Here is a 72,089-nt window from a genome sequence, read left to right as displayed (position 1 = left end):
TCTACAAAGGACAGCACAGTTTGGCGATTTCAGCAAATTAAATTTCTGCTTGTACATAACCACCTATGCCTACAAATAAATGTTGGACCATTTAGTCATAGCCTTTTTTTGAAATATGCCTACTCCAGCATCAGAAGCATGTATTTTAAAAAGAACACAGAGACTTGAAGACCTGTTGACTGAAAAAATTGAAGTCCATGCTAGCAGTAGAGTGACAATGCTAACGGAGGTAACTAACCACAACCTTGTAAACAATGTAAGTACGCGTGAAGGGGCCATACATTTCTCCTGGCCTGGCATAACACCTTTTTCTCCTGTCCTCCATTCTTTCTCACCTCCGGTATTCTACAAAAATGTCTGTTCTTGCTGGATTTATTATGACAACCAAATACTGCACAAGTCATGACTGTGTCTGCAATACAGCTTGCTGAGAGTCAGCCGCATAAATCACAGGTATTCAAATTGTAGTAATGTTAAACTCTTGCAATTTCCCCCAGTGAAGTGGCATTTCCTTTTTAGTATAATTTCAGCAGTGAAGTAAGCTGAACTGAACACATTCAGCTAGATATTATTTCTTTAGTGGCTAGCTTGCTTGCGAGTAACGTCGCCCTCTCCCCAGGCCGAGCAGTAATACCCAGCCCCTCCATTAGCATGCAGTAGGAATGCCAACCTGTGACTGGCATTGTCTGATGCCCCCCAGTGGACTGTAAGTGCCTGCCCATTGCAGTCTTTAAAGCAGGTACCTGGAGCATGCATAGTAGTTTGGGACTATATCTCTGCACTCACTATAGGTAGAGAGCTGGCGGAGAGCTCAATTTAATCAGGAGGACAGGACAGCTACTCTTATACAATTAAAGGCTGTTTTATGGCGGAATTCCCCTTTAATAAAAGACAGAAGAGGACATGACCCTATACAAAAGGAAATATACTGCCTTGACCCATCCAGCCTGACAAGGAAAAGAGATCTTGTGCCGTGAAATAAATATTAAAAACTGTAAAGTTTAACATTGGGAGCAACCCTTTCTGCAATCTAGGCTACAGTTGATCTATCTAGCACTGTTTAAAAAAAAAAAAAAAAAAAAAGGTTTAGGATTGCATTTTTTATTGAAGCTTGTCGTCCATAATGTGAGCAATAAGTTCATGTGCGTTCTGGTGCCCAAATTGTAAACAACACGTTCGTTTATCTACCTAGCACTGTGTCGAGCTCGGCCTTGAACACGCCAAGAGTCTCTGAGCTCCTTAGCTATTCCATGCATTAATAAACAGCATACATCCAGGAACCTTGAACCGGAATAATGAGTACGGATCTTAGCATGTGGTGATATTATAATCTTAGCACGCGATGGAATGAGAATATTATTGCGTGCCAAAGGTCACTAAAGCAAAGCTGCACTAGTTTGTGCCAGAATATTCTAAACCAACATTACTGAAATAGAGGCATAGAACCTCCCGAAAACTGTACTGTACAACATTTCTAACGGGGTATTCAATGCGTCACTGCTCTGTGACCACGAACACTTCAAAATGCAAATATACATGTTTTCTGCTTTCGTACAGTGTAATAGTACTTTATGAAATAATGTGGTTCGGTCAGAAACCACATTATTCCACAGTAGTTTGGTCCAATTATTTAGTACCTTCTACTGAATGCAGGGACACTGACTAAATACAAATGAGTTGATTTAACATAAATCTTAACATAATACATTTATGAAATGGGTTTGTTAAATATGTGATTTTTCTTGATTGAAGGATATCAAAGGGTATAAAATCTTGTCACCTGTATAAAACACTGCTATGAATGGGTTCTGGCAAAATTGGCCCTAACAACCAATACACAAGCCTTTTAGCCTTCCGGTTCAATTGAACGTTCTATTTTTAACAGAAAATAACAGCAAAAATAAACAGGATCACAGCTGAATGGAGAGCCGGGGGACCATATCTCGCCACCCTGTCATGGTTTAATTTCTTACAACTGCACAACATGTTGTGCTTTATTACATGCATAAAACAACAAATTAATTGCCAATTACAGGGCTATCACTTTGCTTTTTATGCATTGTAATATATAGAGAAAGTCACATATTTGCATGCAAATATTATGCAAATATAATACTAGAAGGATGAACCATTATATTGGAGCTGTATCAGTATTGGCCAATAAGATTATGACCAATATGATGAGCTGATATGATACCTGACAAGTAGCAGAAACAATGCATTTTATAAACCATTGATGCTCTAAATTAAGTGCTCAATATGTAGTCTAATCATAGTCATCTGAATCTCTTTTATTTGTTTAATAGCAAAGTAAGCAAGCTGACATATTTTCTTTAAAAATAAAATGCGTTACATTTGTCCATCATAACATGACATCTTTGCTCATCTACTTCTTCCATGAATGTGAAAACTTGGTCGTAGTTTGCACCTGTGCCATTATGTAAAACAAGGAAGTTATTAACCAATTAACCAATATAGCCACATTATCCCAGAATGTATTTCCATAACGTGCATTCTTACATTATACATAATAAACAAATCAGATATGATCTCCATCTTTTGAACTTATGGGCAAGGTCTAATGGCAGTTATAGAATGTATCTTAGTCATCATAAGGCTAAATGATTGATTCCAATAATAGTTGTGGCTACTGACAGATAAAGTTCCCAAGGGCGGTTCAGATAATCACACGTCCCTTCATTGAGCAACACCTCAGCTGCAAAGAAGAACCATTAAAATTAATTTCAAAGTTTTCTCTAATAGGGCACTTTATCCTTAACGCCAAATTAGAGCATCACTCAATCAGTCGGCTAAAAACACTTTGATGCCTAATGGGTTTCCATCTGTATGATTATGTGAAAATTGAAATTGTTAAATATAAATAAATAAATCTCAGATCCAGCCCTCGTCTTATGAACAGTGGGTGAAACTTCAGAGGGATTTCAGAGGGGGAAAAAAGAGAACTCCTCCATGAATGACAGTCCTGTTACTTGAAGGGGAGCATTTCATCATCGGATGTCCACCTCGTTCAAAGACTGAAACGGCTAACAGCATTGAGTTTATCGTCTTATATTACCAGGTGGGACATCTCATTTTAATTTGACATTCCTTCTAGGCTCTGTTTGCAGATTAAATTTGCAGCAAGATATTTTTGAATTAGAAGCTGTCGTTAGGTGAATTCCACCATTCATTAAATACCCTCTACCTGTACATCCTCCGTCCCAAGGACAACACTTCCCATCATGCCTTTCACCAAAGTATTTTGCAGCACCTTGCAATGTCAAAAACAAGTACACAGCCATTTTGAGAGACCTAATTATGTGCTGTGTCAGGGAAGTGAGGATGAACTAAAATATGTTTAACTTCTGAATCCAGCGGTTCTTAGAATCAATGGCCTTGTTAAAATGTTTAGCAATCTGAATACTGAACACAAGTGTAATAAAACCCCTCATTTAATACATTTAATTGAATAATTATTATTGAAATGACCATCATCAATTAAATAACCAATTTTGTTGATAGTTTAGTTGAACAGTAACCTGGTGGAATCAACCGACAAGTCAAAACAAAATATATCAGTTCTTAAGATTAAATAATTTTATTTAATGAAAAACAAACATGCAACCAAGAAACCACTGCAAAAATACATAGTGAAACCATCTTCTCCAAGACACCAAAACCCACTGCAAAAAACAACTAAAAACATTTTAAGACATGGACCAGGCTGTCTTATGTAAAAGCTGAGAATTTAAAGTGACCTTATGTTGTCGAAAGCAGGGCTAAGCACCATGTTATTTCCGTCAAACAATTTATGGTTTTCACCTCCGTCTCACAAGACCAACTGCGAATGTGTTAGAAGGTAATTCACCTCAGCTATTGAATACCTCTACAAGATGGAGATTTACTCCTGCTTTTAACAACAGAGGTGATGGTTGCTGGCAGCAACTGTTAAGTCCAGCCAGTAGTCCAGCCACTAACTCAGGGCAAAGTATTATCCATGTGACAAAAACAGTCGTCCCACACCGCCTCACACCACCCTCTGCTTGAAGCCGCCTCCAACAACGTAAATTCCAAATTGGCAGGCCTGAGCAACCATTTCTACACAGACTTCAATTGATGATTTCAATCAAATGTCACTGATTGGCATTCAGACTTATAATGGAAAAAGGAAACTATGGTCCTAATGTCAATCTGTGGCCACGCTGGGCTCTGGCACTCCATAAATTTGTGCCTTGTGTTCTGGTGTCACTTCAGAGACAATTAACCTCTCTAGGAGAGACACCATAGATTGATTGCATGCATAGATTAGGACCTGACTTTTAATTGCCTGAGGATGATGTTTGTGGAGGGGACAGGGACAGAGAGAACAGGCAGCATTCTTATTTAGTAACAATGCAATGGACAATGAAAGTTTGCCAATCCAATTATATTGCTCTCTCTCTCTCTCTCGATGGCCCTAATCCAAGAACTATACATCAGACAGCTGTATGTCTCAGTGCTATAAATGTGAATTGTGTTTGTCTTATCATGTTCTTTTCACAGTTTCATAACATAAGATAATTATAGTCGAGTCTGGCTTCTGCAGCTGTGGAGAAAGACGAAACTTGTGCATAAGGTTTTTGAAGCCTAGACTGCCTAATGTACAGAGTACAGAGCAATGAAACTGTCGCTCCTGACTTGTGGTTCTCAAAATCCACAAGCCCTTGATTCAATTTCAATTTTCCCAATAAAGGCCAATTACTGGCTGGTGTCCTTTTTTTTTCCTCCTCACAAATTGAGTTTATTGTGATCCCATTTAATCTATGTCAAATTTGTAGAGGCCATTTGCCACTGTAAAGCTGCAATTTTATTTCTCAGTGTTCCTATTGTCCGTATAAACTGGACTGTGAACGTGTGGAAAGTACTCTCGTTTGACCTGTAAACGCAGAGGCTGTGCACAAGCCAAATCTGAATCGATATCACGTTGCACTCAGAAAGTGAAACAAATGCGAAATTGCAGATTTCTTATTTTAAGGAATGGTCTTCATTTGATGCTGCAAATGTCATAATTTCACAAACTATTTTATTTTATTTCTTTTTTGTGTGTGGGTGGGGCGGGCATTATGTCCTTGAAAAGCAGAATCAGCGTATGAACTGAAGAGATGTCCTTGTGTGTATTCCCTTTAGAATAACCCGACAGAGCTCTCAATATAGAAAGCTGAAAGGTGTCCAAGTCCCATGGCACGAGTGTAGGATGAGATATACTCCTTTTCCGATGACCTGATTAGTTTACTAACAAATCTCCGACAGGCACAATCACATAATGTATGGAGTCCTACGGCTTCTGTAGGTGAGAAGGGCCATCCAATCAAAGCACACAGGTTTGGCCTTAATGCAATATTTTTTTTGCACATTTTTTTCCGCAATATTTTTTCCTCATAACTTATTACGACAACAGTGTCCATGCCTTAAAAAAAATGAATTCAAACCACAAAGGTAAAGCTGCAATTCAATTCCACCTAATTGCAGTGAAAGAAAATAAAATAGTAAAAAAAAACTAAATTGCGCTTCAGAATATAATCATATCTGATATAATGAGTATTCATTTTTTTTTATAGTTATAAGCACAGGGAACAGAATTACACTGGCATATCCTCCTGAGACCTTGCAGAAAAAAAGATATTTTCATTTTTTGACATAATACATGCGGCTTGGATGACAATAACACGTCGCGATGAAAATATTTTCCAAAAATCATTTATTTTATTTTTATTGAACGTCCCTTCTAGTGTAGGTTTCAGCCTCGTAGGACATATGGTTCTGAAAATGAAGAACCAACTCATATCCACTATAGGAGACGAAAATGAATTGGCAGGAGGATATAACCTATGATGAATGCGGAGTTTATCATGAGAAACAGCCAGTTAGTTGTACATAAATATGTCATAGCACCCATTAGGATCTGATGGACTGAATGAGAAGAAAAACATTGAGCTTCGCGTGACAGAGGGCATTATTTAACATGATGCATGATCAGCCTTTTTTAAAATATAGAATCTATAGCTTACATGATGATTACACATGGCTCTCAAAAGCCGGTCTGAATTAGGGGAGAAAAGTTTATCTCCCTTTTAGGCATTTATCAGATGTTCTCACCCAGAAAAAAATTCACAGCTTATATCCGTTATATTCATACAGCTGCATATTTACTGTATTTACTTTAAGTAATGCAGGTTAAGCCCCTTGCTTAAAAGTACAGCTGTAGTTACTGACCAGAAAATCAAGTTTGCAACCTTGTTTGCACCCGAATGCCTTATCATTTTGCGACACGGACATGTGTGAAAAGCATACATCCCATACTCACACATTGGGCGCCTTCACTCAACAAACAAATAAATCAACTGAAGTCCTGCACAAATGCTTTGCAAAAGATAGTGAGTGACTGCAGACACGGTGCTATCAGGATGACTTAAAAGGCGTGATTGGCCATTATAGACCACTGATTCTCCCTCTCCACCTTAGCTAATGTGTGGTGAGCGTTCTGGCGCAAAATGGCTGCCGTGCATCACCCAGGGGAGTGCTACACATTGGTGGTGGGTGAGGTGAGTTCCCACTCATCGCTGTAAAGCACTTTGAGTGTTCGGAAAAGTGCTATATAAATGCATTCATTCATTCATTCATTCGTTCGTTTAGCAGCACTCACAAAGGTTTGATCACATGGTTGGTTTTTTTTCTTATTTTTTTGAGAGCTTCAGTCAGGTTGCTCCCCATCAGCTAATGCACAAACGTGCTGAAAGAGAGCGGATGGATTTGCTGTGTTTTTCACAGGTGTAAATACAGCACAGCAGGCTCCACAGCACCTCTGAAGTTAATTTGGGTGAGTGGGCAGAGAAGTGAGGGTCGTGTTGAAATATTGTCTGTTTCAAAACAGACAGTAGGCTTATTTGTGAATGAAAATCGATAAGACCTGGGCCTTTCTGTGTGGAGTTTGCATGTTCTCTCCGTGTCTACATGGGTTTCCTCCAGTCCAAAGACATGCAGCTAGGTTAATTGGAGACTCTAAATTGCCCATAGGTATGAGTGTGTGAGTGAATGGTGTGTGTGCCCTGCGATAGATTGGCAGCATGTCCAGGGTGTATTCCTGCCTCTTGCCCAATGCATGGATGGATGGATAATAATATTCATAGCCTGTCCTTCCAGCTTGCTGTGTGATCACCTTTTATTTTGGGATCTGGTTCATTGATCACCCTAGTCATTACCAAAAGCCTGCAGTTTCTAAGTCTACAAATATGGTTGCTTCTGAACCCAGCCAGGCTGAGGCACATCTGGCAACCCCGCTGGATAGAGCTGAACTGATCGGAGCACCACTCAGGGGGTGAAGGTGTGAGAGCTTCGGGTCGATCGAGTACCTGCAGTTAGCCGCAGAAGCAGTGTGTTCCTCCAACACAAGGTCTGGTGACCCGCGCAGTGAAGAGAGACTAACTGACAGAGACAGGCCAACCGGAACAATTAGGAAAACAGAGAAATGGGAAAAAGAGGCTTCCAAAAAAAAAAAGCACATTTCTTGGTTTCAACTCTATGGTAAAATTCCTATAATGAATGTAACTGCAATCACAGTTGTATTATTATTATTATTATTATTATTATTATTATTCATGATAATTGAGTCTGCGGTGGTGCAAGGACCAAATCTAGACCATGCAAATGCCGACTGCGGCCAGTAACTTCATGGGGCGATGAGCAATTGGTGATTGCATCACCCAGAGTAGTTGTTTACTTGTTTTTCAGTTAGCCTACCTGCTTAAATAAAGGATGAATGAATACGCTAGCACAGCTGGTCGGTAATGATATGATATGAGGTCCATCTCGCTCGCTCGCACACACATGCATACACACACACACACAGACACACACACACTCCACTGCACTGCAGGCATGGCCTGGGGGGAGGCTAGATTTGAGCCCCCAGCGGTCCAGGGTCCACTTGGCCCCCTGTGGCCCCAGGAGGAACTCTGCCACATGCACTCTTTTCATTTATAATTGGAGGAGCACAGCTGCTGTTGCCGAGGGCAACGCGGGAGCTGATGGAGCAGGCGGGGTTGCCTAGCTGGGAGCAGCAGCAAGGCAGAGATGCACGTCTGTCACAGAGGAAGAGCCGGGGGGAGGGGGGGGGGGGGTGGGGGCAGGCAGAGACACAAAGAGGACGTGAGAGAAAGTCAGAAACAGAGAGAAAGTAAGAGAAGAGAGGAAAAAGACTGAGAAAGCTAGGGTGAGAGAAAAAAGACACAAGAGAGATGGCCAGGTCCAGCACTCTTTCCACTGCTTTGGGCTCCCATAACAAAGATAGCAAAGATCTCTTTTCCCTCAAACTGTTCTTACCCCCATCCAAAATATTTCCACATGAACTCTACCTATCAATTATTCATTCCGCTCGGCTTTTTATTTTTCTATTATTATAACTAATAATATTATATACATTTTTTTATTTACCAAGCAACTGACCATGATTTCCATGCGAGAGTAGCTAAAGCAGGGTTTGTGGGAGCCTCTTTCAAGTCAGTGCTGCGCAAGGCTTTGTCTTCAAAGGGCCGTGTGCAACCCGAAGGAAAACGCGGCGCATTTTACGCCTGAGTGGACTTGAAACCGACTCTCGTTAAATCCGCCCCGTTCTTTAATAACCGTAAATAAATTCCACGCGGCCCACTCCTTCCCTCTTCCCTCGCAGTCGCACCCGGTGAAAAAGAACTCCGTTTCCGAGATATCCGTTTTCCTCGTCACGTGACTCGAACAAAGCAAACCCCCCTCTCTCTCCCAAGGGTCCGGCGGTTATGCTAACGCGGCGGAATCGAGTTTCTAAATCAGGCGAGCGGAGTAATGTTTAACGGCACGGGAACGACCCGCGTGGAGGAGGCTCCGGCGAGCGCGCACGGGCCCGGCTTAGCCTCGGCAGCCCCTCCCCCTCTCTTTCTCCAAGTCCATCTCTGGTGACAAGCCAGTTCTCCGAAAAAGAAAAAAAAAAAAAAAAAAAAAAAAAACCCGGAGGGGGAGAGGAGGCAAGCCCCTGACACAGCCCCGGGGTGCTGGGGGGGTAATCGCTGATCCCAGGCTTTTCGGGATGACTGCAGACCCCGCAGATCAAATGGGAAGAACCAAGGGATGAATAAATCCCCACACCTCATGCTTGCTTCATTAACGGTTAGTGATCTCTGTCTCTCTGTCTCTCTGTCTCTCTGTCTCTCTCTCTCTCTCTGTCTCTCTCTCTCTCTCTCTCTCTCTCTCTCTCTCTCTCTCCCTCTCTCTCTCTCTCTCTCTCTCTCTCTCTCTCTCCGCGTTTTCCGAAAATAAAAGGCGCCGATCCCACGTAGAACCCGCAGACAAAGCGATCAAAACGGCAGGCTAAGCCGGTCGGGCGACAACTTCGCGATGGCAACAACGGCCGCCCTCTCTCTGCGGGCCGAGGGCTCGCCGCTCTCGCCGCTCTCGCTCTGAGCCCGTCTTTGATGGTCGTAACGAGCGTCTCAGTCACTCCGCCGCTGACAGAACCCCCGTTTCTTCTCTCGCCGGCTTTCGGCTCGATCCCGTCCCCTCCTGTGTCGCGGCTCTGCGGCTGACGCCTCTCCGCTTGCCAGAACGATTTCATACTTTAATAATAATATTTTTAAATCTGTTTGTGAAGCTGCGGAGATGCGTCCTAGTCCTCATCCTGTACTCCACTGGGACTCCACTGACCTGAAAACACAAGGACGGGCAACAAGGCCAACCGACACCGTATTTATGACCTTGGGTGAGAAATGGCTTGTTTGACTTTGACATTCCCCCCCCCCCCCCACCCCGTTTTTTCCCCAGTATAAGCTGTGAAATGCTAATCAGGCCGTCGGCTGGCAGCCGTACCCCCCCAGGAGTTCCTCCGTCTCAATGGCTGATGCGGGGTAGGGCTGAGCTGGGCTCGTATTCACAGGGAAGGCCTCTCCAGAAACAGAGCATGTTCTCGGCGAGCCAGCGTCCTTCCCTCCAGAACAAACGTTAAAAACGAATTCCTCCAGCGCAGCAGTGGGGGACACCGTACCACCACCGGCAGAAGTATGCTGGTGGTGTGGGGTTATGTCACAAAATGGCTGCAATGTATTACTCGAACTGGTGCGACACAGCAGTGGTGGCTGAGGGGTTTCAACCTGAAGTGGTTAATTCCCCACTCAAAAAAGTTAATTGTGACTAACTGTATATTATGATGGTGACAGTGATGATGAAGATGATGATGACATCTTGATAAAAGGGCATCAGCATATAGCTGCATAAGGAAACTAGCTAATTATTTCTCTATAGTGAAACCAAAATGTATTAAAATACTCTAATAAAAGCTGAGAATCTGCTCTTTAACCAATATATTCTGTCATTCTAAAGTTGCTTGATTACAAATCTATAATTATGCAGTACAAAGCCCAATTTAAAAAATATGGCTTTGTCCCACACATTATGGGGCTGATAGTAGTTACCATAGTACAACCCTATAAACATCAGAAACACAGTATTGGCTCAGTGAGTAGCACAGTAATAAACCAGTGAGCACAACAGCATTGCTTTTGATTTTTCAGTGAGGTAATTTTATTATTCCTTACAGATTCCCTAATTCAGCAGAAGTCCACAGTGGAATTATACATAATGTATGGGTTGCCACTTCATACTTGATAATTTACAGTCGCAGAGAAATTGACCAATCAATCAACTCATTCAGCAGCAAATATTCTACTGCTTATAGTTTAGCACTTTAACTTGTTTTGGGTCAATATCATTTTCACCCATAAGCAGAAATTCACTTGTAAAAATAAATTATTAGCTGTAATGTCCGATTTATTATGCGTAAACTCATTTTGGGAGCATTAAAGCAAACCACGGCTTAAGGCATCTGGAATGGGTTTACCGTCCTCTTCATATTGCCCCTGTTCATATGAGCTGGTATAACGGAACATAATCAGCCTACCCATAATCCTTATATGACTACGGCTTGACTAAATGTATGTACTGGATTGCGTTGCTGCCATTTCATTTGCCAGACTCCCAGAATGCCACTGAAAACAACATGCAGGTTCTCACTTCATGCTTTCTCCCCCCAAAAAAAAAAAAAACTAAAAAGAAACTAAAAAACAACAACTAGTCGTGTTTGTTATCAAGGCAACCCATTGTGGATTCAGGAACTCTGATCTTACAGCTCTGAAGTTTCCTCAGGCATTTTATTGCAGCCATATTTTCACATTATTGCTACACAGTTCCTGCACTGTAATCTTTATAACAACATAGTTTCCATATTTGCCACCCGAGCAACAGCAGCATATTACCCATAGAGCATTCTGAATAAACACAGAAAACAGCCTACAGAGGACCACATACCTACCATTGTACCACTTGGTCTTAGTGCAGGGATGTGTTCAGTGATCCATATCAAATACCCCTGCTGACATGTGACCAGGTGTCACGGAAACCAGTAATGGAGGGATTCAGAGAGCAGGATGCTCCATACCACATAGCTGTACAAAGTCTGCTCTGATTGGCTGGGCCGCTGTGACCTGCCAGGACTAACTGCATCAGCTCAGCTGGGAGACTGCTGTATGAAAAGCATTTCTGGGGAATTTGCCTGCTCGCATGTCACCCTCTCAAATTAGCAGTGTTGCAGCAATGCGCCTGTGCTGTAGCCATGGTAACCGTGCTGTAGCCATGGCTGAAAATCAGCTATGCGACTGTGCTGTAGCCATGGCGATCATGCTGTACCTATGGCTGAAAATCAGCAATGCGACCATGCTGTAGCCATGGCGACCGTGCTGCAGCCATGGCGACTGCGATGTACCCATGGCGGAAAATCAGCAATGTGACCATGCTGTAGCCATGGCGACCTTGCTGTACCCATGGCGGAAAATCAACAATGTGACCGTGCTGTAGCCATGGCGACCTTGCTGTACCCATGGCGGAAAATCAACAATGTGACCGTGCTGTAGCCATGGCGACCTTGCTGTACCCATGGTGGAAAATCATATCATATTTGAACCCCTCCAGTGCTTTTGTTAAGAAATTGATGAAAATGTCAAGTGACTTTCTCTCCATGCTACAGAATCACAATTCTTATCTGAAGAAGTAACTAAAGTCAAGAGACTTTCTTGGTGGTTCTTACAAGCATGTCATTATGGTCATTTGAATTGTTAATGTACAACATCCTAAGAAACACAAAATCATCTAGAGTGCTTTTTGCTGGAAGGAAAGCCAACATGCAGTTTCAAACATGACATATTCTTCTGAATGTTCTGCATACACATACACTTTCTGAGAAACCATTCATTCTTTTTCTTTTTTTTCATTATTTTTTGGGGATTTGCAAAAACATTTCGGAAATGATTATGTTATATTACAGCAGGGTACCTTGCCTGAGCATATATTTCTTAGGACAATTATATGAAATGGGAAGAGATCAGAGATAAGCTAAAACTTGAAGCACACATATAATGTCAGCTAACTGCACTAGTTCTATTTGATCTATATATACATTATTTAAAAACTACTACTAAGATTTTCTTTCTACTCAACAGACTCCAGCATTCCACTCTCAGGATCTTTCCTTCATGTAAAATTTAATTTAAAAAATCCAACTGTAGGCAATGAATGTGAAATATTTTGCAGTCAAATCAACTCACGAACAGTGCAAGGCATCTTATTGAGCATTAAAAATACATTCTAGATCATTATAATGGAGCAGCGAAAATACTTTACATATTTTAACATTATGCAAAGACACGCTATACCAGTTGAGACGTCACACCAACTACACTTAAGTGGCTAAAATAGTAACCGATAACTGAGCCACTATGAATATTTCAACAGGCAGAAATAAAATCTAATTATTGTACAAATGGAATATTGTTTACTACAGACCGCGGTTAACGTCCACGCACGGGGAACACAGCTTATCTAAGAGACCACAGAACGCAATCTGAGTGCCTGCTCAGCGAAACGAGAGAAACGAGAGCAAGATGTGGAGGAAGAGAAAAAAACGATAGAAAATAGAGTGAGAAAAGGAGGGATGGGAGCTGATCAAGAGACGCTGTTCCCGATGAGCCTAACTTGTGAGGAACGGAAAATGTTTCAAATTTCACATCGCAAAAAAAGAGTTAACTTTAGCCTTCAGCAGGCACTCTTAAAGAGTAAAGAGTACCACACAGAGATGGAAATTTTATGTAATATTCTGTATATATTACAGAAAATTCATTTAAAGAGCGGGATATTTTACTGAGGCAATTCAGGTTAAGCATCGTGCTCAAGGGTACAATGGCAGCAACCAGGGGGGGAGTCAAACCCGCAGCCTTTGATTCAGACACCCAGCTCCCTCACAATTACACTGAAGTGCAGGAATACTAATGTAATACCAGCAGCACAGCCATTCAGATTACAGCACATTACTGAAAGCCAAATGTTTGTTCAAAAAGGGATATCAAATTTCTCATGCATTTAGCAAGAGAACTGGGGTAAAGCAAATTCAACCATATTCAACCATGCGGAAATTCAGACCATGTGTAAAACATTCTCAATCATGATGGTACCTAGAATAATTGTCATCACGCCCACACTGAAAATGATTAAATTGGTGATGAGCTATGTTCCAAAACATCTGAATAAAGATACTGAGTGGGTCTCCATGTATCCATCCTAAAGAACGTCATGCTAGCATAGAATAGAATAGAATAGAATATAATAGAATAGAATATAATAGTGGTATCAGTGTCTTTCGGGTTGTTTTGATCCTGAGCCTGCTGTTCTTTGCATTTGTTTATAATGTCGCCCGGCAACCGTGACAGTTGTAGGAACTATATTTATTTACCAAATTCTTTTCAAATAAATGCTTTGGTATTTTTTATTGTTTTTAATATGTCGTGCCTAGAACCACAACGCACTGTGCGGATACACACCATAACAGACTCCCTGTCATGTGATATAGCTTTAATAAACAATGTAAACTAAAACATTAAAAATTAAAACGCCTGGTTCATCACACAGACACACGCACGGCACAATTTATAAGAACAGCAGACAGTAGAGTAAAGAACTGTGAAATGCACCCCAGCCTACCCTCTAAAATAAATGAACTAAGGAATGAATGAATGAATGAATGAATAAATAGAATTTGCCTAATTCTATGCCCTGATGGAAGCTGATAATTGGTGCCACCAGTTTGTCTACGCCATGTGACCTGCAGGGATTTAAACTTGTGTTTTAATGGTTATCCTCCAGGGGTCCCCACAGGCACTCCAACAGCAGTCAAGTGATTCTAATCTGAGAATTCAGTTTCTAATTGAGACATTTATACAAACAATTAGCTGATCTAATATGGGGAGAGTCAGGAAGGCAAGAAGGTTTCCTTATAAAGCAGGGGTGCCCAATCTTATCTGAAAATGGTTGGTGTTAATGCTGCTGTTTCATTTTAGCCCAGCACTGAGACACCTGACTCTATTTAAAGTCTTGATTGAAGACCACGATTAGTTAAGTAGCTGAATCATGAATTTATGTTTTTAAAAAATATATATATAACTCATTTTTAATGTGGGCATTTCCCACAGCTTCTAAGAAAACCCATCATGGTCCTGTACAACATTTAAAAATACTGCAGTATGTCCACGGAAGTAAGTAATCGATCTGAATTCAACACGTGAGTGTCGCTTGTTAACATCGCTGTCAATCATCATCTGTGCTCAATTAGTGGCAATTACTTTATGAACTTAGATGGCTTAAGTGGTGCATAATGGGATAATTGTTTGAGAAGGGACTTGGCTAAGAGGCTATCGTGGCCTCTAGCCGGCGTAGGACTGAAGCACCATGTGAGAAAACGAGGGTAGACAAAATGGAGGCCTTACCCATAATGGCAGTCGAGACAGCGAGAGCATCGGGCACCAGCGTCATTGGGCACGTTTTCTTTACTCGTATCCCTCATGGTCCGTTTACCGTTCTTTATTCTGCCGCTCGGCAGAATCACTCTGTCCCTAACAGGAGACGAGGGACAGAGTCTCCGTGAGAGACAGAGATACAGTGACCACCCGTCTCCATCGCGGTGCCATCTTTGCTAGTGAGGCTGACCGAAGAAGCCCCTTGTACCGCAGTGTGACTCCACTGCATACGAGTAATCCACAGGTCTGTAAACGTGACCGCTCCATTCCACTGGGAGAAAAGACGTTATACCGAAAAGGACGTCGCATTCCACGTTAAATAGCGGTGCGTAAAGCGCGTCATGTGGGGAACGGTTCCGTCAGCGGCCTGTACCGAAGCCGTGCGGATGCCTCTCAAACGCGCCGCGGCGGCTCTGTTCGCGCTTCCTCCCGCTGCAGCCGCTTTAGCCTTTACTGCTCTGACACGCGCGGCTCGGCCGAAGAGACGCGCCAGCGGGCGAGCCGCCAAGCGCGCCGTGGATCAAGGACTCCGCCCCGGCACCCGAGTTTGCATTAATGCAAATGCTCGACGGCCAATGTCAAAACCATCAGAGAGCGCCGAGAAGATCACAGCGCGGAATGAGCTCCACCTCGGGGAGGAGAGGGAACAGCTTACACTTTCGTTTGCCGAACACATTTGCGGAGGACAAAAAAATCCATCATAAGTTTCCTGGAACACAAAGATTCTCTGCTTTGTGCTGCTGATGCAGTTTAAATAATTTCATTTTCACCTGAAGTGGCAAGGGATATCTGTCTCTCTCTCTCTCTCTCTCCCTCCCTCCATCTCTTTCTCTCTCCCTCCTTCCCTCTATCTCTCTCTCCCCCTCCCACCTCTATGTGTGTGTGCGCGTGTGTTCTTGTGGGTCCGTGTCTCGAGAAACTAATAAAGATAAACTAATAAAGATTTACAACAGCTCAGATTTAGAGGACTTCAAGTTTAATAATTTATGCTCAAACTTCACATGTCATTTGGTTCCCCGATGGCAAACGTTGACAGGTGAGCTGGCTGTCTGATAAAAAATGACAACAAAATCATCAAAATGAACGAGGGGCACAGCAGTCATACAGTAAATTAAACCGAGTCAATTAATTAAAGGATGGTGTCTCACCAGCCAGCATGTTCAAAAGCTGAAACAATTCAAAGTCATTTTCTCATTTTATTGCAGGTTGAAAGATGCGCTACTTAAAATGGAACTGTCAGCGGAGCTTGAAATTCTTGGCCATTCCTGCACTTTTAGGAATAATTTGCTGCCAATGACCAAAATCCCAGAAGAAATGCGATTCTTAATAGGCCGCACATTTCTATCGACCACTTATTTATCACTGCTTTTCTCTCACTCCCTCCCTCTTTCGCGAAACAATTAAGTCCTTCTCATTGTTCGGGAAAGACGACACACGCTATTTAAATGACATGCATGTCAATCGTGCTATGCGATGCTTTATTATGCAGTCAATTAGCGGCAGGATGTTTGCAGGGAATAGAGCTCTTCTCTTACAGCAGAGGTTCCATAGCTTTCATGATATTAAAGTAAGCTCATTGAAATTCCCACAATGATATCATTGGACATTGACACAGGGCATTTGACTTCTACCTCCACATAAACCTCTCTGTGGAATCCATGGATATGCATTCTCTTTAAAAATATGAAATGTGAAGCATATTGTGGTGCTTTGATTGGCTTAGTTTTTGTTGGAAATAACTGACGTGTCTCACTGTGGTAATATGAATGTGCATGCACTAATTTCCAGTCTTCGTTAAAAAATTTTAATTATTTTTTTTGGATGACTTGACTGATTTCTGACCTTTAACTATAATATGATCATTTTAACTAACATACGTCAGCATTCATGGGATCATGCCATAAATAAATATCATTATGAAAAGATTTAATTAAAAACATTTTTCATGGGAGAGAGTGGCTGCATGGTTTTCTTTATAATATATTTTGAATGCATTATATTTTTCATTATTTATATTCATTATTTTCAAGTGTGCTTGCTTTTAGCTGAGTAATCCAAATGTTCCACTGCTGACAGCATGCGTTCTTGTTTGCACATTTGGACAGAATGTTACATAATCTGACACAAAGACTGACGTGAACCACACTAATTAATAATAATTATATTTGCAATTACTGTGAAAATGAGGGACCCATTCCTGTCGCAACCATCAGCAGAAACTTTTTAAAACAGCAACAAGGATGGAAATAGCAACCTTGGTGCAAAATCCTTGTGAAGCTCTACACTGCTACAAAACATCAGTCTACCCTTGACATCAGTGCATTTGCGGGGCAAAGACAGGCTTTTTACCTCCCTGAAAACAGAGCAGCGAGAGTTGGACATAACCTTGGGTGTGATTTTGATAAATTTGTCCCACCACTGCAAAGTCTTGATTGGCCTGTGCTGTGCTGTAGTGCTCAAACTACCTGCCTGGATGTGGCAAGCTTTTCACAGCACCTTACAACATTGTGTCCACTGATTGGGCCTCATTCACAAAACCTTTCTTAAATTATTCTTACTTTTGTTCTTAAAAATGTTCTGACAAAAAACCAATATGGGATTCATGACACATGAAAACCTTTGTGCATATCCCAGGTGTATGAGATGATGAGTGCTAACTTTTTGTAGATTTTATACACAATCCTGTTAATGTAATTAGCTTAAGGAAATAACCAGGAACAAGTACAGATAAGAGAAAAATGATGAATGCCGAAATGTTTGTGGAAACGTTTGTACGCATGTTTTGTGAATGAGGCCCATTGTAATAACCAAATTGATATTAGAAATTAATTATATTAGAATTAACCTTATTTGCACTGATGGCAGAAATACACACTCCAACTTGAGCTATCTTGAAAATTGTTGCGACCTTCAAGTTGAAAAACACTAAAACTGAATTGGAAATGATTAACAATTAGAACAGTGATTAGGAAATTTGTCTGTATTCTTCACTGCTTGCGGATTTGTGACAATGGCCTTAATATTTGATGGATTATGCATTCTGGATTGGTACGATTTTGAATAATTATTTGAATAATTCAGCCATTACATACAAGATTAAATGAAATAGAACAATTAACCCAATTAACTATTTTTGTGTTGCTAGACTAAACAGTCCTGACAGGACTGCTGGTGTAAGGTTCTAGAAATTCACAGAACTACAGAAACTGAAAAACGGACTTAATTCAGGAATGCGTAAAGCAGCAATGTTCGCCAAGTGACGCTGTCAGACTGTAAAACCTCACAGCCCCTCCCCCTGTTCTCTCCCACGGCGAACGCTGCTGCAGCGCTGAGAGAACCAGCTCCGGTACCGCAGAGGCGCTACAGCGGAAGTCTCTCCCGAATCACTTCTTCCGGGTCGAGGCCGTACGACAGGACGTCCCCCTCCGCCGCCGCCCAGGCCATGCGCTCGGTGGTGAACCGGGCGACCCAATCCCCCGATCGGGTCACTGCGATGACCCCGCCCCCGCCCTTCACTCGTTCGGCCATGTACTGCAGGCACGACTCCACCGCCTCAGAGGGACCCCGGCCTGTTTAAAACACACAGGGAAGAGGAGCAGCTTTAGTCTGAAAGAGAGCCCCTAAACCAGTGGTCTCCAACCCTGGTCCCGGAGAGCTACAGGGTCTGCTGGTTTTTGTTTTCACCTTAAAATCAGCACCCAATTGAGACCCAAGACACCCAGGTGAGTTGAGTTAACTGTGTAATCAACTGCTCTAATTGATTCATGAAGTGCAGAGACACTATGAAAACCAGCAGACCCTGTAGCTCTCCAGGACCAGGGTTGAAGACCACTGCCCTAAACTGTACTGATATATTTACATTACAGGTATTTAGCAGACACTCCAGAGCGACTTACACATTTTTTATTTAAGGGATGTCCTCACATAAAAACAACCGACTTATTCACTAGTGCCACAGTTGCTCGCACCCTCATTCATGAATATAACTGAAATATCTGAGGAACAATAATGCTCCAAAAATAAATCCCACAAAGTCTCTGTCAAATATGATACAACTTTTCCACCGGTTATTAATTTACAGTCACGCTGGTCTGTGGAAAGCAAAACGCTGCCGTTACTATTGCAGTGAGAAATAATGCAACTGCCTGCTCATTAAAGATCGACATGGAACCCCGCGTCGAAACGGCCGACTGGACCGACAGCCGCTCGGTTTTTATCGAGGACTTAGCGAGCGATGACAAGCAGCGGCGAACAACTTTTAGACAAAACAGAAGAAGTGGAACAGTGTTCCGGGTCCCGGGGAGCAAAGAAACATCTTCTAATTCAAAGCGGGAAGGAAGTCAGCATTGCGCTTGAAAGCGAGGCATACGAGGGAGGGAGGAAAAAAAAAAAAAAAGAAGGAAAACAGAAACCTGCTCGCGCCCGTTTCCCTGATCCTCGCCGGGAGGCGGGCTGACGAACATCAGCCGCGGCTCGCTCTGACGCCGGCGCCGCCTCATTATCTACCGACCGCGGCAGACTTCAGCGCCGAATTCTCCTCCTCTCCAAAAGCCAATTAAGATGACTGGCAAGCCCGGCCACGAGCTGCCGAAACAGAGGCGTTCGTTCACCGCGGCTGCACGGGGAAGCCTGCCGCCTCTGCCAACAACACGCAGCTGGGCGGTCGAAGCCCCCGTTCTGTCCTGTGCAGATGTCATTGCATCATCAGTCGGGAGGGCGGGTTAACGGTACGAACCGAAAGTGTCACTGAGCGAGGACATGGCTCGGACAGGGGCGGTGCGAATTCCCTGTCTGGGCGTCAGATAGTTTTTACAGTTCCCTTGAAAATCTCAGAGGCTTTGATGCCCAGACTGTTTTTGTGTATGATTATAATGAGGATTGTGTACAATTGCACGGTTCATAATGAATTAGCTTCAAAGCACGAGGGTCAATAACCACAAACTAGCACCTGCAGCTTACAGTACTAACAATTCTTCAAAGATTCAGAACAACCAACTGAAGCAACATTCTGAATAGCATATGCAGCCTTTCAGAATATCTCCATTTTATTCCCAGTGTCTGAATATTTACAGTTGACACTTTTTGTACACGCAGGAAAATGAAGTTAGTCAAACTTTCTGAAAACTCCAGGGGGACCTGGAAATAGTTTTGCTAATTGGAGGTAGAACTTCTCGTATGATCTCCTGTAATTACCCTTGAGCGAACCAGGGAAGAAGAAAGAAAAAATCATCACAACAAGATGAGCAATTGACAGTGAAATGAGGCCCCGTGTCCATTACATTAGTCAGGCAACAGCGCCGTTTCAATGCAATTATTCCCCGCTGTGAGCAACGGCTCTCTTAAAATTCAGCCCTGACTGACTGGCTCGACGGAGATTGGGCCGAGGCTCAGGCTGCTGAGGAGAGCAGCACAGGACGCCTTTACCTCTGTGAGGAAAGGCCCACAGACCCACGGAACAGCTGCACTGCGCTAACATACATTGCATTACAGGCATTTAGCAGACACTCTTATCCAGAGCGATTTACGCTACATTTTCACATTGCATTTGCACTGAAACCATTTATACAGCAGGATATATACTGAAGCAGTGCAGGTTAACTACCTTGCTCAAGGGTACAACGGCAGTGTCCTAACCGGGAATCGAACCTATGACCTTTAGGTAGGTTACAAGACCAGTTCCTTACCCATTATACTACACTGCCCCCCAACAGGTAAGGAAGAAAGGTTTTGTGTCAGTGGACAACAGAGAGGGGAACAGGCCATTATCGTTGCAGTGCGTAACTCAGACGGAAACAAAGGATGGTTTGAAACTTGAAGTACTGCAATGATGAGCGAAAACAATGACCTGACTTAATGCACATTGGTATATATTGCACTGTAGACCTGGATATGAATTCATATTACTCATATCAACCTATGAACTATGCGATCATGGGTTGGGAGCATGTTGATGACATTACTGATAATTACTGATGGAACTAAGAGTTATACAGAGGTATACAGTACACATGCTACTAAAAAAAGAACAGTTTCATTAAACACAATGCACTGCCACATTTTGCACGTTGCACACTTTATCTAACCTTCATAATAAATACATAAATAAAAGTCTAAAGTGAAGACCTTTCAGGGCTGCAGTTGCTATAAAATGTTTCCTCAAAATGTTCCCTCATCTGTTTTTAACCTTATAGTCTGGTATCCTCTGGCATCGTTAAATGCATTCTCCTCTATTGCTGAAGTGCTTGTTACTCAAGATTGCCTGGATTAAAAATAGAAGCCCTATTTCACAGTCAGCGCGCCCCTGTCAAACTGTGGCAGGAAAGCAAGATGCTGGCTAATTAAGGCGTGTCCAAGTCTGGTGCACGCGTTTGACCGTGACATGTTCCAAAGTCAGCAACATTAACACAAGCAAATAATACCCAGATGCATACAAACACATAAAGCAGAGCAGAGGAAACACGCTTTCTTCCGCAACTGGAGTTTTTGGCCAGGTTTGGATGGGTTTGTGTGAGAAAAACCTGCAGCGGTCACAACACATTGCTAATGCTCCGTTTCATGAGCTTATGTGAATCTTGTTATTGTTTAGTTATTTATATGTTTTTATGTTGTGCATATTTGAGTGGAATCCTGTTACTGTAGGTACTCAGTAAATCTGGGCGCTAGGGTTGCCAGATTTTGAAATCGTCAAAACCGCACAACATACACAGCTGTAATTGTGAATGAGGTCGGAAGCTGTCGAGCCATTTGGGGTGGGGGGGTGGGGAGCACTGTTTGGGAAGTCACTGACATGCAAATTCATTACCTATATGAATTACAAATTCATATTGAATAAGTACGACTGCACTTTGTACAAATAATTTGAAATATGGACATTCCTGTTGAAATCTGGACGTCTGGCAACCCTACTGGGCACTACAAAAAACTGCACTGCTTTTTGATGTAAAGAGACCAGAACAGTTTGCAAAGGAAACCAAAAGTCGTTAGTTATAGAAAAGGAACACCACCACTCCGAATTTCACAGCGATGTTCTTCTGTATATAAAAATATTTATACAACAAATGCATATCTTGTGTAGATATAGTCCCTCTCTCTATATCTACACAAGATATCAGGATGGCATTAGCAATTTTACTACGACGCCTTTGGGCTAACGCTGGCACCAAAACACGACCACATGTCTCTAAATATTCCTCTCGAGTGGTTGGATAAACAGGGTAAACTCGATTGGTCGGATCAAGCGTGTTGCTCTCTCCGTAAGCAGCCGGCTCACATCTGAGGGTGCAGTCACGCGTCCAAAGGCTTCTCCCGTTTGACTGACAGGGCAGTGAGAGGCGAGGGACTCACGCGGAGGCCGCGAATCAGGGCTTAATAGCGGGCAGACCCCGCGAGCCAAGCCGCGCGAGGAGTTTCCCATCGACCCGCCCCTCCGTCCTCGGCCCGGCACGTCCTCAGAAGAGCCACCTGTCACCATCGCGGCTCCTCACAGCGGCGATAAAAGCGCTCGTCTCCCCCCCGTGACCCCCCCCCCGGCCCCCTTCTCCGCCACCGCACGGTCCGAGCCCGGGGACCCGCTTAGCCAATCACCCCGCATCGCTCGCTTCGTTGCCGGAGCGATTCCGAACTGGAGCCGCCTTTAACGGAAAACATCAAACGCACAAAGCGCGGACGCACTAAGGAAATTCCTCTCGGGGGGAAAAAAGATAAATTGAGGTCAAGTTAAGGCACCCAGCTGCGGAAAGCACAAACGGAGGTAAAATCACCTGTTTCTGCGCAAAAATGAAAAAGCGACCAGCAACAAAAAAAAAAAAAAAATCTTCCATCAGTCGCTGTGGATCGCGGTCATAGAATACTGAGCCTTGGATCAGCGCTGTTTGATCGCCGCGCTTCTCCCCGGCGGTTTCGAAACAGGCGGTAAGTCTAACAATTATTTTTACACGCGCTGAGGGCAGATTCTGCCCTCCTCTCCCCCTCAGGGAGCCGAACCAGAGAGCAGCCATACAGGGACACAGGCCTACGACAGCCACACTGTGCTTCCCTGGGTCTCTAGGGCCGAAGAAGTCCTGAGGTGCTGTGAACCACCAGATGCAGTCATCTTCTACCTCTCCTCCATCATGTGTTCCTATGACCCCGTCCAATGTGAAGAGAGTATTAAGGAAAAAGAACATTAATATTAATGCCACCCCATTTCCCAGTTTGAGGTGAAGATGCTGCATGAACCCCCCAGTTCAGCAGTGCATGCTGGGATATTGGGACAATTTTAGGCCAAAAGCCTCAGCAACCACAGGTTCTCACACTCAACCAATCACATACACATCACTACGTGTACTCGTAGTCAGCCTATCATGTGTGCACATCGCGAATGGAGCATCTTTTTAAACCAACAGCCTGACCTCTCCAGAGCTTCTCATTGCCGGTGCAGCTCTTTGCTCTTTGCTAGCTAATGTGTTAATGTTAATGTGAATCTAGCTGGCTGTGTACCCAGCACCACACAAACAATAAATAACTATTTGCAGAACAGATGGCAATACCTACACCACTGCAACATTTAATAAAACATCATTAACAGGACAATGTTCATTAATCAGCATTTCAGTTTTCACATGCCTTCCCCTGAATCTACTGCACGTGACCTTTTCTGTGGGCAGCAGTGTGAAAAGAAGCAGGGTGGAGACACTCCGTGCTTCGCAGGAGAACCGCGGATAACTTCTGTCTCCCGATCCAGCAGAGGAGATCACGCATGAACACCGCTACAAGTCATTAATAGGATGTTCAAAATTAAGGTGGGAATTGTTCAGCTCCACATTGGGCACAAAACTTATGAAAAAAAAAATACACAAGAAACATTTTGGAAGATTGATTAGAACTGGGTGTTATGGTCGAATAAGACAGACATTTAGCATTTTGGCTGTGCTCTCCAGCAGTGAGTTTGACATTGGATGGAATATGATATGTTGAAAAGGACATCATGCCCACTGTGAAATATGGCAGCAGATATTTTATGCCACAGAGCTGTTATGTATCTATGGCTTCTGGGAATCTTGTTAAGATCAAGAGAATCAAGCACTCCAGCAAGGAACAAGATACTCTGTCCAAAAACAGTGTCTGTGTTGCTTATGTTATACAGCCTTTCCCCCTTTTATCGAGAAGGCAGTATTTTGACAGGGCTCTGTGTAGTGAACTCCCTCATAACTGCCTTCCCCGTGAGTGACCTATCGGATGATATGACTCCCTCATTGCAATGCCACTTCATAATCGAGTCTCACAAAGTGCCAACTTTTCCTTGAGTGCAGTGCATTATGGGTACATTCATATTTGCATTATTAGTGCAAGCTTGGATGACTGGATCGCCCATGACTGCACGTGTACCGAGGTTAATGACCAAAATGTACTGCTTCAATGGTTAACCAATAAGATGACCATTTTATGGTTTAGCTAATGAGTTTATGTAAAAATAACACTGTAAAGAAATGAGCATACTCTATAAGTTACACATTATAAACCTCAAATTGGTGAAAGAAGACTAAATAGGGAAAACCCATGTCAGTGCTGCTACTCTTTGCAAATGTGTACAAAATGACATGGGTGGGATAACTTTCCATGTCAGTAAATTATTGATATATATGTATATTATTGAATGAGCTCCAAAATGTTTGGGACAAAGACATTCTCCGGTCAGGACAGGATTCTCTGGTCACTGAAACTCACAATCATTTGATAAGCTTCGACACCCTTTTCAAGGCATGTGCTGTCTACGTCCTTCTCCTCCAACAAATTTATTTGCTATCCCTGAGAGAACATACAGATTTTCTTTTTTGTCTTTTATTTTTCTCTGCAGCGACGAAGAGTTCTGGATTCACGACACGGACATTTTACGTTCAACACTTTCCAGAGAGAGCCCTTCGATCTCCTCCAAATCTCCTTTGCATTTTGAAAGCGGGGCTAGCCGTGAAAAGATGCAGTAAATCCGAGTCACCGCTCTCTGTGTTTGTGTTTTATTTTATTCTTCACTACGCGAGCAACGGCTGTGCTCGCACCAGTCGCACAATCAATAAATGCAATTCAGGGCGGCACCTGCCATTTTTTCATTTTTTACTTTATCGGCAGAGAATATTTCAGCTTTACCCACTGTAGCACGGGAACAGAACCAATTCAGAAAAACATAAACGTATTAGGTGGTCTAGATGGCGGTAAATTTTAATGCACCAGAGTGGTTAACACTGCCTCATAAATAACAGAGGAAACTTGTCATTAGTTTTTGTTTTATATATCCGTCCATCTTAAAAACAAGCAAAAAAAAACACTTTGTGCTGAAATGTGCAACTGTGAAACTTGTTGCATAGGAAACCAAGAGCGCATTTTTTATTAAATAAGAACGGAGAGGTTTCAAACGGTCCTTTTGCAATAGGCCTACTTTGGAAGTCGGTGCTTAAGCATATATGTGCTTTCGGGTTTCGTAAGCGCAAAATTGATTCTCATTTGTGGGACGAACGGCGGTGCTTTGAGAGCGGGTCACGACTTCGCGCTTACGCCGGATTAGCCGGCCGTCGGCGGCGACGGAGCGGGGGAGGGGCGCGACCTGGCGACGGAGCGGGGGAAGGGCGCGACCTGGCGACGGAGCGGGGGCCCGTACCTCCGCACCGGCTGATTGGCTCACTCATCCACAGCCTTCTTCCCGGGCCTCCGGAAAACAGGAGCCGGTGATTAAGAATTCAAATTATAAAATGCCTTTAATTAACGGGGGCCATTAAGAAGAAGAAGAAGAAGAAGAAGTGAAAATGGCCTCATTAACTGCTCGTTTCGCCGATCCTGCGGAGGGGTGGAGATGACTGTAATTGATGGCGCGTTTGTTCCGGACGCCCCCCCACCCCCCCGATATCAAATCTCGAAAACGTAAAAACAGCCCAGGCGTCTGGTTTTCAGCCAGGGGAAGATGTAATTAAATTTCAGAACAATGAGGCGGGGGGGGGGGGGAGAAAAGAAGCTAAAGACGAAAAATCGCAACGATCCGTCACGTCGTGGTCGGGGGGAGAACCGGGGGGCTGACGGGACGGTATCGGTGATGCCTCCGACTCCGGCGGCTCGGTGCGTTTTCAGCCTGAACACGGGCGCAGAGCAGGCCCCAGTGATCAGTCAGCGTCTCATAAATCGTTAATAAGACCGCGAAAACGCGGCCTCCTCTCCCCCGCGCTCGGGCCGTGGGGCGACCTGCGCTCCTGTTGGGGTTCGGGATGCCGCTGGGGGGAACGCCGGAGCCGTCGCCCGGGGGACCGCGTAAACTTGTTACCCGTGTGACCGGCATGCCGGATCAAGATCAAACCTTCCCGTGTACCCCGCTAATCTGCCTTGGGCGGGGGGGGGGGGGGCACTGCCTCCAGGTGTTTCTGATCTCCACTAGAACACAGAGCGCTTCCTGCTTCCTGTCTGTCGCCACAGTACCTGCCGTTCCTCGCGCTCGGAGTGCGACTCGTGAAAAAGCGACGAAGATGGCGGAGAGTACTCGCTCGGTAATGCCGCCGTGGCGTGCGGTTCCTCAACGAAGATGACTCAGTGAAAACCGAACCACTTACGCAGAAGAGGAGAGATTATGTTGATCCTCAGATTTTCTACACCTTTCAAAATGCCGTGATTATCTTAAGCACCAGCAGGTCGCTGAGGTTAAAAGCAGTTATACTCAAAGATAAAGGCTTGGATTTTAAAGCAGCTACGCTTGGTGTTAAAGACAGAGGAGTTTAAAAGAATTTCAGTCATAAATTGTAAGTTCTTCCCTAGCCTACCAGGCCCTTTGTGATTACTGAGCTCAACAGGGCTCTTTTTCTTATTTGTGATGTTCCAAACAGTTGATTTAGGTAAGCCTAAGATTTGGTCTATGTCTCTGACTGTTTTTTTCATATTGCGCATCATAATGGCTTTCATGACTTTCATTGGCCCAACTTGTTCTTATGCTGACAAACACCAATGAAAGACTCCAAAGGCAATCAAAAGCATAGAATCAAGACTAGACACTGAAAGCTCTCTTGTACTTGCACTAAAGAAGGAATTGGAACACTCCTGACTAATCAGAAACACCCATGAAGCCATTTGTCCCAAACATTATGGCACCCTGAAATGGGTTAATGTATAAATACCCTTTAATAAAAGATGAGAATCTGCACTTTAACCACATGTGCATTGTTTAATTGCAAATCTAATATTGTCAAGTACAGAGCCAGATCAAGAAAATAAATATGTCTTCATCCAAAACATTATGGAGCTCACTGTATAACGCACATACACACAGACACAAACACACATGTGCATGCGTACACAGACACGCACACACTCACACGCACCCTCACACACACACACACACACAAAGACATAGACACACACATGTGCACACCCTACACACACACACACACACAGACACACGCAGACACACACACACACAAACACACAAACACACACGTGCATGCATACACAGACACACGCACACACTCACATGTGCACACACACACACACACGCACGCGCATGCGCGCACACCCCCCCTCCCCCACACACACAGAGAATACAGCAGAGATTCAGACAGTGCAAGAGCCTTTATTGTCATAAGGAGATCAGCCTTCTCTGACATGTCCGACTCAGATCACTCTTTCACAACACCGATGACTGATTGATTCGCCACACTAGCCCTGGGAGGCGGGGTATCGCTCTGTTCTGAAGGTCACTCCCCGTGCCTGTCCCAGAGAAACAGGCAGAGCAAGCTCTCAGGAATAAGATATGCTAATGCTCACTCTAGGGACTGCCCGGCTTCATGTGGAAACAGACACCAGCCTGTAACAGGAAGGACACCTGTGACCTCTCACTTCCACATCCACTCTCCCAACCCACCACGCTATTCAATGAGTCGTATTCTCCACCCAATGAAAGGCTGGGGAAGGGCCGGTCATTTCTCAACGGCCATTTTTAAAATTTCTAAATTATGTTACATTTATTTATTTCTGTCTCTTAGTCAAACGAAGCCCATATGAGCTTAAGACAAAACATTTAAAAGTCAATGTAAGACATAATATTCTCTTGCTTGTGTTTAGAGCTTTTAAATTACAATGCACCATTTCAAATTTCCAGTCTCTGACCATCCATTTTGTTTTGAAAATAGGGCAAGTACACCACCTTACTGTACTTCACACCACAATGTGCCCCGTTTACAGTATTAAGACCATAAATTGAACAGAAGCCACTGGGATGTCGCTAAATGCGCTAACGGTTTATTAAACTGCCCATCAATTCCCGCCTGTTTATCCAGTTTAAGCCTTTTGACGATCCGTGATGCGTGTCATAAGTACACGTCCCCACTTTAACTCTGGATCTAACTACCATGGAAACTGAATAGACAATCAAGGCAATTAGATCTGAGGACACCGTTCCATTCATTCTGCTCAAAAAGCCTGACGTTCACAATATTTTGGGCTATAATTTGCATACACGCTAGGGGTGTATCCGAACTGAAGAACCCTATTTGTTATTTCACAGGTATTGCACCCCTAATAGGCAGTAAAATGTGCAGTGCTCATTTAAAAAAATGGATGAAATGTGCTATGTCTGAGTAAAATGGATTCTATCAGGCCTGATTTACCACAGTGTCTGTACTGCACTTTTAAGTCTAATTCCACTGAAGTACACTGGCAATCTATGAGCTCTCGTTTGGGCGACCCAGGGGTTGTTTCAAAGATTTAAACCGTGTAGAGGGGATTACGGAGTTTTGAAAGCAAGCGCCAGAAAGACAAAATGGAATGTACGGCAATTTGCGAGACTCGAGAATTTCATTTGGTCAGGCCTCTATTCATGATGGCTTCTTTGCTTTTATGGCTCGAACAGATGCCTGGCGTTCTTCGGGGGGTGACTAGGATGCAGTAACTCGTTTGGAAAGTACGAGGTTTCGCACGTACCCCCTTTCGTTCCTTTCGTCGAGAGCCGAAATTTAATTTAGCAGATCATCCCCGAACACATCAGAGGTGCTATTTCCCGTAAATAAACCCGTGAAATCGGTTTCCTGCTTCTGCAGAATATGTCCTCCATCCCAATTTAGTAACCCCTTCGCTGACGATATTTCCATGGGAATGTTTTAACCCAACCGATTTATTTAATCAGACAAAACTCCTGGGTATTAGGATTCCTGTGGTAACCTCTAGAAGCAATACTTGCGCTCAGCTGAACATATGTTTATGGGATCTTTTAATCAAATGCGCTCTTATGAAATATGAGCAGACTTATAGCTCCACCACAGGTGTTACCCCACACTGGAATGTATAAATCACATGCCCGCACTAAACGATACTTTAATGCAGTGACTTACACGCTGTGGATAAGCACTGTGTAGCAGGGTGGTGGTGAGGGGGGGGGGGGTGAGATAAGATACAAATGACAAAAAATGACATGCACAGTTGTCCATTGGCATTCACAGAAATCTGCTTAGCGCCGTACCTGTTGCATTACTGCAACATAACTTAACATCACAGATAGTACACACTGCCCTCCAAAATGACTCACACACCCTTGACACAGATGGACAAAGAAGGCCACATAAAATAAATACAGGTAATAAGTTGTGCTCTATACTCAAAAATGTCAAATTAATATTCTTTAAAGGTCCAGGAAACTGAAATCTGTTAATTATTTTGTGTTGTTTTAATACTTTTTTTTACATTCACAAATAGCCATTCACGGTAATATTTTTAAATGATTCTTGTAAAAAATTCTTGTAAAAAAATTTTCTCCCATGGCTGAACGGCAGGTCTACTGCGGGCGGAGTTCGCTGGGTTCAATGTACATCATCAAACGCTGTGAAATCCTTTCTACTAATATGTAAATTATGCTCTTGCCACTTTTCGTGCAGGCAAGCTACGTTGGAAAAGCCTGGGCATTGCACCTTGGCTGGATGCAAAACCAGCAATGTGCTTTTTTTCCTTTAAAAAAAATATGAGGAGATTCAAAAGAAATGGGTTTCATTTCTGTTGGGCACTGCAGTACTGCAATAACCTCTACAGTTAATATTTGTAGTGCCCATTTTCCCCAGGAGGATTTCCCCAGCTACCTACAAAAGCAATGTGGCTTTGCTAAGAAGCTAGCGCTAGCGCTGGTGCACTGGCGCAGTGCTGTCCCTCCTTCACCTCCCTCCCAGCTGTTGCTGCTAGCGACACTCTCAGTTGTCACAGAACAGTCACGTGATGGATCGGTAAGTAGGCCTACCATCAGCTAGTGATAATTAAATAGCTTTCAAGCTTAGATAGTGTATGTGGAATCGAAGGCCTTCTTTATTCGGGTGTAATGTCCAGAGTTTGGTGAGCATATTGGGGGGAATCTTTGACGATTCCTCCTTACAGAATCTTTCAAGATCCTCAAGCCTGCGTTTCTGCAGACTGTAAATCACATCACTGATTTCCGATTGAGTTCAAATATGGAGACTTAGTTAGCAATTGCCAAACAATAGTTTTGCGGTCAGTCAATAATTTATTGGTGGATATGAGGTATGCTTGGTATCACTGTCTTGCTGAACGATCCACTGCTGCCAAGCTTTGAGGAGAAAATGGAGGACACTCTGTTTGCTGGTTAAGTGAGCTGTGGTCTCATTTAGTTTGGGCTCTCGTTCAGTAATAAATAAGCGGTAGGAACCGTTACCTTGCTCTATGTGGAAGAGGATCCGGCTGGCGAGGGTGACCTTCATGATGGACTCTCCATGTCCCGTGCAGGACACCGCGCCGACGCGGTTATCCGCGTAGCCGCCACAGCCTGGTTCACCAGACACAGCCCACAGAATACAAACACGTGAATTTAACTGTGAAGTAATTCTGAGTTCAGGAAAAATGTAAAAACACCCCCTCCCATCCTTCCCCCACCCTCCTGCCAAATTCTTTCCACTGTAGAGCTGGAACCAGGTCCCCCTGGCCCCTTCTACACTCCAGGTTTTGATGGGAGAACAGAAATACATGATCAAGGAACCACAAAAAAAAGAGCAAAAGCTGTAATAACCAAAGTTTGTGAATCATAAAGCCCACTAACAGTCGATCACCATGGAAACACTGATGGCGATATTAATGCGCGAGACCTCTGGCCTTTGAAATATGAGGCGTAAGTTTTCTCTTTGATTAATCGCCCCTATGTGTCTGAAGGCTCGGCGGGATTAATCATTTAATGTGGGAAAATGAAAGCCGGGCTCGCCGTGGGAACAGCAGCGCGCGTTCTCGCGCTCGCTGGTCAGCTCTAGCCTTCTCCCGAAGATCTCCCCTGGCAGGGCGCTAGGCTCCGTTTCATTCTGCAGGGCCAGCAGTCCAACAGAAACACGCACGTTCCACCGGCTCTTTTCTCCAGCTTTAATTACCCCCGGAAACTGCTACAAAGGATTCCAGCGGTACGGCTGTCAAAAGATGTGGTTGGTGCCTTGGGTTTTTGGCTTTAAAAACTTACCCCTCTCCCTAGTCAAACTGAAGAGCAGACTTTGGGATGGAGGTTCACAGGCACACATGTGATGCAAAGATCCACAAATCTTTAGAGTTTTATGGATGTATCATTATGACCCTAACATACACCTTAACTATAACCTTACCATTGGTGACACCCTCAGAACCCAAAGATGATCACTGGCTTGACAAGGCATGTGGATCTGTTTAAAGTTTTCATATCCTCTTTCACAAAAAAATAAATAAATAAAAGGAACAAACAGACAAGGAACCATCAACTGAACTCAGGTTTCTCTGGGGCTATGTAGTGCAGTGACACACCCCATGCATGGAACCAGTTGGCTGAGTCCACCCAGTTTTATCATGCAAGAGCGAATTCTTTTGCCAATCAGAGGCCAGCACTGTACTTCAGAGGATGGCCATTGCGTGTCTGCGCTATCCCAAACTGAATGAAGATTTTTCACTAAGGACATGCACTTCACAAATACAACTAAGCGTCGCAAACTGGAAGAAAAAACTGATTAAAGACAGATTCCCTTATACCCACCTATTATGGGCGAGTCCCCAACTCGTCCCACCATTTTGTTTCTAATTCCTCCAGTGGAAGTGGCACAGGCTACGTCGCCATGGCAATCCAGAGCAACCGCCCCAACCGTGTCATGGTCCCTTAAAAAAAATAATAATAATAATTCAGAAAAATAATTTTCTTTACCAAAGCAATTCTTGCATTAGAGATTCTGTTCAGAATACTAAAATTCAGTGTTGTGGATTTGAGTCACATGACTTCTACTCAAGTGTGACTCGAGGCACTAATTTAAACAAAATGGCAGAGTGAAATTATAGTTCATGTTCCTGAATCCTGTTCCCAGCCTGTGAACTGTGTGCTGCCAGTCTGTGGAATGAACACAGAAAAAATTAATTAATCAATTCTCTAGCCGTGTTTGCTGCTAAGAAAATGCTATTTTTAAAATCGTTGTTAACAGTGTTGTTTACAGTGACAGCTGGGTTAATAGCCTACCCATAGGTTTTATTATTGGGTACAGTCACAAAGCTCCAAACGTAGACATAGATTTATATCATAAATGAATAAATGTCTATGGTGTCCTGGTCATCATAACACAGAGCCTCAGAGTGAGATTCAAAAGTGTCTTTTGATTAATTTTGCTTTTAAACAAGATATTAAAATGAGGTGTAGAGCAGGGATACTAAAAATCTGGCTTTGAAGGTCAGGAGCACTGCAGGTTTTCTCTACTGTCTGATAATACATAATCCAATAATGTCAGAGCACCACAGTGTCTGCAGGTATCTGGCCTGACCATGCACTACATAACCTGATTTCACACAAATTATTTCACCTCCTTGGTTCAGGAAGTGAGCTCATTAGTGAAATCAGGTGGTGTGGCGCACGGCTGGAACAAATGCCTGTGGTGGCAGTGTAGTATAATGGCTAAGGAGTTGGTCTCGTAACCTAAAGGTCGCAGGTTCGATTCCCCGGTAGGACACTGCCGCTGTACCCTTGAGCAAAGTACTTAACTTACTCCAGTATATATCCAGCTGTATAACTGGATACAATGTAAGTCGCTCTGGATAAGAGGGTCTGCTAAATTTCTGTAAAACTAAACTAAGCCTGTGGCCCTCAGGACTTGCAGGTCTGCAGCCCTGGTGTAGATTAGGTGAACTACATGAAAACATACCACACAATACATTCAATCAAGAGCTCCACACACAACTCTAAAGCAAATATGAAGTAGTTTTGGAAAGAAAATGAACTTATTGAGACTTGATGACTTTCAAATTATGAACTTGGGATTTTGGGATTGTTTACTTGGGACTTGACGTGAGATTTGAGAATAGCTCATGACTTTCAAAATTATGACTCGGTCCCACCTCTTGCTAAAATTGACGCACAAGGAGAAGGTGAGGAAAGTTTCCGAGTGTTGACTCCGAGAAAACCGAAGAGGTGACGATCTCACCTAGTGCCTACCCCTGCCAGCCTCGCACACATTCCAGCTAATGTGCTCCAACATTTCCCTGAGCCACAGAAAGAGGAAACACACCGATTGCTCATTTGAATTACCTTGTGTCCACGTAGGATAATATAATATTTCAAACACAGGCCCTGCAAACTGTACATCATATTAAAATAGAACATCCACTAAATAAATAAATTTTTAAAAACATCTCAAACTGTAGATATAACGACACTAATGATATAACATACCTCATTTATTCCCCCTTCAAAAGTGCTTACATTTTTTGTAAAGTCATTTTTTAAATAGCTAGACTAAAGTTACGAGGAAGGCTGTGTTGTTCCAGACATAGAGATCAAGGTAAGATAAGTGCACCTCATAGATTGTATATATATAGCATTCAGCTCTCAAAATTATTGCTTACGTGTAATTCAGCGAATTATCATTCATCTAATGTTAAAATAGGACGTACAGTGTAATTCGTAAAGGTGGATACTCTTCAATGCAGTAACATGCATACTACCTGATATTCCCCATGGATCGGTCTCTCCCTGCACTTGGAACTGTACTTCCCTCTAGGGTTTTCAACACGCTTGTTCCTGGTTATGGTTATACACTTTGTTGTATGTCGCTCTGGATAAGAGCGTCTGCCAAATGCCTGTAATGTAATGTAATGTAATTTACAGGTATAACTGTTATACATGGATTCCTGAGGCAATCATATACATGTGACTAGCACGTGCTTGTGTCATGTTTGTGCATCGTTTTCTGCTGACGCGTTGCATTCGATAGTGTTTAAGAACTGAAAGGCGAGCGTAATCTCCCTTTACCGCAGATGCTCCTATACAGGCCGCACGCTACAGACTCCTGGTGAGTTCGGAAGCGATGACAGCTTTGTTCAAAATAAAAGCTGCTTGCCCCTTCAACAGAAGCTCTAAATTACCACAGCGCGCCAGGGGTCAGAAATCCTCAGCTCCCGCTGCTGCCGTCTATTCTCAGTTTTCTTGATACGCTTCCCCGGCCTCTCTCTCAGTTTTTCATACAAATGGGCGCAAGCAATTTGGGCGCTGACAAGAAAACTGGGAGCGGTGTCAGGGAGGGCATTGGCTAATGGGGACACTTCCTGAAAAAGCCCTACCCTGAAACTGTTCCGCAAATGCCCAATCATCATCTGTGTGTAGAAAAATGGAGAGGTGTGTGTTTGTGTGTGTGCGTGTGTGTGTGAGTGAGTGTGTTAGTGAGTGTGTTAGTGAGTGAGCGTTTGTGTATGTGTGTGTGTGTTTGCGTGCGTGTGAGCATGTGTGTGTGTGTGTGTGTGTACGTGTGTGCGTGTGTCTGTGTGTGTGTATATGTTTGTCCACCCATGTATATCCAGAGCTGTCTCTGAAAGGTCAGCAGCCAGACCAGGCTGTGTGGAAACTGTTAGCGCTAAAAGCTAGCGCCATCCCTCAGGATCAGTGACATGCTTCAGCCTCGACTGAGTCGTAAGGGAGAAGATACACATTACAGCACAAATTTCAGGGTGCACACTCAAACACATTTTCCTTCAGCATCCAAACACTCAGCTAACCAGCAAACAAGCAACCTTTTCCCCATTCCAGCCAAACTACACTTTCACTAACAATAAAAAACAAGTTCACTTTCAAAAAACTATACTCCTAGCCCTGCCAAAAAAACTGAAATAATTATAGTTCACTTCCAAATGTCTCAGGGTTACAGGTCTCTTGTATGAGTGCAGACAATTAAAACTCACAATTTATTTGTTCGGGAATGAACAAATTGACAGCCAAGACAGTTTCACTGCGCTAGAAATGGAAGATCAATTGTTCAGAGTTCTGACGGGTGCACAGTGCACATCGATAGCAAGAATGACAGAATGCTCTATTAAAAAAAACAAAAAACATTTGGTGCCCAACAGGGGCCCGAGCTTGTCCGATTCCCACCCCAATTTGGCACAGACAATGATCTGTGACCACAGCCTCATTGGTGTGCAAGGCTCCCTGCAGATTTGGGGGTGTGTACACATCTGTAGTTTTGCTCTGAAACTCTGTTGCCAGCTGCACGGCACAGACTGCAGCTGAGCTTGCACAGAGTGGAGTCGGAGGAAGACCTTTCACATGCGGCTTTCACATGCCGAGCAGCAGGGGTCGCTGGAGAGCGGGGCCCGTCCACGCACCTCAGCGTGATGCCTTACCCGAATAGTTTCTGTCTCTTCTTACCTTTGGCTTCTAATTCATCTTTTTTTGTCTCTTTGAATAAATAAATAACTCAATTAATAAATAATATACAAGAGAAAAAAACAAGAACAAAAGAACATGACAGTGCTCCAGTGAAGAATCAAATTATAGGTTTGGTGCCTCCGTTAAAGCAAATGCAGCCTGTGATGAGCATACCTTAATTAAAACCCACAATATCTCTCCTTTTCTGTTTCAGAATTTTGTCTGAACACGACTGTCTTCACCAACAGGCTTGTTTTGTTACAGATGGTCTTGGAAACACGCATACCTGTGCATCTACTAATAGAAATATCAATATCTCAAAATGTAAAAAAATAAATAAATAATAAATCACATCTGTTTACTTTTTATTTACCCTCTTTTCTGTTCAATCGGCTGAATAACAGATCTGAAGCAAATGCTTTGAAAGTTGCTTCACGTCATGTGAATTCTATAAACTTCAGGTTGGCACAGCTGGGGAGTTTGGTCTTGAGCTGCAGCAGACTTATAAAAGCTACATATGGCATTGCTGTTAAATCCCATTCTCCTCCCAATGGATCTCACTATCTCAGGCATTCAGTTTGATGTTTCACTGTATAAACAGAATTCTTTCCTGCAGTTTTATTGTCACGAGTCTTTCTTCAGTCATATTGTAATACATACACTGGTAGCATGAGTGACTTACAGTAGCATAACATACACTTTCATCGAGACACAGAGAACATGGGTACTATCAATCCCTACATGCACCTGGAATTTCTGGCAAAATCGCTCAATCACAGAGCAACAGATCTTAACAGACATTCACAATGAACGCCTATGATTGCATTTTTATTCTCCCCCCGGTATCTCTTACAGCATGTTCAACCGTATACCTCCACACTTTAGACACTGCGGCCAGCCATTCCGTGTGCCAAAGAAGGGCAGTATTGTGGCTCCCCTTTATGTGAATGCTGTGACCTGTTGCTACTTCTAAGACATACTCCAGAAAGATAAGCCGGAACTCCAGCCCCTGAGGTATGCATACGGGGTCAACGGTGCCAAACCTTTTTTTAGTTCATTCTGGTCAGTGCACAGATTCTCAAAGCGTACAGTATGTGTTGGTGCTGTTAAAGGTGAGGTCGAGCGTGTTTATAATCATTAAGGTGAATAAAGAAAAACCACTGCATGATGCAGGGATGAGTGTCTTGACTGGTCCTCACAATGACCTTACTAGCACATCCAATCTTTCAAACCTGTTTGAGAATGTCAGGCAGACACAGTTACAGAAACAAACACACACACACACACACACACACACACACACACAAAATCAGGTTTAAGTCTGTGTTTGACACTTTTGAGACCAAAGTATAGCATCAAACAAAATAACCTGAAATCTTTGGAAGCTCAGATCTATAGGACTGTATTATATTTAGCCATGTTGGCAATATAAATATTTTCACATATTATTTAGCCATTATGCCTCAGAATCAAACCGATTAGCTTGAATTACACTTTGTCCATATGAGCTAATTTTACCTCTGCACTGTAGAATGTTACTACGGTTACACTCCCGGGCAGGCTAAATTATTAGACATCAACAAATATGCTCCGCGATTTAAAAAAAAGTAATTTAAACTGCGGCGCAATAAAACAAAACCGTGAGCAATGCATTTACAGTGCCACAGGAAAAGGCCACAGTTCAAGGGCACAGAAAAAATAAAAATAACGTGCAAATTAATCTTTCGGTGAACCAGGCTGGTGACGAACCCCTCAACGGGAATGCTAGTCTGCACCAGTTGGGGTACAATCTCCTGTCAGGTTTTCAAGGGGATACATCAATCACGTTTGACAGGCAGTTGATTGCTCTATTAAATCACTACAGAGGGGTTTGATTTGGCTCATCAACTCGGGTGAAAACAAAATTCAAAAAGGTGTTCGACGATGAGCTGTATTTCAGAAACTTTTATTTTTTTAATTGACGTCTTCGGCGGTAAATCCTTAAATATTTCTAAAATGATCTAACGGAGCGCGTGGCCTTTAGGATTTCCAAGAAATGTGATTTATTGCTCCCTCGCAAACTTTTTCAGTCTGTCATGGAAGTTTGAGATGAAGAAAGTATGGAAATTCTCCTCTTATTGTGAACTGTAAGACATTTTGAAAGTGAGTGACTATGTCTACCTTTGGTGATTGATTAAATAAAATGGCCACTGCTGCCATAACACATTTTATATACATTTATTTTACATAGCTGATTCCAAACAGGTTTCATTGTATGTATGTATGTATGTATGTATGTACCACTTATTGTAAAGCGTCTTTGAGTTCATGAAAAGCGCTATATAAAATAAATGTATTATTATTATTATTATTCAAATGAAACCAATGAAAAAATGCATCCTTGTAGTTTGTCAGTAAAGCTTAGATGCGCTCACAATGTAAACAGTGCAGTCTCTGAGGACAACAGCAATTAACAAGCAGCCGTGATAAGATGTATGTACAACGTCGCAGGTGCCGGGAGTCGCCAGGGAGAGCCAATCAAAAGCAATAGCGAGCTTTTAGCGTGCAGGTGAGGAGGCGCAATGCAAACACATCTTTGACAGCGTTCGACTAATGGGGTATGGTGACACCGCTAATTATGGCTAGCGTTACGGTCAGTAACAGCTGCAGCCGCAGAAAACCCGACAAACGCCAGGGTATCACGACAGCACAGCGGACCCTGGGGAGGGAAGCCTTGGTTTGACCAGGTTTACTCTGACCTGCACAGGCTAAACCCCCCCAACCCCTCCACACAGACACACATGCACTCACACGCACATGCACATACACATAAGTACACACACACATACACACATATGGAGGCATACACATTAACGCACGCACACACACAAGCACACACACACACACGCGCACGCGCGCACACACACACATAAGCGCACACATACACACACACACGTATGGATGCATACACATTAATGCACACACACACACACTGACACACACTGACACACACACCCACACACACACACACGCGCGCACGCACACACACACAAATGTCAATAAATATAATCATGTTACATGCAGCTTGGTGTAATGATGATACCAGTACATTCTGTTCAGTTGGAGCATACTGACAATAGATGTAATAGCTACATGGTAATTTTAATAGAATTCTCCACAGTCCTTGGTAAAATAAAAGGCTTATTTTTATATGAAAACACCAGAACATCATCTGTTCAGATAGCTGCTGTACATAAACAGAATTGTAAAGAAATAATAGTGTGATATGGCTCTAAAGGTTTGTGTTAGCAAAATGACTGACATTTAGTGTACCACAGTTTCTTGCAAACTTTAAGAAGGTACACAGAGGCAGTATGAATTATTTCCATGTATCTGAGATATATGCACTGAACAAGCAATCTATTCTTTTCCGTTCTAGGTTCTAGGTTTCATAACTTGAAGCTCAACAACCATGACAAGTAGCCATTATTTTTACAACATTTACTAAAGCTTCAAACTTTTCTGAGACTTTCAATAAGACATTTTTCAAAAAATGTAATCCATTATTTTAATCCAAAAATAAAAAACAGTTTGAGGAGGGAGGGGTAATAAATGCACATTGATCCACAGTCAGGACAGGCAGAACTGTGAAGCTGCACAAGGGGCACACACATCATTGCATTTTTATTGCAGCTGATTTCCACAGACATAAAAACAACGCAGAGCCTGAAACCCTCAGATGGACAATTCCTTTAAATTTCTTTTGGAAATCAAAACTTTCTTGTCTGAACTGGTTTAAATTCAAAAGAAGGAGAGAACAAAGGGAGGACTGGGGCCCCAGACAGGGGGCCCCAGAGGGGACCCTGGCTCCACGTTCCACGGCTGACTCTGCGGGTGACGGGGCTGGGGGGGAGGAGCCAGCTGGGCAGGAGCGACGGCCTATCGTAAGCGTGAATGTGTGAATGAACGCGGACCCCGCCATGCGAGCTTGCGCCTGTACTCTCCTGGGCAGCTCTGCGAAAATGAATTGCCCCCGAAAGCGTCTCTCACCCATTCTCCCTCTCTCAGCAAGAAAGATACAGCAGCAGGAAAACAATGCAGTGACATCCTGCTCTGGGCACAATAGCAGCAGATTAGCTCATTATGCTGCATAGCAAAAAAATAATAATAATTTTTGAGCCAGCATATCTTTTTATTTTTAATTTTTGATTTTTTCCCCGTTTTTTCTATTGTGTTGGTTTACTTTCCATCTTTGATTATTGTGTATGACTAGATTTGTATGTCTCCTTTTTTACTGTTAAATAAAGGATAACCAAAGGTCTCTCTCTCTCTCTCTCTCTCTCTCTCTCTCTCTCTCTGGTGGGAATGCAACAAGCATCCAATTATAAAACATTATTCTGTTCAGAGGTTCCTAATAACAAAGGGTCAGAGACTGAGAGAGATAATGTGTTTGAGATAATGTGTCTCTGCCATGAGTCACTTACACACAGCACATTTATATTAAATGTATATTATATTAAATCAATCAAGCACAGAAAGCCGCGCATTTCCTAAGTTTCAGTACAAAGCCAAAACCCAGTCCTTTGTGCATCACACAGCTGGGATTAGGACTGGGATCCTGTTAAAATTAAAACTATGGGGAGACTGGTTTGTTCTAACACACACTGCAGGATTGAGCAACTCAAGCGTAGTCATTGCTGTCCATGAAGAACTGCAGGGAGTAGGTAGGCCAGTTATAGCTTGACGATGTTTATCGCTCAGCCTCTGTTTCGAAAACAACTGAATAACTGGCAGGCTAGCTATCCTCCCCCCCCCAAAAAAATAAAAAAATAAAAAAATAAAATAAAAAAATAAATAAATAAAGATTCCATACTTTATCATGGTTCAGTTAACGCAGGAGGAGATGAAAGAGAGAGAAGTCTGTTGGGCGCAGGGCCACGGCTAAGTGAAGCGCACCATCACTCTTTTATCTTTTTTAGCAGAAGCGAGGCGACTCTGCTCTTCTTGCAGTTTCCCCGCTCTCCCCTCCCCCTCCCTCCCGCTGACTCTGAGGGCACGAGCTGCTTCATGTTCCTGCGCATCATTTCAGTTTGGAAACGAGACGCAGCGCTTTTCTCTCCGTCGTCTCCCCGCTCCCCGCTCCCCGCTCCCCGCTCCTCGGCTCTTGTTTACGCTGAGAGCTTAGCGCCTCCCGAAGCTGACGGAGCGCTTTCTCGCCGCGATCCCGGCGTTCCTGGCGTTCCCGGCGTTCCACGGACGCCCTCGGCGGGGGATCCGGCGGCGCAGCGGGACTGCCGCGAAACGGGGGGGGGGTGGGGGGTGGGGGGCGGGGGCTCACAGAAACGCGGCGCCGCGTCTGTCAGATCGTTCATCAAAAGGGCCGACGCCACGGTCTCGCTACGCTAGCACGGACCGCTTCCCCTCGCACCCCGCCGGGGCGTCATGTCCGCCCTCCCCGCGATGCGCCCCCCCGCCCGCCCCCCCGCCGCGGCCGTCTCTGGCAGAGTTCCTTAGACGCAATTTGGGGCGGGCTGTTGCTCCGTTTGGTGCCGTGGTGAGAGTGAAATAAATGGAATCCAGTTTCTTAGTTGGACCTAATTCAAGCAGACATGTTTGAAGGTTAACTCTCGTTAGGACGGACAGCAGTGAATTGCAGTTAAGTTTGATGGACGCACTGGGAAAAATAAAACGAGTCTAAGAAGCCTTAAAAAAAGAAGCTTTCGTACCACTATAAGAACACTCACACAAACGCTTTTAATCACTCCTTCACTGAGTGCACACAGAAAAAAACAAACTGAAAAAAGGAAATCTTTTTTTTAAATGATTAAAATTTTGTTAACAAATATGGTGTGTCACAAAAATGACACAGTTCAGCCACTACATTTTAAAATTCAGCAGACTTCCTACTTCCTGAGCCATGAAAAAGAACAAGGGAACATCTCTATTCCCAACCTGGTCCCAGTCCCAGCTGAGAAGCCCTCGGCATCCCTATACCGACGCAGAGGGAGTCCTTCAGCATCAATCCTGGACACTCCAGGTGTCCCCAGAGACTATCCCCAACAGAAGCCCACAGCGTCTTTATGCCGAAGGGAGACATGTTATATCGACAACAAGGGTAAAAGGGAATAGTGCATCTTGACAGACAATAACATACCCCCTCCCTCGAAATCAGACCAGGGGGGTTAACCAGAACCAAAGTTGGACCGGTGAGCATTCAAAACTATAACTAAATTTCTAAAAATTTCTACCGTCTATTACTCTATGTGGACATTAAATTGTCCGGCTGGGACCACAGACCGGACATGCACAAATATTTTGAAAATGGGACATTGTGGTCGAAAACCAGACATCTGGCAACCCTTAATTATTATATACAGTAGTATAGCCCGTTATTGAGACTACTGCCAGAAAGGATTTATACGGGCAGATGCTGAACCGTTTTATAAATAGTTTCCATTGTTAGCACCTTGAAACTCCCAACCGTGTTTGAATACCGCGTCCTCATTGTGTTTACCCGTGCAGAATGCCCATTGGAAACTGTAAGCTCGCTCCCTTTTTAGCTCCTACCAGCCGAGCCGCAGTAGCTACCGAACCGGAGGCTCGTACACACAACACAGCTGCTGCAGGCACAGAGGGGGTGACGCTGATGTCGCGGCAGCCTGAGTCACACTCTACCATCGGCTGCGCCTTTCACCGACACGGTGCGACAGTTTGGGAATGGCTCCTGTGATGGCCTTCCCACGGCTACGTCTGCAGATTATTCCCTGCCTAAGAAAATGCTGAAAAAGCTTAACGTGCTAGTTATTTAAAAAGGACACTTCGGTGGGCTAATTCTAATTCTCAATGTTCTGTGAAGGAACGGATTTTTCCAGTTGCAGGTGTGAAATTATCCAGCCACAGTGCTATATTCATGGCGCTAAGGAATAATGGGCCTGCTGGAGCTGTATATCTCCTGGCTGTTACCGTTAACCTCTGTTCCTAATGTGCTGTCAGATCAGCGTTTACTTCTAATTTAGCGACCAGGAACCCTCGACACCTTTTTTTCCCCCGGCTTAAAGCAGCTCTTCCCTGCCGTGCGAGGGATGCCCTTTTCCGGAGAGCTGTCTGTTCTGATCTAAACAGTTTTACAGTACCCCGTGCAGCCAAAGTGAAGATCGACGAGGAGAATCAACCCGATAGAATCAATCACCCTACGCCCTACGCCCTACGCCCTACACCCTACACCCTATGCCCTACACCCTACGCCCTACACTGAGGCAAAATCAATTAAAATGAACTGGAAAAAAGTCTGAAGTCTGAATAAAAGAGAAAAACCCAGAGAGAGAAAGTGGCCATGTGGCCAATTGAAATGCATTGTTACCCTGATGACAGTAATGAATAAAGGACAACAGGACTGCTAAGCTAACAAATCAAATGTCATTATGCTGAGCTGGGCCAGCATGCCACAGGAAGAGGGTTATTTGTACAGTAAAATACAGTAAAATACAGTAAAATACCGTAAAATGCAGTAAAATACAATAAGGGCAACACAACGCTGCGGTTCATTGCAACTGCAGGCCTGACAAGGCAAGCCAAGCTAATTCAGCTCTGCCCAGGGCTTTCAGTACACAGTGAAAAGCACAGCGATCACATTCCTATCACTGGCATCCCCAGAGAGCCTGTTAATTACTGCATGATTAATGAACCAGCTAGACCCTTTCAGAGACAATCCAGCTATCAAATTAATCCCATAAGCATTCTGAACCCAATATCTCACACGCAAGAGATTTTTAGACAAAAGAAATATACAGTTCTGTACCGCCAATATTTTTTTTTTACCTTACTGAAACATGTCATGCATATTTGCACAAGGACAAAAGCATAAATATGGGAAATAATTCCAACCGGGGAAATGACATTCTATATTTCAGAAAAAGGATTTATAAATATACTGTTCAGCTGAGGCAAATTCCAAAAATGTATGAAAAGTTATGTTTAAAACCCACACACACACACACACATATATATACATTTTTTTTAACCTGCTGTTGAGTTACTATATGAATGCTATCATGAGAAGTAAGCGAGAACTGCAGCAGTTTGCTAGATGATACACTATGACACGTTTTCTCATTTCAAAATCCTTCAGATTAAGCAGTCTTCACAGCAAGGATTTCCAGTCAGTAGTATTAGTAGTAGTCACATCAGCACCGTCTTTATAAGATGTTAGTAACAGTGTTATAAACAGTGTAATAAAGGCTTTGCTATCAATACAGTAATACTTTCTGTTCATTTTTACCTCCCAATATCCCCCCCTGTGTGGAATGCAAAACTGCAATCGCAGGCATGTACGCAGTAAAATACCCAGCTTCAATTTAACTTTAACAGTGTTAATTCAACACTTAACAGCTAACATTTGGTCCCAATGGGGACCGAAGAGTTGAATTAGCCCTGTTAGAGTTGAGTTACCACTGGACATTTTACTGTGTACCATTATTGCAGTGTGTTCTGCAGTTTCATAAGGGGGGGTGCTGTGACAGACCCCTAAAGCTGCCTGTCTCCCCCACGGAGGACCGCGCAGCCAAGTAGCACGTAGCGGTGTGGGGCGTAGCGGGACGGCGGCCGAATTGGACGACGGCGATCTTACCAGCGCGAGTTGAAGAGGCTCTTCACCCCGAGGGAGTACTGCTGGTGCCGCTCCCACTCCTCCCTCTCGTGCTCCGTCACCAGGGCGTCGCTGGGCACGGTGGCCACGCCCACGCTGTCGGCGAACAGGTTGGCGCCTCTGTCCGTCAGCATGACGTGGTCCGTCTGACTCCGCCCCGTTTCAGACGGAGGCGGGAAAAAGGCACGGAAACAGAGGAGCTCAGTTACTCCACCACAGACAGCCAAACGATTCTTCTTCTTTTCTTTAAAAGGGTAGAGGGACAATCCACCTTCCTTTCGCACAAAACAGGTTGTGTTTTTTTTTTTATAATGAAAAGTAAAAATCTCACCAACTTATTTCACCTTCTGTCTACTTGCCCCCCTCACCAGTATCGGCAAGGCATCTGCAGTCAATTCTCTTAACAAATTCACTGTTTTCAGCCATGAATACCTGCTCATTACTCTTTCAGCAGATAAAGGGGATGAATAGCGATCAGGCCGTCTGTTGTACACTATGCAAATTGCACTGCACCCAAGTGGCATAAAACAGCCAGCCTTCCCACCTGCAGTGTTTAAGATACGGGCAGTGGTTTCTGAATAGCGGGGGGAAAACGGACAGAGCGCAACTTATCGAGCTTTCGGTTACATGCTGAAGCACCATCGATCGCATGATCAATCGGACGGCCCAGATAAGCCCGTACACGTCAGAGCAACAATGAGAGAGGAGCCGGCTGAAGGTGAAACAGAGTTCACATTGACCTGGAGGAGAGTGTGCGCGTGTGTGTGGGTGTGTGTCCGTGCGTGCGTGTGTGTATGTGCATGTGTGTGCGTGTGTGCGCGTGTTTGTGTGTGTGTGTGTGGGTGTGGGTGTGTGTGTGTACGTGTGCGTGCATGTATGTGTGTGTGCGTGTTTGCGTGTGTGTGTGTGTGTGTTTGCGTGTAGGTCTGTGTGTGTGTGCGTGTACGCGCATGTGTGTGCGTGCACGTGTGTGTATGTGTGTGTGTGGGTGGGCATGCGTGCATGTGTGTGTGCGTGTGCGTGTGTGTGCATGTGTGTGTGTGTGTGTGCGTGTGTATGTGGGTACGCGCATGTGTGTGCGTGCACGTGTGTGTATGTGTGTGTGTGGGTGGGCATGAGTGCATGTGTGTGTGTGCGTGTGTGTGTGCATGTGTGTGTGCGTGTGTGTGTACGCGCATGTGTGTGCGTGCACGTGTGTGTGTGTGTGTGTGTGTTCTCCTGGTCTCCTGAGAGAGAGAGATTACACAAAAGGCCGACGCTAGACAAGGCCGGTGAAGCCCCAGGGCCATCCATTATGTAGGGAGCCCCAGACGTCACCCCCGAGGCGGAGGGATTAGGGCTTTGTTATGTAGCATCACGGCCCCTTTCAGCGCAGCGACGAGCGCGCCGCGAGACCCTGACACGCCGCCGCGACCCGCCCGTTATGAATGGAAGCTCGATCCACACCGCCTCGGTCACACCTGCAGTTAAATCCATATCTGCGGCGCAAATTCCCTCATTCACACACGGTTCAGACCTTCCCCCGACACTAAACAAGGGAAGCGGTCGGTCTTCAACTCGCCCGAGTGCAGTTCTGCCCCTTTCCATCCAATATTTATCAGCCCTCCTTTCGGCTGGTCGCCAGCTCTCCTCCTCTCATAGTAATGCTGGGCCATGTGAATTTTCCTTAGAGAGAGAATGCACTTAGGATGGCACAAAGACACACACACACACACACACACATACACACACACACACACACAGCGAGTATTTGAAAAGAGATTATCCTTGTCTTCCGTAACAACAGTGAATGTGACAGGGGTGGCACAGGATGTAGGGTTGAATTTATAAAAGAACATCTGCATAACACAGCAAGGTAATCTGCACGGTTTCTCAAAGTCAGTTTGATTTCGTGCCTCTTAGACCTATGCCTATATTCTATCTAAACCTGAAAAACAGGACAGGACACTGGACTGACTACACAGACTGCACTCCATTCATTCTTTAAAAGTAGATTTAGCCAGCATTTATTTACAATGGAGGTGATGCCAGCGACTACAGAGTGGATTTAGTTTCTTCCTTCGCAGTCTATTTTCTCAATCGTATTGCACTCCATCTCGATCCCCCGCAGTGTTATCAATTAAGACTGGCGAGACATCATTACCAAAGAACAGGAAGCACCTTTATAAAATGGATGACATCCACAGGGCTGGGGAATGGTATTCCTGCATTAAAAATTCACGCCTGGGCCCCAGTAATGTGTGCCTGGTTCGAGTGCTTGAGTGCAGAGCAGCACTGTCATACCTGGGTTGATTTTCACATCACTCAATAGTGCCTCCTAGTGGTTAAAACAGGGGTCAGTTCTGGGGGTACTCTGTGCATGCTGGTTTTTGTTCCAACCACAGTTGCAACCCCTGATTTGTTCTTAATAAGACAATTTTAATGTCTTCTAATATCGATTGAAAGATTTACTCTTTTATGTCACATTATGTTTGAAATAGCTTTGTACGCCATGAAGAACATGGTCAAATGTTCACGCCCCAGGAGTCTTCTTCTGTCAGATTAAGCAATACTAATATTCAATGGCATGTGTTTCAAATGATTCCTTCAGAAAGAGGTTATATTTTTGAATAGTTTAAATGACAGACCGACAGTTAAGATAAGCGGGATATCAAACTGATGAAAGTCTTGACACCTGGTCACTGAAATAAAATCAACAAACCGAGCATGCGTGTGTTCAAAATAATTGCAAAGTATAAATATTGGATATCTGAAAGAAATGTTTCATTTTCAATTCTACCAATTGGTCAAGAATTTGGCAGTGACAATAAAGAACATACACAGATGTCCCTGAATACGGGGACCCCTGAATCAGGTAAATGGGCTGGTTATGCAGAGCTTGTAGCTTCTGGTCCCAGCTAAACTTGTTCGCCGAGCTTTTCTGTTTGAGGATAAGCCCGTCAAAACTGCTGGGAGGAGCTCAGTCGATCCCCCAATCAAAGCTTCAATGTGATGAATCACAACTGGGGCCCAGCATATTTAGAACTAGTACAACGGTAGTCAGCGTTCAACTGCAGTGACAACATGAATCAGGGTGTTTACTGACACTAATGCGGCTCCATAATTGCCCCTTGTAAGATTGTTGAACTGAAATATTGTGTCCATTAGAGACACAAAGACTGAATTATCACTCAACGCCATTTTATGCACGGGAAACTAACCTCACTGTGTGCAGAGTAGCCTGCGGGCACAATTCTGTGTGAGGAAACATCTGGATTATTGGATTTGGGCTTGGATTATATCAGCGAGCGGGATAACTACTTAACTGATGTAGTTATTATACATTTCTGAGCGAATTTGAGCCAAGGGGTGGGCTTGCCTTCTGAGAATGATTCTAATGTCCAGGAATGGCATTGCTGTTGAAGGACACATTTAAAAAAAAAATTTCAATTATTTTGTTTCTCTCCAGGGCCAGTAGGTCATTGAATGGTGTGGTTCAGATCGAATTCTTTCTGGAAAAATAACAATAATAATAATAATAATAATAATAATAAATGCCAATGCAATGTTTTATTTTAATATTAATTTGTTTATTATTGCCACTTTCAGATAGAAACAGAGTGACACTATCACACAACTAAGCTAACAAAAATGCATGTTCTTAACAGGCTTGCCAGTGTCATGTCTGTGATGATAGTGTCTGCTCTATACATAGTCATGGTTATATATGAAAATCAATTCTGGGTTTCCAACTATGAGAAGATAACACCTGTCTGAAAAAATGTAAGGGATGCAGATTACGAGAAGCTTATCGTGAAGCTTTGCTATGATGTTTTGTCATTCAGCTACAGTACTGTATTTCCAACATACCATTGTACACAACATTCTTTCTTTATTAGACAACATGAGCTATTAAGTGAAAAAAATGAAGATTTCCTGGGTGTCCACAAATGCTCTGGACACAATATCTTGGAAGGAGAGGCTAAAGATTTGTCCAGTAGGTGAACATCTCTGTACATCCTTGATTATATTGGACGCGTGCGATATATTCATGAATAATTATTATGCAATTAGCATAATGTCACACACAAATGTTCTAGTACACATTGCCCTTCATCTGGCTGAATGAGGCCTCTAGAGCTACATTTCTGGTGGCCATATCAGCATATTCGTTGGTCCCAGGATCACCAAACCATGTTTATTGTCTAGCCTAGTAATCTTACCCTTGATCAAGGTATTCAGTTCGAATTGCTTAAGTATAATATCCGTCTGCACAAACAGACTGTATGTAAAGGATGTAGGCTGTGTACACCACTGTGGATGAGACCATGTTGTATGTGTCAGTGTAAATGTACATATAAAATATTTAGACCTGACATGATGGTAACTCGTCATACGCATGCATAATGTAAATAAACCTCAGAACAGGTGGTTAAGGGTGAGAGATGCAAAGTCCTGCACAGAAATGTGGTCTCAGTAGAGCATGCGGTTAGGGACCGTAAATATAAAGTCCTGCACATAAATGTGGTCTCAGTACAGCATGCGGTTAGGGACCGTAAATGTAAAGTCTACACAGAAATGAGTTCTAAGTAGGGCTTGCGTTTAGAGACTGTAAATGCATCATGGGCCAGCTTGTGTGTGACTAAAAGCCAGACAATTCATTTCCATAAGCAGCCATGGTGTCTTTAACTTCACATTTTACAGAAATGCATACTGATGCAGTCTTGGGCAGTGCAATAAATTATGAAGATTTTTATCAAGTATTTTTCTGAGCCTAATAACAATAATTACCAGTATTTGATATTTATTTGTTATTTATTTATTTGTAATCTGATGCAGTAGAGAACCTCCATGAGGACTGCTTCCAAGTGGAAACAATAAAAAAAAAGAAACTCCCGTTGATTGAGTGTTCTTGTGGCAGCCAATCAGCAGCGAGGCCATGCCGCTTCCATGTGATCATTTGATGTGTTTTTTTGTTTTGTTTTTTTTTGATGCCGCTGTGGCTGTGCTTCTCTGTGCTTCTCACGCCCCCCCCGCGCCCCCCCCCCCCCCCCACACACAAAGCGCAGTTACAGACCCCTATAGATCAGGCTTGGCCAGCTCCCCGCTCTGCTGAGCCAGCTGAAGCTGAACGGAGAGCTAACGAGCCTTGCTGCAACACAAAAAAACCCATCCACAATCAAAGCCCGGCGCAGACAGCAGGAGAAAACACGCGCAGCTAAACTGCGCTTCCTGGCGAGGGCGGGGAGACGCTGCGAGCGAATGGCAAAGCGACGTGCCTCCTCAGCCGAACGCGCGCCTCTCAGCAAAAAAAAATCCCTTTAATGTACGGCGACGTTTCGCAACGCAGCATTCCCCGCGACGGCGAAGAATTCCCTCCGCGCTCGACGCTCAGCCGAAGAACACGACTGCAGCTCTCTGAAAAGACGCGCCGCAAAACGTCCCGGTTACTCCCCCGGATTTTCGAGACCCTTTGAAGTCGTGACTTCGGCCCCCATGACAAGAGACGCTAAGCACTGCCCGTGCGGGATAAAAAAAAAATAAAAATAAAAAAAAGCCCTACTGCGAAGGGGGAATTCATCTAAAACCAGCTTCATATCAATCCCGTCCCCGGAAAATTCCGACCCTGCAGCTCCGCCCGTCACACAATCGAACGCGGAGTATCGGATCTGAACAGCCGCGCACAGCTCGAGCAGCTCGAATTTCAAAAAACGTAGCTCTTGGACGAGTCCTGCGACACACAGGCCAAGCCACAATTAGCCGCCTTTGTCCGATCTGTGTCAGATGATTGCTCCATTGAAGAGGGGCTCCTTGATATCGGGGCCCGGGAAGAACAGAGCTCGCGGACGCGGCTAAAAGGAGGCGGCCGTTTCTGTGATCAAAAGAGACGCGCCTTTAGAGAAGCCGACCGCCACTTCAGTCCACGCGGCCCCCGCCAATGACAGGGTCAAAAAAAACGCGCTTTGGGGCTTTTCGCGAGGCTAGGCTGTCGCCTGAGCTTTTCATTGCATTATCCATGACAAGCAGTTCGGCTCAAAAGAGCTCAAATTTGAAAATGTCACGAAGACCGCGTTGGAGATTGTAGTTTATTCACTCAAACGCTCTTCACCGCTGAAGAGCTGAATTAGAACGTCCCCAGTGAAGTGACATTTCCCTGCGCCGTCCAACTTTCATGTTTTCTGGATCTGCTGAGCCTAATCAGGTCATTCGTGGACCAACAAGGGAAGGGGTACACCGAACTGCCTGAATAGGTGCTTGGTTTAGCATTCCTATAAGGAAAATCGAGGAAATCAAAGATGCTGACAGATCTTAAGCAGTCAGCATCAGAATTCAAAAGGAAACTGCAGCAGCTCTAAAGGGAGATTCAACAGGAAGTGACAAACGTTCTGTCCATTGCGCTATATCAGTGAGGGTTAGAAGAAGCAGAGGTCGGTGAGCTAGACCACAGAGAAGACAGGAACACAGCGATGCTGACGGAACTGGTTTCACCACAAAATTCTACGGCCGTCAGACAGCTACACATCTCATTTCTGGGTGACGTACATAGCTCCCAAAATCAACCGGTTCCTCTCCTGACCACTGATGAAGCTGCACCTGAGATGGAAATGATTGAATTGCGAGCGGATGAACAGCTCAAATGTACAATGAGAGAGAAAAATGTGTCCCAAAAGAGACGTAATGCTACATATGACATGCATTATTGTTGAATAATGGGTGGCAGGGTAACAGAAATAGCTAGGGGTTTGGGCTTTGTAACATGAAGGTTTGCAGGTTTGATTCCCAGGTAGGGCACTGCCGTTGCACCTTGAATGGGGTTCTTCTGGACCCCTGACACCAGCTGTTGGCCACCCTGCTTCAGAAGTATCTCACTTGTCCTCTATTGCTCACTTTTCCTGACTGGCTTTATATGTGGTTAAATTTTGAATTGGGGATATGTGTGGGACACTTGGAATATGGCTCCTGCTGAAGATGGACTCAATATCTATGTTGTCATGCCCTTTCCTGTTTGTAAACCTTCATCCTGCTCATCTGCAGCTACTGAGAGGTGTATTCTGGGAAATGACCAACCTTAGGAACACACAGAGCATTGCTATCACCAAATTTCCCCACGGTAACTCTTTAAAATAGTGCTTACGCATTTTGGAAACTCTCTACAGTATATTTGCCTGTCAAAATACAAAAACTGAAATGGAGTTTCTGTGAAAAACAAAATCGGTGACTCATCTGGTTAAGGCACCTGCAGGGTTACAGGCAGTGTTGCCAGATTGGGCGTATTTCCAGGATGCTTTTTTATGTAATTGTGCGGGGAAAAAATGGCTTTCAGCGGGTTCACCATTGGCAGGCTGAGGCAGAGTTCAGACAGCAGGAACCCGCATCTCATCGCTCTCTAGCGACCCCTGCTGGGCGACCGGGCACCTGCCTGTCTGTCCGCTAAGTGCCTTCCTCCCACTCACCTCTGAACAAGCCCCACTCATGATAAACGGTAGCGCTTGGCATCGCGTGTTTCGGAGGAGAAAACACATTTCTCTGCTCTCTCCCAAAACCGTTAACGGAAGTGTCAGCAGTGGACTGATTTTTATGGACTCAGAGAGCGCGGCTATCGCTAAATAGCCGAGTTGAAACCAAGGAGAAGCAGGTAAATCAAAATCCCTGGATGGGCCAGAGACACCCATTCCAGAAAATAAACCCCAGATAACGCCAGACTGGATGCACTGAGCATGTGCAAGGCTCAATCAGTCACTCATGCACTCCAAGGCAACCAGTTTAATTACTTCTAGTCATTTAAATAACAAATTGGCATTCATTTTCAAATTGCAGTTGCCTTTTTTTATGTACTTACTCTTGACTCAGGGAATCCCAACAGTCCCTGCCTTCAAGTCAGTCAAAGTGGCAGAATGAGCAGTCTCAACATTACACTGAAAAGTGTACATTTACCAGTGTCACAATGGCGAACATCCATCTTTCATCTTTCCCTGGATTACCGATGGGGCTGCTCATAAAACCAGACGCACATGCATCGCAGAAATATAGGAAATATAGGGTCCCCAGGCTAATGGCCGGGCCCACAGAGCTTGGGGGGGGAGGAGGGGGGGGGGGGAGAAGCACTCTACCCTCCTCCATATTTGTTCACTGAGTAATAACCGGCCGAGATTCCGCCATTTCGTCCGCTTAGAAAATTGTAAAATATTAACGCGGTTATTAATGCCGTTTTTTCTCCACCGGTTGAAGCGCGTTTTAGATCACGGGAAAGGAGCGAGGGGGTCAGTGAAGCTTGATCGCGCCATTGATCAAGGGCTGATGAATTTTTAATACCGCGCCGTTAAGGAGATCCGCGAGCCCGAAGACCAAGGTCTTTCAGGGCGGGTTTGGCGGGAGTACGGAACCATCCGTATTTCAGCCAGCCCGGGCCACGGAGGCCTTCTGTTCTCTCCGGGCGACGAAACGTGAAACACGAAGAGTTTCGGTGAGTTTGCGACACGCGCCTTCCCTCTTACCCCTGTTCGAATCGCTGGGACCCTGTTCGGTGACAGCCCCGCTGTCAAAAACAGCGTACGAGCAGGTTCGCAGACGCCAGGAGGGGACTTTTTAAACAAATCCGGGGGACGAAATGAAGGCCGTTAGCCCTAACAATCCAAAACGGAGGGCTCGGAGGGCTCTGGCCATCTGTTTGTCCACAGATCCTATTTTCACAATGCAAATATTGCGAATTAAAAGCGCTCAGCTTGTCCCGAGTCAACCTTCAACTAACTCTCATCGGGAAGTTTAGAGACCGGAGCCAACCCCGGCTACAGCGGACCGATCAGGCAATTAGGAACAATCGCAAAAAAAGAACAAATAAGTAAATAAGTAAGTAAATAAATAAACAAACAAACAAATTAGCCGTCCGCGCGCTAACCCGAATGACTGGGGAACCGAATCCTTTTCCGTGGCAGGTCAGAGAATTAGTTCTGTCGATGGAAATATAAATCAGCACCTGACGGTGATTATAGCCCTGTTTCCCCAGCGGGGAGGATAATGAGCTCGCATTCTTCGCGTGTAAATGCCGCCCCGCTTCAGCCAGCGAAAGAGAGACAGAGAGAGAAAAAAAAAACAGGGCCACGCCGAGCGGTTAAAAAAGTAAAAAGCCCGTAATTATATCGCCTGTCGGTCGCTTTCATTGAAAGTGTCGGGAGAATGAATAAATCATGCGCCGCGCTATTTCAGGCTAAACGCGGCGTCCCGTCGGGGCTTTGTGACGGGGCCCCGTCCTCAGCCTGTTCCCCCGTCCACCCGCGGATAACACCTCCAGCACAGCCGACACGGGCCGCGCCACTATAGCGGTCTCCAGGCAGCCCGGAGGACTAGCATGCCCCCGCTAGAGAATTTAACTTCTCGGGTGCGTGCGTGTGAGTGTGTGACTGTGTGTATGTGTGTGTGTGTATCTGTGTGTATGTGTGTATGTGTGAGTGTGTGTATGTGTGTGTCTGTGTGTATGTGTGTGTGTGTGTGTGTATGGGTGTGTGTGTGTATGTGTGTATGTGTGAGTGTGTGTATGTGTGTGTCTGTGTGTATGTGTGTGTGTGTGTGTGTGTATGTGTGTGTGTGTATGGGTGTGTGTCTGCGTGTATGTGTGTGTGTGTGTGTGTGTGTGTGTGTGTGTGTGTCTGTGTGTCTGTATGTGAGTGTGTGTATGTGTGTGTGTGTGTCCATGCGTGTGTGTTGGAGGGAGGGAGGCTCTGCCTAGCTTTTGTCACACACATTCAATATCCTGTATTCAGTCCTCTGTCCTCAGGCTAATACGGTGTTATTTTATTGCTAAGCTCACACACTCCTCTTTCACTGGCAGAGAAGGGAGGGAGTTCGCATTTCTACAGCATTGATTTTTAGCCTTGACAAAAGGGCACTGATTGAAATCATATTAAAATCAGTCTCCATTGATTCCCCTTGATTTCCTCTTGATAGTCCTTCTTTACACCACAGTCAAAAGGACCCCTTCAAGCACTTTTTTCCTCAGCCGGTGCAGTTCAAGAACAGTCAATTTCTGCTCTTTATTTCACATAAAATCCATCTCAAATATGCAATAAAGATGAGCTATAGAATTACTATCTATGCTGCACCCATACAGTCACATATGCTGCTTTTTATTTTAATTATTATGGAGTGGGGGGAGTGGCTTCACTCTGATTGTCCCAACCTCCCCCTCCGATTATGATTATGATTATGGTTATGATTACGCCTCCGAGTTTGACTTGTCTAAACTTTCTAACCGGCCAATGCTTACTGTGTGAACTGGCCTTAATGTGTTCATGAATATGTATAACTGTAATGAGTATTGTACCTTATCAGAGCTGTGTTTTGCAGTTGTTCCAATGACCTATGGTATGCACTTACTGCACGTCGCTTTGGATAAATGCGTCTGCCAGATAAATGTAATGATTACTTAGGCAAGCAAATTTTTGTTTTTTGTAACGAGAGAGAGAGGGAGAGAGAGAGAGAGAGATTCTAATCTCTGTCCCAATTCCATAATGGATGAGTAACAAAAAAAGGTCAGTTCTGGGTTGGGAGCCCAGCATGTTCCAGCTGAACAAATTGTATTGACAACGAGGCACCATTCTAAAACAATATTACAAAGCATGAATCTGTTCACTGTAAAATATCATTTGCAAAAAGAAATTCAGTAAGATTGTTATTGCTGTTGCTGCTGCCATTGTTGTAATGATTCATTCATTGCTCTTGTTTTTTTTTATTGTTTTCTTGTGAGCGGGGAGAGAAAAACTGAGCTGAAAAAAGATGCTGTGAAGAGCTCCCCTCTCTTCCTCTGACTCCTCTATAAGCTGAAATCATTAGCCTATCCGTGGGCGCGACCTCTGACCCCGTCTGGAAGCCGGGGAAAAACAACTCGAGCCCCGTTAGCCAGCGCGCTCCTCAGCGGCTGCCCCTGCGGTGTAAAGACCTGCAGAACTCTCCACAACAGAGCGCGTGGAAGGAGCCAGTTAGAGCCTTCTAGAACCTTCCGCCCACACTGCTATATACCATAATGACCCGCTAACCTGCCACCAGAGCTCTGTCTTCCTTTACTCTTCACCAAGGAAAAACACAGGAAGGATTTCTGAAGCAGGTGTCAGTGCGGTGAGCTTACTGATGGTGTGGAAGAAATTCTCCAAATGGAAATATTTTATGATGGATAGAATATATTCGCTCTGTGAGGTGGTGCTCGTATCCCAATTTCGACAACAATAATCAGGGTTTTGCTAAGTATGTTGTGAAATTCATTTTGTGCATTTCTTCCATCTTTGCCAGTAGTACATTATTGTAATTATAATTATAATGATAATCATAATTACGTTATCAAGCAATGAACTGTAAAACCACATAGAGAATGAGTGTGGGAGTGTGTGCGTGCATATGCGTATGACAGAAATGAATACACTTCGCTGTACAGAAACACCTTAATCATAGGCAGGGCGGAAAAATCAAAGGGCAATAACTTCCGCTAATTAGAAAACGAATAAACAAAGGAGCACAGAAAACAGGCGGACGTTTTTAAAAAAAATTCCAGGTCAACACCAGGCCCCCTCCCACCACCAGCAGGTCTGGTTGAGAGCGCCACCAATGAAAACTGAATGAAAAAAGGAGAAAAAGGAGGAGGAACCTTTTCCATCACGGCGCGAGCGAGGGTCACGGGGTTGGCGATGTTCCTGACGCAGGAGACGGCTCCGGCCGCCAGCGTCCTGCCGTCCATGACGACAGCGTCCAGCTCCACCTCGCCGCCGGCGTTCAGCACCGACCCCCGCCCTGCAACCACAGCGGGCCCTCCGGTGAGCACCCCGCCCAAACGGAACGCCGTCCCGTACCGCAAAGGAAATGCATACGCAAACGCACGCATGCACACGCATGCACGCGCATGCACGCATGCACACAGACACACAGACACCTGCGCTCAAATGTTGTGGGCGCGTGTAGACGGACAGTCAGACGCACAAACGCAGGCATACATACACATGTGCTCGTGTAGGTGGACGCATACATGGATTCAACACACGCACGCGTGCACAAACGCAACACACGCACATGCACAAACGCAACACACGCACACGCACAAACACAACACACGCACGCGCACAAACACAACACACGCACCCGCACAAACACAACACACGCACGCATGCACAAATGCAACACGCGCATATGTACAAACACAACACACGCATATGTACAAACACAACACACGCATATGTACAAACACAACACACGCATATGTACAAACACAACACACGCATATGTACAAACACAACACACGCATATGTACAAACGCAACACACGCATATGTACAAACACAACACACGCACGCATGCACAAATACGACACACGCGCACATGCACAAACGCAACACGCGCACGCATGCACACACGCAGCTGTGTCTCTGTGTCGACAGCTGAGGGAAAAATCCTTTTCCTCTTTTCCTGTTTAGTTCAAGAACAGTGAATTTCTGCTTCTTATTTCACATTAAATCCACCTCAAATATGCAATAAAGATGAGCTGTGGAATTACTATCTATGCTGCATCCCTACAGTCAAATATCCTGCTTTTTATTTTAAATATTATGGGGCGGGGGGAGGGACTTCTCTATGATTGTCCCAACCTCCCCCTTCGATTATGACTATGATTATGATTAAGCCTCCGAGTTTGACTTGTTTTAACTTTCTGACCCGGCCTATGCATACTGTGAGGGAAAAAAACATGAGGCCTGTTTTTTTTCCCCTCTGTAAGAAAGCCTGTAATCTTGTGTGTCAAAAAGGCAAAATTCTTTCCCTGCTTCACAAGAGCCCTCGCTCTCTTAAAATCCTCTCAGCTCAGACCAGACAGAACCTCAACTCCAACGCAGAAGCCCCTGCTGGGAAGCTATGTTTTAAATACACGTCATGGCCACTCAAAGGCCAGTCATTTCAGACCCATTCACTGTAGAACAGAACAGCTTGCAGTGTGACACGGAGGTTATCCAACACTTTTGACTGAGGGGTGTTTCTGAGGAGGCATTTGTACCTTCCAACAAGAAAGCAGGGTAGCAAATCTGAACCGCTTCTGTAAGCATCCAGCTTTATAAATTATTATCACACACACACATGCATGCGTACACACACACACATACACACACACACACATACATACATACATACATACATACATACACACACACACACAAAAACACACACACACACTTGCTCTCACACACACACACACACACACACACACCTGAGGTAGTGGTAGCTGTGACCTTTGTACATCCACCTTCTTTCAGAGGGAAAATGAATAATCTTTTGGATAGTGAGTAACCTTGAGCTTCTACATAGAAGATAAGAGGGCCAAATGCGCTTGGGTAAAAACGTTCCAGAACCAGTTTTAGCTGTAGCACAAACTGCTCTAGCCCAGGTAGCACCTAGCCCTTTATGTACTGATTGCTTTTTCACATTAAAAGTAATTCTCCAGGTAGAGAGACGATGCAGATTCAACAGTGGTTTCACGGTTCCCGCACAATATCATCGTATACTTGACAGAAGTTTCCACGGCTATTTTTAAAAATTGAATATGATTTTTAATAAATGTACATATGTGCAGAGAGATTCAGCGATGAAAAGACAGCACCAGTGAGAAATATTTACAAGATGGTAATCGTGCATTTAGAGCTCTTAATAAAAGCACTTTCATATGCTTCACCATTATAGATATTTATCCTAAAAAAAATGTTATGTGCTGAAATACTTCCAATCAAAAAACACTGCACTGATTGTGGTTTATAATCTTTATTATTTATCTAAGTAAGGTTCTAACAGCGTGTCATTAAATAGAGAATAATGACAAAGGCATGGCAAATCAGATTAATTATAAATATTGCATTTATGGTAGGCTGATCTACCAATCTAACTAATCTAATTTAAATTACAGTGACTATGGAGAATTCACTAGGCCATTAAATTACCCAAATCCAGCATTTCTGTGTTTCCATTAGATTCAGACCACATACTTCCCATTGTTTTGCAATCAGAAAAGAGGATTTAAAATGGTCAAGGACACTTTCATTAGAAGCACTGTCAACATTAGCAGCCCCATTACTCTGTTCTGCAGCCTTTTCCAGGGTCGAGGGCAGCTAGACAATGTTCATAAAACAAGAAAATAATGAGACAGCACAGGCTGGAGCATTTGAATGCAAGCTGCTGTAGGCAGACAGACAGACAGACAGACAGACAGGCAGGCAGAAAGACAGACAGACAGACACAGTCAGACGGACAAAAACACAGTTAGACAGACAGACGGACACACAAACACACAGTCAGACAGACAGTCAGTCAGGCAGACAGACACACAGTCAGACTGACAGACAGATGGATGAACGGACGGACGGATGGACAGAGAAACAGGCAAACACTGACTGCCCCTGCATGAAGCTTCGCCTCTGATGTAGATGCATTACAAGTTTACTGGTTTCCATGACAGCGTTTAGGGGTCAACCCACTGTTCCCCTGGGCTACAGTCACTCCGCCAGTCATGCCACAAGCAGCACAGGCCCACATATGTACGTACATACATTCTGCCTCTCCTTCCATTGAGCACGTGCCCCGGAGAGGCTGTGAGGTCATCGGACATGGCCCCGCCCCCCCGGGCTGCATCAGGCGCGTATCGGTCCGGCCTCGCTGCAGGCGGAGCGGGCGTATGAAAGGATCTCAGACGAAGCGTAGCTAGCGCTCCTGCGCTTCGGCGAGGGCTCGCTCCTTTTACCCAAACTGGCAGCGGGCCAGAGCGGACGCGACGGGGTTCCTGACAGGCTGGGGGTGTCTAATGAGCTGTCCCTGTTTCTGCTCCTCCTGTAACCCGATGACTATCCTAAACGCGTCTCTGCATCGCAGGGGGGCCGTTACAGCTAGCCCGCTCCAAAGTGCAGCCTCCGCATTGTAACAGAGACCCTGCTACAGGGCACACCTCCTACTCTAGAATACAGCCCAAACTTCAGAACATAACCCCACTCTGGAAAATAGCCCCCACTCCAGAACATAAACCCACTCTAAAAAATGGCCCCCACTCCAGAACATTACCAGATTCTAGAAAATAGCCCTTGACTTCAGAACATAAACCCACTTTGGAAACAGCCCAAACTTCAGAACATAACCCCACTCTAGAAAATGGCCCCCACTCCAGAACATAAACCCACTCTAGAAAATGGCCCCCACTCCAGAAGATAACCCGATTCTAGAAAATAGCCCCCCACTCCAGAACACAGCCCCATTCTGGAGAAAATAGCCCCCCACTCGAGAACACACTGAAATGTACTCTGCCTCTGGAAGATAGTACCCACACTGGATCATGGCCCAGAGTAGCCGTTATTCCCATACCGGGGCTGAAAGCTCTACAGGAGTACCTGCTTCTACAACCAGCAGACCGTTGCATTTTCTCTTCTCATCTCTCCTTTAATTTCCTTGAAGCACAGTGAGCTATAAAGGCACTGCTGAATGGAAAAGGTGCCATATAAATGAAGCATCATTTTTATTATATAAGGGATAAGATCCAATTCTCACAGATAGCACTGTATATGACCACATTACAATAAAGTTAAATTGACAGAATGCACTCTCAAAAATTAAACTTTGTGAGCAGAGTCTAATGTGACAGTGAACTGTGGGATTCCTGCTTTAACAGGCTCATAAGGCCAATCGAAACTGTTAGCGTTTGTCGTAAACTGAGAGGGAGAGCTCTTTAGCAGCTAACCTACGACTGCACTCGCTTTTAATTGCGAGTTCGAGCGGCATAAGGCCGAAGACCGCGTGCGCTTACCCGCGTCGAACGCCGGGTCGTCCTCCAGGGCCCTGACGGCCGTTTCCACGGCGTCCAGGGCGGTCCCGCCCCTTTTCAGAACCCGGAACGCCCCCAGAGCTGCGGCCTTCACGCCATTCGTGCAGGCCTCGGACATGCCGGCGGGGATGGCCCAGGCCCCCCCGTGAACGACAACCACCGGTTTCACAGCCGGCTGCCTGTGACGAGAAAGAGAGAGAAAAAAAACAAGATCTAAAAATCTACATTCAACACAATGGAGCGGCTCGGATCTTTCCATTTGACACCCTAAATGTGATGCGTGAGGAACAAATCAGGGAGGCCCGGTTATTTGAATGCAGAACGGCACCCTGGGTAAATGTAGCTTTCACAGTTGGTCTCCCCGAAGAGAGGGAGCGTGAAAATGTGGCGTTGTTTACGGGAAGAGCCTTGACAGCTCGCTGTCATGTTCACTCATGTTCCATTAGGGAGAAGAGGAAGAGGGAGAGAGACGCGGAGGAGAGGTGGAGAACTTCCACAAACTTAATGCTCAGCGAGGTTACACTGGCCTCCTCAGCGAGGTTAAAATGGTCTCTTCGGTGAGGTTACTCTAGACTCCTCAGTGAGGTTGCACTGGCCTCCTCAGCGAGGTTACTCTGGCCTCCTCAATGAGGTTACACTGGCCTCGTCAGCGAGGTTAATCTGGCCACCTCAGCAAGGTTACACTGGCCTCCTCTACGAGGTTACACTGGCCTCCTCAGTGAGGTTACACTGGCCTCGTCAGCGAGGTTAATCTGGCCTCCTCAGCAAGGTTACACTGGCCTCCTCAGCGAGGTTACACTGGCCTCCTCAGTGAGGTTACACTGGCCTCCTCGATAAAGTTTCACTGGCCTCCTCAACGACATTGCACTGGCCTGCTCAGCGAGGTTACTCTGCCCTCCTCAGTGAGGTTACTCTGGCCTCCACAGTGCGGTTACACTGGCCTCCACCATTGAAGTTACACTAGCCTCTTCAATGAGGTTACTCTGGCCACCTCAGTGAAGTTACTCTGGCCTCCGCAGTGCAGTTAGTCTGGTCTCAACAGTGAGGTTACACTGGTCTCCACAGCGATGTTACACTGGCCTCGTCAGCAAGGTTACACAGGCCTCCTCAGTGAGGTTACTCTGCCCTCCTCAGCTAGATTACTCTGCCCTCCTCAGCAAGGTTACTCTGGCCTCCTCAACAAGGTACTCTGGCCACCTCAGTGGTAGGGACCCAATTCCAGTTTTGCAGTGCTCAGCCTTGCTCAAGGCCACCCTGAGTTTAGCAGCCCCACTGCCAAAATCAGTGATACTATGGCTCAGTCAGATTTACTTTTATGAAAATCGACATGAACACCGTTGTGTGACAAGTGTTCTCCGTTTCCCAATTAAGTAAAACATCTTGACATCCAGTTTCATGGTTTTTTTTCATGTCATGTTTGTGTGAGCTCATTCAGTCGACTACTCAATTATGAATGTGGACGTGTCATTGTCCAATTAAATGAAACCTCTCAATGTTACCTTTTCTCCCCAATTACTACAAAGATACCACATATTATTTTCGAGCACAACCCTATCAGCCATCATGTAGGAACAAGGTAGGATCACAGAATTTAGTGTCTTCTGTTCTAGCTGAATACAGTTCAGTGGCTTCGATGACACTGCCTGTGCTTGTGTAGTCTGGAAATAAGCCCTGCCAATCATATCAGAACAAATCAGAACACATCATGGCCAGTCTGGTTCAATGAGACACATTTCACATGCTGCGTCTACACGCTCTGAACACCAACATTTAAAACTGGGGTAGCACTCTTACAATAAGGTCACATGAATTGGCATTAACTAATGTAGTTCTTAATTAATTCATGATGCACAAATGACATTGATTAGACATAAAATTAACTTTTTATAGTTCATAGTTAACAAATACATTAACTAATGTATTAGTTACATGATTAGCAAAACAAAGGATAAATTCAATATAAACAGTAAAATACATTAACTGTTCATTTCAGTATGAATTGGCATTAACTAATGTAGTTGATAACATGGATTTAGCATGTACAAATGCATTAACAAAATTGTACAGATTCAGTAATTAGTAGCTCATAACTGCATTAGTTCATGTCAATTCATGTGACTTTATTGTAAAGTGTTACCAAAACTGCCAATGCCAATCTGTTTGCAGAGCGTCAAGATCTGAAACCAAACACGCAGTAAAGATTCATCAGAATTTAACATGTGTACCTTCGCCTTCAACTTCCTCTTGTGATGCACTATCCGAGAAAACATTAAGAGCGCGACTGTAAATATAACAGAACAGATTAACAATAAAGATGAACTAATGACCTGTCAGACGGCTGCAGCCTTTCTGAAGAGGAAGGAGGCCATTGTGTTCTGCTGACTGCTGACTAACGGAGGTCATAAAAAGCACTGGTCTCAATGGACACAGTGATAAAGCAGATTAATCAGCAACGGCTAACCGGCAATATATAATCAGCCACTGTTACTTGAAACGGCTTTGGAATATATTACATTATCAATCCAAAAGGCCTTCATAATGTTGATATATATACAAATAAACTTATGTTCGCCAAGTGATTGGTTCCATGAGTGTGGTTGACTTATCCGCAAGCTATCATGTCTTCCACACAATAATGATGCACGACACTGTTTCCAAAACAGTGCAAGCCTGTTTATGACACAATTGCAGCTCTAATTTTTTTTTAGGCATAGTACATCAATACAAGGAAATATTGTATTTGTGTATCTATTAATCACTCCCTAGCAAAAGTCTTGATTGTCTATCAAATATTTGCAAAATTACCAATTATTTATTGCTTCCCATTGTGCTTTTAGATGATATATAAGAAATTAAGTATGCTAAGTTTGCTATGTAAAAGAAGTTGTGTAAGTCACTCTGAATAAGAGCATCTGTTGCATGCCTGTAATGTAATGTAATATAAGTAGCGTGTAGAGTTCTATTTTAGCATGGAAGGTAATTAGCTATGTGCAGCACTAGGGGAAATCCACAAGCTAGGCTCAGAGAGCTGGTCTCCAGAGAAACCGATGCAGCAGCTAAAACTTCTGGAACTACAAGGCAAAGGAAAGTCCTGCTCGTCAGGCTTCTGTTAAAGGGACGGTTCACTGTGTGGAGGTTTTGATTTTTTATTTCCGCGCATGTTTGTTATTGGTGCAGAGAGTATTTGTGTGCGAAGAAGGATATCCTAGATATCCAAGCTACTGACAGTTTTAAATTGAAGCTAACATTATGGCCGACTATGAAACAGAAGTTTCAGCTGCGTTGTCTAACCTTATTTATTCAAAGCTGAATTTACAGATGGTGAACACCTGTCTGTGCAATACAGCAAGGAGCTCAATGTGAGCTCAACAGTGAATTCAAATAAAAAAAATGTTTATGGTGTAACCATGGGGAGCTCAGAGACTGTCTCGATTCCTAAAATGTACTATTTCCTATTTTCTAAGCTGACACTGTCTCTCTCTCCATCGTGTTTAAATAAGGTTTATGCCATCCTCAGAAAGCGTACACATCTTCACATTCCTGCAGACGGTCAGGTGATTGGGAATGCAGGAAATGAGCTGCAGAACAGCACATTAACCGGAACAGAGAAACGGCAGACGACGCGGGATTGCATTGTGAGGGCGTGATAATGAGATCCAAAAACATCTACACTAATTAGGAGTGAGAATATTGTTGCCTTGGTAACTGCGATGAGTGAGAGGGCAGGAGTCACCCTTGTGTATTTTAGAGAAGGGGGTGCAATTTGCACTTTTTTTATTCCGCAGGTCACTTTTCATTATGATCTGGAATGAGGGAAGATTTAGATACATTGCTAGCAAGGACGTTGAACGTTCTAAACAGAATGTCAGCACCAACACAACGTGAGAATATGAGATTTTGCACGAGATCACGTGTTCATGGCTGTGCGTATCTGTGTTCATACTGTATGTGCATCTCTGTGTGTGCGTGTGTGTGGGGGGGGGGGGTGGCAGTGGCTGTGTGAGTGTGCGTGTGAGGCAGTGGTTGTGTGCGTGTGGGAGGCAGTGGTTGTGTGAGTGTGTGCATGTGTTTGAGTGTGTGTGCGTGTGTGTGTGTGTGTGTATGTGCCTGTTTAGTATGTGTGTATGCATGTGTGTGTGTGAGGCAGTGGTTGTGTGTGTGTGTGTGTGTATGTGTGCGCGTGTGTGAGGCAGTGGTTGTGTGTGTGTGTGTCTGTGTGTCTGTGTGAGGCAGTGGTTGTGTGTGTGTGTGTGTGTGTGTGTGCGTGCGTGTATGAGGCAGTGGTTGTGTGTGTGTGTGCATATGTGAGGCAGTGGTTGTGTGTGTGTGTGTGTATGTGTGCACGTGTGTGAGGCAATGGTTGTGTGTGTGTGTGCATATGTGAGGCAGTGGTTGTGTGTGTGTGTATGTGTGAGCGTGTATGAGGCAGTGGTTGTGTGTGTGTGTGTGTTCAGTATGTGTGTATGCATGTGTGTGTGTGAGGCAGTGGTTGTGTGTGTGTGTGTGTGCGCGTGCGTGTGTGCTAGGCAGTGGTTGTGTGTGTGTGTGTGTGTGTGTGTATGTGTGCGCGTGTGTGAGGCAGTGGTTGTGTGTGTGTGTGTGTGCGTGCGTGTGTGCTAGGCAGTGGTTGAGTAGGGAAACGCAGTGTAAACAGCAGAGTCTCTGTCCCTGGGGGAGGGAGGCTGGCTGCAGTTGCTCCCTTTGCGGCTGACGGTGAATTAAAGCCTCATATTTCTCCAGCGGGTCTCATTTATTGATCCAAATGGTTATTATGCATTTAAGAAGACATCAGGGAGGTCAAACACTTCAGCTATGGATTCTTTATTTAGATGTGGTTCCCGCTAATGAGGCTGGTAACACAAGCTGGTGTTCGTTCCCCGAGAAAATGGCTTTCACGTTTCCTCTGAGGCCCTCTGAGGCGCTCTCACAGCTCTCAGTCCGGTCTCCAAACACAAGGTGAACTCTGACCGCACGCGTGCGGTCTGTCAGTCTCACTCCCCTCGCTTATTTAACCGAGAGTGCCGTTGTCGGTATTTTGACTACGGTAACTTCTGCTGGAGCATTTTAATGATTGATCTAAAGCACCTTACCAACATGCCTCAACAACTCAAAATCAAGCAAGCCAGCTAGCTGCCCAGTCTATTCGTTCACTGTGTGAGAAAATGTGACAGCATTAACATTTCATAAAATCGTGAAAGTATGAAGTCTGGCAAGGAAACTTCCTGAACAGATTTCAAAAATACTTTGGAGATTTTAGACATAAACCTCTCCACATGTTAAATAAAACAGCACACTAACATATTTTCACAAAATTGACTAACAAGTTTTGTATTTTTAAGTTTCTTTTCTTTACTGCATAAGCATTACTAATCAATTACTGCATTCTTATTGGAATACAACTTGCTCTGCCTAATGGTAGTTCGCCCACCGAACTTTTGTCTGTCCGTGCTATTCACCGAGCCCATCCACATACTATAAAGATCAGCACATGTGCCTATATGCCATACAGATCCGACAAAGTTCGCAAACAGCCACAGATCAAAATACTTTCCATTTACAACCTGCTGATATTGGCATGCAGACATTGAGATTAAGCGCCTCTGACTCAACGCATTAAGCAATCCTCGCCTGCTGTCAGAGTACTGCGCGCAGACGTTAAATAACTCTGACCCTCACATTGCTTTTCACGCGCATTTCACCATACTTCCGTTAAAACATCTCTGCAACATTAGCAACGCAAACGGAGTCTCCGTTCTTACATTGAGGGCAGCGGCGCTCCTTCACAGTCGCACATAATGTCCTACTTTAAGGAAAAGGGGAAAAACTCCGGTGGTAGGTTGCGATCTCCTCCGCACACATCAGCTGTGGCCTTTCACCCTCCCCTCTTTAACCGCACGTGCTTCGTTTGAGCCGCGAGATGAATAGCCTGCGTTCCGCTAGCAGATAAATCTACCAGCCGCTTGTTGATTAACTATGACATTCGCTCCCACACACTTTTATATGGTGCGTGCCTCATAGTAAATCATCAGGTCAGAAAAGACACGCACGCACATGCACAGTGCTATGCAAAAGTTTGGGCACACAGTCAAATTTCATGGTTCGTTGATTTTCTAAGTGAAAAGAAATTAACACAACCTCTGCTGGGGAAAATAGTTAAACATAGTTCTGTACATTTTAATGCACAGTTAATTTTTATTTGCTGAATTTAACGGATAGAAAAAAATAAAACAGTAGCTAAATGTGGCAAGTGCAAAACTTTGGCTACCCTGTTATTCACACCTAGTAGCACCTCCTTAGGCTTCCATACATTTGTAACCAGTCTGTCTATTCTTGTAGGATTTTTATTCCCCAGTTTACCTTTAGATCCCTTCAAGTTCAGAAATATTTTTTGCACAGCATGTTTGAGATTTCCCCACATATTTTTGATAATACTCAAATCTGGGGACTGTGAATGCCATGTCTGATCTTTCTGTCCTTCAAGTTGTTCCTGGTTGATTTTCAGGTTTATTTTGGATCACTGTTTTGTCGAAATATCCAAACTCCCTTCAGCTTCAATTTCTTTACTGCCTGAAACATTAGCTTCCAGGATTTGTTGATATTTAGGCTAATCCATTCTTTCTTCCACTTCCACCTGCATGAGATTTCCTTGACACTGGCTGCCACACAACCCCAATGCATAATGGATTCATCCCCACATTTAACAGTTGGCAAGTTGTTATTTCCTTCAGAGGCTTCCCTGGGTTTTATCCAAATGTATCTTTGGTGGTTGTGGACAAAGATTGACATTTTTATTTCATTGGTCCACAGCACTGTTTCAAAAAAGTCTCTGGCTTACATAAGTGTTCTGTTGCATATTCCAGTGTTTAGATTATCTAGTGTTTAGATTACGGTCTTCGAAGGTAACAGTATATCTGAAGGCCTGGTATAGTTTGCTTTGATGTGTTGGTTGATTCCACCCAGTTACTGTTCGATTGACCTATCAACAAGTTCAGTGATTTAATTGATGATTGTCATTTCTAATAATTATTATTAAATTAAATCACTTAAAATTTAGGTTAAGAGATGGGGTTTTAGCATGCAATAGCTCTTGTGCTCAGTATTCAAAGTGCTGAACATTTTAACAAGGGCATTCACTGTGGAAACCTCTGAATTCATTAAATAAACTCATTTTACTTCATCCTTGCTTCCCCAACAAGAAACTAACTTTTGTGTTGAACAGGTTACTTTCTGATAACATTTATACCATTTAGAGGTTGTGTTAACAACCTTTTCACTTTGAGATTCAGCACAATATGTATTATGCACAATATTGACCAGGGGTTCCCAAATTATTTTGCATACCACTGTTGTACAACTTTATTTCATTCCTCAATATTCATAATCTGTTTTTATGACCAGAGCAGAAGTAGCTCTAGAGAAGGCTGCATCTCTTCTGTTTTTTTTTTCTTCCAAGGCTGCATAAACGACACTTGATTGAGTTATGTTGTGATTTGTTTTACTGTCTCACAAATCACATTTAAAAAGCTATATCACATTCGCTTCTCTCCTGAGGAACACAGGGCTTAATTTGGTTTCACAGACAAATAGGATTTTAATTTTCTTCCCAGGATTTGTTATCGCAAAGCTCCCTCTCTCTCTTTCCCAGATATGCAACAGAGTGTTGAATCTCAGTCTCCTACTTTTGCCTGTTTGCTAGGCGGTGCAACATTTTTAAATAACCATTTACTTGGCCGTACGTTATGATGAATGTCATTGCAGCAACATATTTATCAATTTATTTGTTTATTCATTTGAATAATCACAAACACATCATAAGAACTGATCTGGAATGAATTTCACACAACTGGAAAGTTGTCATTTCAGAATGAAAAAAAAAATGATATGATGCTGCTGTAATACAAACACAAAACCTACTCCCTTAAACTTTTCTCAGCATTTATTTCAGCCATTTCAGCCTTCATACTTTATCCAAATAGTTTTGAAGCCATAAACTGAAATATTGAAAGAAAACTTTGAAAAATGAAACTTTGGGGGAGTCTTTTTTTAGCCTGGAAAAGGATTATTACTTCTATCACTGAAATTTTCTATTACAGAAAATTTCAGAAGATTTTGTGAATGATATTTTCCTCTTGAATATAATGTTATTACCAGAACATAAGACCTTTGTGCAATCCTATAAATGGATGCAACACTATTTGAGCTAGCTTGGCCAGCATAAGTCCAATTACTTGTTTAAGTTTCTCCCCATGCTATTATTGTTGCTGTTGTTGTTATTTGCCTGTTCCTGACATCACAGGTTGTCTGTGCAGTCAGCACTACTGTAGGGCTAAATGAGGTTGCCTTATATTACTGTTGTTTAAAGTCAGGCTTGGGTTTCTTTAGAGAGCAATTAAAAGCCTTCACAGGAATGAAAACAACCACACCTCTAAAGATTTTTCTTTTCTTTTTTTTACCTACCAATTAAATTCTCAAGCAGATTGCTGACAAAATTAAACAAACTCCTTTTTAACGAGAGAATACATTATCTTTATAGGTAAAACAACCACTTGAGTACTGAAAACAAGATAAGATTTTAAAACATTCAACACATTTTAATTCAATTGAGTTTCAACTGGAATTTATTTCTGCATCGAAATGAGAAGGCGGACCATACAAATTGGCATTAGACATTGGTTACTAAAAATAAAAATATTCATTTCAATTACAAATGTGAGATCTATCATAGTTTTTTCCCTTCCTTTTACTAGAGGCGTTTATTAAACTCTGGGTCTATTAATGTCTTTGTGTGGAATCCAACACGATTTGCTTGTGAGGAAAAGTGCTGTCTAGAAATTATTTGGGCAGGGAAAATATTATGTGAAAGTTTGTAGGCCCATACACTCTTATAATATCAAGAAGCCCTGAATGTTCCACACGGACTTAAAACAAAGTAGAACAGAAGTAGGAAAAAAAACAGAAAAGTTTCCTTTTCCCCAGGGAAAGAAAACGGGGTCACGGGACACCCCTGGAAAACGCTGGAACAGGATTTAAAGAGCTTGCAAATTAACATATTTATCAGGTCAGCGAATAAACACAGAGCCTCCTCTTCGGCATCCGAAGGGACGGCCCACTGCGTCCCGCGGCATACTAAGACAAACACGCTAACGCTGGCTAAAGCTTCTGTAATCATAACCCCTCATGACAGGACACTTACCGCCCTGTCTCTGCGAATAGCAGAAATCATGACGGCGAGGATGACTCCGTCAGGCCGTGCGTAACGGCCGAGGGTAAGCATCGCTAACATGGTGTATATCATAGCTACTGCGCGCGCGACCTATCGATTCTACCTCTTAACCTTCGGAAAAATTGCCCCGCGGACCGGGCAACGTCCTGAGAAACGGGAGCCAGGCCAATGTTTGTCTTGTATCCTGCCATTTCCTCTTCGTCCGCGCAGACCTTCTGCAGGGAATTTGTTATACATTTCTGAAAACATCATCGTATGCATGAATCAATATTACGAGGGGGCAGCTTGATTACCGGGATGCTAACAGCATCGCATTAAAATCAATTAGGACTCGGTAATGTATTCCCCGATAGAAATACCTCTTCGATTTAGATTTCCCCTGGACGTTATACAGTACGGCGTAAGAAAGGAGCCGATATGAGATTCGGAGAAACAGGAGAATGAGTCTCAGCTGTACACGCGCAGTAGTAATTGCTGCAGCTGTCTCTTATCAGCGCAAGTTACCGAAATTCTGCCCCGTCCAAATTTTCTTGATACGCTATCTGAAATGCATAATCTACAATCACCAATGCACTGTTTTGTTTAACTCTTTTAACTCTTTCTGACCATGAGGTCCCACTACACCTATATTAAACAAAGCGATGGGGATCTTTTTGAGACCGTAAGCTTGGTGTCCTTTGGTTTTTCTTTAGTGAAATCTCTTTTTGCATTTTTGTATTTTATTTTGTAAGGCGTGTGAAAAGGATTGTTGCCCGTGGCTGGTTTCAGGACTAGCAGACTGAAAGCCTGTCTGTCAGGTTTTAGGAAAATTCACCGTATCCTGGCCTACCCTAAATCTGAGGTAGAATGAGGCCGCACTTGCAAATGTCTGTTCTCAAAACTTTTCAAACCTCCCAGACTGCAATTTAACCATTATATTAAACACTCCTATAAATCCAAGTCTAAATCATCACGGATTTGTTTAAGATATGTAGCAGTTTGATAAATATAAATACACTACTTAATATTTACAAGATTAAATGCAAATTGGGACAGTGACACAATTGTTTTTGCTTAGGCTCTGTGCTCCAGCACTTGAAACAATGAATATGAGGTTAAATGCAAACTGTCAGCTTTAATTAGAGGGCATTTACATCCATAGCAGGTGATCTATGTAGGAATTACAGCCCTTTTTACATAGAGCTCCCCCCTCCCCCCTCAAATTTTATAGTATGGAAATAAGCCATAAATAAGCATTCTGCCATTGTAAGCACTGTGACTTCTGAGAGATTAGACAGAGTTCTGAGCCCAAAGCCTACTGGGGTGAATTTATTTCCATTGCAATCTGATGAAAATTTCCGTGCAAATAATTTGGGACTGAACCAAATTTCCTCCTTTCCTTAAAATCTTTATTTTCAACATCTATGACTACAAACCTGCTGGGTGCAGTTGCAGTTCTGTGTATAGCTAACAACATTATGTCATTAAAAATGAGTAGATGCTGAATCATTCAATTAAATGTCATAAATTTTAACCTGGGTCTACCTGTCAGTCAAGACATTTGTCATGCTGTCCTTCAGTAACAATATTGTCCTGTAGAGGGTGATAGCGAGCCAGAGCTAACACTGCAGGATGAGGTCACAAGGTGGAACAACACCCCAGATATGGCCGGATATAACCAATCACATACGGAGAACATGCCTAGGAGTGGAGCAATGGATCAAAGCAAGTGCCTTGTGTTCATATCATTTTATTTATTTGAGAATGAAGATGATTTTATTTTGATTAATTACATTTGTGTTCATTTGCATTGAACTTGTGAAAAGTTGTCAAGATGTCCTTTGAAAGTTGTCTGTTAAAGCACCCGACGACCTCTTTATATGAAATGTCTGAAACAGCTCTTTTGTTAAGAGCACAATAGCAAATCAAAAAATGAACTGAGTGATTAATTGATTGCCTTAGTCCCCTTGTTATATAAGCTGAACAGTAATTTGCAAAATTAGGAACAAAAAAAGCGATGCATGGAGTCACCTGATTGGCTGAACCATCGCTCAGGCTGACGTGGTTGGCTGCAGAGTGAAGTTGACCAGGTCCTGGAAGCACACTACAGAGGGAAGTGGACCAGGTCCTGGAAGCACACTACAGAGGGAAGTGGACCAGGTCCTGAAAGCACACTACAGAGGGAAGTTGACCAGGTCCTGAAAGCACACTACAGAGTGAATTTGACCAGGTCCTGGAAGCACACTACAGAGGGAAGTTGACCAGGTCCTGAAAGCACACTACAGAGGGAAGTGGACCAGGTCCTGGAAGCACACTACAGAGGGAAGTTGAACAGGTCCTGGAAGCACACTACAGAGGGAAGTGGACCAGGTCCTGAAAGCACACTACAGAGGGAAGTTGACCAGGTCCTGAAAGCACACTACAGAGTGAATTGGACCAGGTCCTGTAAGCACACTACAGAGGGAAGTTGACCAGGTCCTGAAAGCACACTACAGAGGGAAGTGGACCAGGTCCTGGAAGCACACTACAGAGTGAATTGGACCAGGTCCTGGAAGCACACTACAGAGTGAATTGGACCAGGTCCTGGAAGCAGATACACCAGAAGCCCAACGGGCCTACAAAAAAAAAAAAAAAAAAAAAAAAAGAACTAGTCATTCCCAGAAAAGTAAACGAGGGGATAAAAATGTTATCGATAAAACAAGACGGATGAAATAAAAGTGCAGAAGTAGCACGGGGTGATAAAGAGACATCGGGGGCTCTGTAGTTGGATAGATGCAGAGGAGACGCACTTTCCCTCAGATTGAACGCGCTCTAATATCCCCTTTCCACCACTAAACAGAGCTGCTTAATAATTCACGCCCAGGGCTATTGCATTTCCACAGTCTAGGACTTGGCTAAAATAACACATCCATCATCCCCTTGTTTGGTAGATTCACGCGGGGT

At 44.0% G+C, this 72,089-nt stretch overlaps 1 protein-coding gene across 1 annotated transcript; it reads right to left on the bottom strand.

Annotated features, from left to right (window-relative positions):
- Positions 1-16,268: 16,268 nt before the first annotated feature.
- si:dkey-103j14.5 (isoaspartyl peptidase/L-asparaginase) lies at positions 16,269-65,941 on the bottom strand. Its single transcript, XM_035399559.1, has 7 exons — positions 65,704-65,941; positions 59,927-60,123; positions 55,755-55,897; positions 44,126-44,289; positions 31,879-31,997; positions 30,553-30,663; positions 16,269-18,466 (listed from the first exon to the last, which is right to left on the bottom strand). Exons 1-7 carry the CDS (start codon positions 65,736-65,738, stop codon positions 18,258-18,260), a joined length of 978 nt encoding a protein of 325 aa, XP_035255450.1. The 5' UTR covers positions 65,739-65,941; the 3' UTR covers positions 16,269-18,257.
- Positions 65,942-72,089: the final 6,148 nt, after the last annotated feature.

The sequence above is a fragment of the Anguilla anguilla genome, chromosome 18 (assembly GCF_013347855.1).
Source record: "Anguilla anguilla isolate fAngAng1 chromosome 18, fAngAng1.pri, whole genome shotgun sequence".
Taxonomy (NCBI): domain Eukaryota; kingdom Metazoa; phylum Chordata; class Actinopteri; order Anguilliformes; family Anguillidae; genus Anguilla; species Anguilla anguilla.
This window is presented reverse-complemented; position numbering and strand designations above follow the sequence as displayed.

Excerpts from the sequence above, each read along its gene's own strand:
- si:dkey-103j14.5 (XM_035399559.1), bottom strand. The coding sequence starts at position 65,738 with ATGTGCGACTGTGAAGGAGCGCCGCTGCCCTCAAT. Across the intron at positions 31,998-44,125 it reads AGCCTCTTCAACTCGCGCTG|GGACCATGACACGGTTGGGG; the intron begins GTAAGATCGCCG and ends ATTTTTTTTAAG. Across the intron at positions 18,467-30,552 it reads CCTCTTCCACATAGAGCAAG|GCCGGGGTCCCTCTGAGGCG; the intron begins GTAACGGTTCCT and ends TGTTTTAAACAG.